Source organism: Urocitellus parryii, chromosome 4, assembly GCF_045843805.1.
Source record: "Urocitellus parryii isolate mUroPar1 chromosome 4, mUroPar1.hap1, whole genome shotgun sequence".
NCBI classification, from domain to species: domain Eukaryota; kingdom Metazoa; phylum Chordata; class Mammalia; order Rodentia; family Sciuridae; genus Urocitellus; species Urocitellus parryii.
The window spans coordinates 101,685,873-101,757,961 of record NC_135534.1 but is presented as its reverse complement, the minus strand read 5'-3'; the positions used below and the strand labels follow the sequence as shown (position 1 = coordinate 101,757,961).

At 35.3% G+C, this 72,089-nt stretch overlaps 1 protein-coding gene across 1 annotated transcript; it reads left to right on the top strand.

Moving 5' to 3' along the window:
* The first annotated feature begins 34,117 nt into the window (after positions 1-34,117).
* LOC113185428 (NXPE family member 1-like) lies at positions 34,118-53,112 on the top strand. Its single transcript, XM_077797748.1, has 5 exons — positions 34,118-34,216; positions 44,286-45,019; positions 47,756-47,817; positions 51,982-52,194; positions 52,577-53,112. Exons 1-5 carry the CDS (start codon positions 34,118-34,120, stop codon positions 53,110-53,112), a joined length of 1,644 nt encoding a protein of 547 aa, XP_077653874.1.
* Positions 53,113-72,089: the final 18,977 nt, after the last annotated feature.

Here is a 72,089-nt window from a genome sequence, read left to right as displayed (position 1 = left end):
CCCCTCCATATTCCTTCCTGCGTCCCAGGTGGTCCTTGGCCTCCAGCAGAATATCCAGCTGGTCCCCCCTGCAGTATGTGTCTCTAGGGTTGAGGATGGTGACTGTGCTGTGTTTGGCACTGGTGGTGCTGTTCACATGGGTGAAGGGTCTGGGTGGGATCATTTGGTCTAGTTTCTCCCGAATCTTACTGATTCTCAGCTCAGTCTCTGTTGGTGAAGCTGCTGGATTCAGAGATGCTCCAGGGCTTGAGGACTCTCTGATCATGTTCCAGTGATGGAGGGAGATAGGCAAATTGAGAGCAGTCTGTATCTAAAATACAAGAAAGGGAATAGAGAACACCAAAAATGTTCCCTTTTAACATCACTTTTATCTTTTATGGAATAATGAGAGGTACTAAAATTAAATGACACATGTGTGTCATAGTCAATACACTTTTGATACTGTTAGCATTACTGTAGTTTCTGTTGGCTCATCAATTTTGGAAGAACCATTTAATCCCAATGAGCCTTAGGATCTTTTTTAAATGGTGGTTGTAAAATCTACCTTGTTGGTCAACTTGGAAGACCAAATGAGAAAATGTTTTTAACTGTAGTGAATGAATGCTTTTGTTTAATTATTTTTATATAAAAACTAAAATTTAGTAAAAAATATTTAGTCCCAGACAAACAAATCTAAAATGTTCATCACTATCATATCTCTCTTACAAGAAATGATAGTGGTAGTGGTTTGAGCTGAATAAAAAAATTCCATTAGTAACATAAAATGTGGAAAAGCATAAGGCTAATTTGTAAAAGTATGTACAAAGTCAGAATTCTCTAATGGTGTAATGATGATGAGAAATTACTTATATCTTCATTATGAAGGTTAAACAGCAAAAGAATTAAAATAATAATGGCTAAACTAGTTTGTTGAAGGAAACAGAATACAAAAGAATATATTGTGACATCCAACATTTAAAATGTGGGTGGTATACAAGTAGATTTTATTCATGTGATGAAGCTAAAGCTGTTACCAGCTTAAATATGGTGCTATCACTATTAGAGTTTTTTGTATGTCTTATGGTAACCACAAAGAATACATTTGTAGCGAGTACATAAAAGATAAAAAGTAAGGATTCAAAGCATACCACGAGAAAAGAATCACTAGTCACAAAGGAAGAAATTGAGCATAGAGGAAAGAATAAACACTCCACAAAACAATAGGAAGACAGCAAAATGGAAGTGGTCTTTACGTATCAATAATTACCTATCATAATATAATAAATTCTCCTAAGGAGATAGCATCATTGAACAGATGAAAAAAATAAAAATGATATAACTCTATGCTGCTGGCAAGAGACTTCACCTGTAAGAACACACACAATTAAAAGTGAAAGAATGGTAAAATACATTCCTTGCAAGTGAACAGGAAGAGAACAGTATTAGCTATAGTTACATCAGATGAAACAAACTTTAAGTTAAAAATTTTAAAACAAACAAAAAGGTCATTATATAATGATAAAGGAGTCAAATAAGATGATATGTCTGTATGTGTTTGTGTGTGTATATGTATGTGTGTGTGTGTGTGTGTGTGTGTGTGTGTGTATAATCTCCAACATTGAAGCAGATCAATATATAAAACAGATATTGATAGATCTGAGAGAGATAAACTATAATATAATAATAGTAGAGGACACTTTAATACCCATTTTCATCTATGAATAGATCATCTGGACAGAAAATCTGTAAGGAGACATCATAATTAAAGTACATTTTAGCTGGGCTGGGGATGTAGCTCAGGGTTGGAGTGCTGGCAATTGCCTAGCATGTATGAGGCCCTGGGTCCCATATTCAGCACCACAAACCCAAACCAAAACACTGCACTTCAGACAAAATGGAATTAATAAACATATATGAAATATCCACCCAATGGCAGCAGAATACACACTCCTCTTAGGTGCACTCAGAATATTCTACCTGCTAGATCATGTTAGGCCACATAACAAATCTTAAGATTAAAATTATATCAAGTATGTTTTCCACCACAATCTTATAAAACTAGAAATCAATAACAGGAAGAATTCAGAAAATATACAAATACAAGAAAATCAAATATATGTTCATGAGCAACAGATAGGTCATAAAAGAAATTTAAAAAAAAGAGTAAGGGCTGGACTTGGCTCAGTGGTAGAGCCTCTGCTTAGCATGTACAAGGTCCAAGATTCAATCCCTAGCACCACAGGGGAAAAATAGAAATTAAAAAATATTTTGAGACAAATCACAATGTACCCATACCATAGTATACCAAAACTTAGGGATGCAGAAAAAAACAATTCTAATCAGGAATTTTATAGCAATAAACACATCAAATAACCAACCTAATGTTGAAACTTCAAGGAATTAGAAAAAGAAGAACAGATTTAGTCAAAATTCTAAGAAGAAGGACACAATAAAGATCAGAGCACAAAAATAAAATAGAGAATAGAGAGCCAATAGAAATGATCACTAAAACTAAGTGATTTTTTTAAAATACAAACTATTAGGTAGACTAGAAAAAATAAGGGTGAAGGTCTAAATTTAAAAATTCAGAAATGAGAAAGTATACATTACAGCTGATAGCACAGAAATACAAAGATCATAAAAGATCACCATGAACAACTACATGCCAGCAAACTGGATAGCCTAAAAGAGATGGATAAGTTCCTATACATGTAACATTTACCAAGACTGAATCATGAAGAAATAAAAAATACAAATGGACCAATAATGACTAAGAAGATTGAATCACTACTAAAATGTCTCACATCAAAGAAAAACCCAGGATGTGAAGACGTCACTGTTAAATTCTAGCAAACATCTAAAGAAGAACTAATATCAATCTGTCTCAGGTATTCCAAAAAATTAGAGAGAATAGTTTTAAATTATTTTCATGAGGCCATCTTTACACTGAAATCAAAGACATATAAAGACACCAGAATAAAGAAAATTACACACAGTCGGCCCCAGTCTATCCTACCAGCTGCAGACACCCACTGGAGCTCAAGCTCCAGCATAGGACCACCTCTTCCAACCAGCAGACCACCAGGGGAGCTCATGTCTGGCCCAGATGTTCTGCGCACACCTACATACATGGGACCCAGGCCCGGTGTAGGTCTGAGTTCATTCCCCCACACCTAGGAGCCCAAGCCTAACCCACTTCCATCTTGGAACACTGCAGACATCACCATAGCCTTCCCCACACTTTAGCCCCTGCCTTTTGACAACAGACAGGACCTAGAAGCAGCTGCATCTCAGAGCAGGCAACCCAAAGCCCACTCTTTCAGTCCCATCTCTGTAAGACATTGCATCCATCTTGGGACATTTCCACTATTGTCTCCAGTTACCTTGGCTATTGCCACCACCACCTTTAGTTGTAGTAGCATACATTGAGGGCCACTAGCAGGGTCTAAAAGCCCAACATCAAGGTGAGATACAGACAATCTGCATGGGTACTACAAGAATATGGGGAAGAAAAAATAATAACTCAGATCCACACTGTAAGAAAGGAAGACACGCAGACAACATGAAAAAACAAGGGAGGAAAGCACCCCAAACAAACCAGGATACTATAATAACAGAACCTATGGACAGCGAAGTTGATGAAATGTCAGTGAAAGAGTTCAGAAGGTTTATAATTAAAATCATCTGTGAATTAAAGAATGACTTAAATGAGCAAATACAGCCCCAAATTGGTCACTCCAACAAAGAGATAAGAGAGCAAATACAGGTAGCAAAAGATTACTTCAAGAAAGAGATAGAGACTCTGAAAAAATGTCAGAAATCCTTGAAATGAAGGAAACAATAAACCAAATAAAAAACTAAATAGAAAGCACAACCAACAGACTAGGTCACTTGGAAGAAAGAATAGCAGATAATGAAGACAAGTATACTATCTGGAAAATAAAGTTGATCACACAGTGAAGACAGTAAGAAACCATGAACACCCAAGAATTATGGGACAGCATCAAAAGACCAAATCTTAGAGTTATTGGGATAGAAGAAAGCACAGAGTTTCAAACAAAGAAATGCACAGTCTCTTCAATGAGATAATAGAAAATTTCCCAAGCATGAAGAATGAATTGGAAAACCAAATACAAGAGGCTTACAGGACACAAAATTACAACAGATCAACACCAAGGCACATTATAATGAAAATGCCTAGCATACAGAATAAGGACAGAATCTTTAAAAGTTTCAAGAGAGAGGAATCAGATCACATATAGAGGAAAACAAATATGTATCTAAGCAGATTTTTCAACCCAGACCCTCAAAGCCAGGAGATCATGGAACAGCATATACCAATCTCTGAAAGGAGATGGAAGCCAACCAAAAATCTTATATCCAGCAAAACTAAGCTTTAGATTTGATGATGAAATAAAAACCTTCCATGATAAACAAAAGTTAAAATAATTTACAACTAGAAAGCCTGCACTACATAACATCCTAAGCAAAATATTCCACAAAGAGGAAATGAAAAACAATGATGAAAATGAACACAGGGAAGTATTACACTAAAGGAGAAAATAATCAGAGGAGAAACCAAGTTAAATACCAAAAATAAACAAAAATGGATGGGAATACAAATCATGTCTCAATAATAACCCTGAATGTTAATGGCCTAAACTCACCAATCAAAAGACATAAACTAGCAGATTGACTCCCCCCCCCCCAAAAAAAAGACCCAACAATATGCTGCCTCCAAACAATGGAGCATCTATGTTCACTGAACAAACTCTTCTCAAGTTCAAGACTCAAATGTACCAAAACACAAAAATTTTTAGTGACTTTAACACACCTCCTTCACCACTGAATATATATTCCTAACAAAATCTGAAGAAACTGACATCTGACATATATAGAATATTTCATCCTTCAATGAGAGAGTACACTTTCTTCTCAGCAGCACATGGATACTTCTCTAAAATGGACCATATATAATGCCACAAAACAACTCTTAGCAAATATAAAGAAGTAGAGATACTACCCTGTATTCTAAAAGATCATAGTGGAAAGAGATTAGAAATCAACGATAAAATAAGAAGTAAAAGCTACTCCAACACCTGGGGACTAAATAGTATGCTACTGAATGAACAATGGTTTCCAGAAGACATCAAGGAGGAGATTAAAAAAAATTTTAGAGGTGAATGAAAACAAAGATACAGCATATTGAAATCCCTGAGACACTATGAAAGCAGTTCTAAGAGAAAAGTTCATTGCATGGAGTTAATTCCTTACAAGAAGAAAAAGTCAACAAATTAGTGACATAACATTACATCTCAAAGTCCTAGAGAAAGAAGAACAAATCAACACCAAAAGCAGTAGAAGACAGGAAATAATTAAAATCAGAGCTGAACTCAATGAAATTGGAACAAAAGAAACAATTGAAAACATTGAAAGAACAAAAAGTTGGTTTTTGAGAAAATAAATAAAATTGACAGACCCCTAGCCATGCTAATTTCTCTTTCAGTTGATTCATCACTGATGTATAGAAATACAATTAATTTATGGGTGTTAATTTTATAAATATTTTTAAAACAGTATTCACAACAGAGGGTTGATTTTTAATTTCAGCACTTAATTTTGAATTCATTTTTAAAAATTATTTTAACTTGTTGATATTTAAAAAGTGGATGTGTAACCAATGTGAATCTGCAATCTGTATATGGGGTAAAAATGGGAGTTCATAATCTGCTTGAATCAAATATATGAAATATGATATGACAAGAGCTTTGTAATGTTTTGAACAACTAATAATAAAAAAATTAAAAAAATAAATAAAAAATAAATGATATTGCATTGACAGTTTTAAATCTTGAAGTGAATACTTAAATATATTTAAATTATTTAATCATATGTTATTCCGACCTTCAAAAAATTTATTCCTGAACATTGAATGAACAAAAATGAATTCAAGGGGCTGGGGCTGGGGCTGGGGCTTAGTGGTAGCACACTTGCCTGGCATGTATGAGGCACTGGGTTCCTTTCTCACCACAGCATATAAATAAATGAATAAATAAATAAATAAATACTATTTAAAGAAAGCCACAGATTCAATGCAATTCCTACCAAATTCAAATGGCATTTTTTATAGAAATAGAAAAATTAATCCCAAAATTTACATGGACTCACAAGACCCTGAATAACCAAAGCTAGAGGTCACAGTACTTAATTTCAAAATACACTACAGAGGTCTACTAATCAAAACCACATGGTACTGTTGTAAAACAAATTCATGGACCAACAGAACACAGCAGAGAGCCCATAAATAAATAAATGTATTTCTAGTCCTTTGATTTTTCAAAAAGGGATCAAGAATATACAATGGGGAAAAAACCAGTTTCTTTAAAAATAGCTTTGGGACAACTGGATATCCACATGCAGAATAATGTAATTATACCCTCACATCACACTTTATGCAGAAATCAACCCAAAATGAATTAAAAAGTTAAATGTAATACTTGAAACTGAAAAACTACTAAAAGAAAACATAGGAGAAAATCTCCTATGGAGAATGATTTGTAGATATGAGTGCAAAATATGTTGGTCACAAATTTTCACTTAGGAGAAATAAATCCAAGAATAAGTTCAAATATATTGTCTAACTCAAATACCAATGCATTTGCATTCTTAAAAATTGCTGAGGCTGGAGATGTAGCTCAGGTATAGAGTGCTTGCCTACCATGTGTGAGGCCCTGGGTTTGTTCTCAGGCACCACCAATGCTCCCTTCCCCCCAAAAAATGTCCCAACAAAACAAAACACAAGAAAAAATTGCTTAGAGAGTAGATTTGAAATATCATCACCACCAAATAATACTAATAATAATATTAATAAGTAATGAAATGATCCTAATGTTAATTAGCTTGATTTATTTATTCCACAATGTATTCATATTTTAAATAATGCACAATACATATAATTTTCATTTGTAAAGTATATATACATTTTAAAATAAGAAAGAAAATGTTTAACATGCATGGGGCTTTTATGTAAAATATCATTATTTTTGTTTCATCTTTTATATTTTGCTTGAACATTCTGTTATCTTTAGTTAGTGTTTTTTATCCAGATTTTTTTTCTAACACAGGAGATACTGAAAAACAGATTTATAGAGTGTTTATTTTCTAATTATAAATAATACCAATATATTATTAAGTATTAAGAGAATGTGAAAAGTGTATAAGAAATAAAATCAGCCCATAATCATGCCAATCATTGATAACTGCTGTTAAAATTTTGGTGAATTTATCTTATTCCTTTTGTACCACTTTGCCTGATAGTAAATAAATATTCATCATTAAATTTTGAGTTTTAAGCAATGACATCAAAATATCTCAACCTTCTGTCAAAGTCCTTTATTATTCTAGCCTATAGATATAGCTTAATATTTTACTCATTCTTGTCTTTTTGGATATTTATTGCTTTCAGTTTTTTATCATTTATTTAATTCTATAAAGAATGACTCTTCTTGCAAGTCATTCTTTGCAATTCAAGAAATTTACCAAGAATCTCAGAAATAGAATAACTAGTAAAATGTGGTGAACATTGTTAAAGGATTTGAGACATACTGTGAAATTATTAAAAATAAAATTGTTCCATTTTACATCCAGACCAGAAGTGCATGAGAATTCTAGTCTTACCGTATGCTCACGAGAGTAGATAGCTCCTTTTAAGAGACATTTGCCTTTGATGAAAGCTTAGCTTTTCCACTATCTAGCTATGCAGTTTTTGTCAAGTTGTTCACCTCTCTTGAATCAGTTTTATCATTTGAGTATCAGGTCATACAAAATAAACAGTTTATGTAGTTACTGTGAGGATGGATGGAATAACATGTGAAGCGTTAGGAAAGATACTGGCACATGCTAAGTATTCATTATTACAGTCTCTATTACTTGATAACTGAAGTTTTTGTTACGAATATCTTGACATGTCAAATAATAAAATAGTAGGATGAATAATTACTATTAATCATTTATCAGGATTTCTAATAAAGGCAGAGTAGTTTATACTGGACCAATTGTCCTGTAGACACTAAAAATAAACCTCCCAAAAATATGTATTTTAAAAATCAACTCTCTAAAAAGAGTGGAGAATGAGCACAAGCAGATAGGGATGGGAGGGCAGTTGATACCTGGAAGAATGGGCAGCACAGGACTTGTATTCTAAGTGCTGACTGAAGTTTTTTAGGCCCTAGGAAACTCAGAACTTCATCACCAGAAGCAAGAAATATACAGATAAATACAAAAGACTGTTTCTATTTCTTTAAAGTACCCATATTATTTAGTAAATTAAAGACCCAAAATATAGCAGGAAAAGGAAAACAGAGGGACCCCACCCCAAATAGAAGGACCAAACAGAAAATAAATAGCAAAGTGATCAATCTAAATCCTCTCATTTTAATAATTCCATTGGTATAGGTGGACTGCCTGCCTCACTAAAAGGCAGAAACAAAAAAAGCAAGAGCCAACCATTTCCTCTCTACAAGGAATACCACTGAGGTGTAGGATTAAAGTAATATATCGTATTTCATACAGTGATAGACCATATAAGCATACAAAACCCCAATATTATTAGTTTTGGGGACAAAGAGTATCACTAGAAATAAAGATTACTATTTCATCCTGATAGAAGAATCATTTTGTCAGAAACCATAGCAATCATACATGTGTATATACTTGTACACACATGTACCTATAAATGACAAATTAAAGGGGAAAATGGAAAATCCACAATCAAATAGAAATTTAATAAATGCTCTCAGTAGTTGCTACATGAACTATATGTTAAATTGGGCAAGGACCTAGAGGATCTAAATAATGTTTTAATAGTAATGTATTTGAACCATCACACCACATTATCAGATATTTATATATTATTGCAACTTTAAACAAAAATAAGTGATTTTTAGAATGACAGAATTCTTTTTTATTTAATTGATTTTATTTTTAAAAATACACAGCAGCAGAATGCATTACAAGTTTTATTTTTATAGAGCACAACTTTTCATATCTTTATATAAAGGATGTTCATGCCAATTCATGTCTTTATACATGTATTTTGGGGTTTTTCTGGCATTACAATTCTTATTACACATATTTACCACAATTTTTCATATCTCTTTGTACATAAAATAGGTTGTAACCCAGTAGTTTGTGTTTATACATGTACTTTGGATAATGATGTCCATCAATTTCCACTATCCTTGCTAATTCTCTGCCTCCTACTTTTCCCTCCTGCCCTCTTCCTTATCTAGAGTTCATCTATTCTTCCCATATTCCCCCTCCCTACCCCACTATGAGTCAGCCTCCTTATATTGGAGAAAACATTTGACATTTGTTTTTTGGGGATTGGCTAACTTCACTTATCATTATCTTCTCCAGTGCCATCCATTTACCTGCAAATGCCATGATTTTTATCTTCTTTTATTGCTGAGTAAAATTCCATTGTGTATATATGCCATATTTTTTGTGCTCATAATTTTTGGAAGATATAAAACAAGCAAAGTCTGATTTAAGATGAAGGACTAAGCATATATTTATGTCTCAATATTTTGTCATAAAAATCCTATAAAACACAGAAAAGAACTTCACAAATCTATTTCTGGGAAACAGAAATGCCTTAGTTGAACCAGAATTAGTGGAAAATCTCCAGAAAAATGAGAGATTAAGTCAAGATGAGATTAAATCAAGAAAGGAAATCACAGCTACAAACTCAGATAAGTGTTCTGGAAAAGATGGAAGCCATAATACAAATATACTTTCCATCCTCAAAGAGATGCTTGTGGCATTAATGAATCAAGTAGAGGTTCTGGAAAGTTAAAATTTTATTGTTCAATATGCAAAAGTCAATTGTGCTCCTCTATACCATCAAATAAGCAATTAGAAACTCTCACTTTAAAAAGAACAGCATATACAAACAAAGTATTATAGCAACATGTAATTACAAGGTATCTAGGAATAAATCTAATGGAAAATGTGCAAGACCTGTAGGCAGAAACTGTAAGATTTACTGAAAGACTTGAACAAGATGTAAATAAATAGATATCCAATGTTGCTCAACAGAAAAATATAAACGTCAGTTTTCCAACTGGACTTATGTAAGTTGAGGTCATGCTTATAGAACTTAACCAGGACGGGCGGGTGGGTCAGGCCCAGCAACCAGCCAAGTGACTGCAGCTACACGCGCCGGCGGGGAACGCGGACCGGACCCACTAGGACAGGTCCGGTGGACGGCTGAGGGCTAGGCCCGTCCCCTCCCCCAGTGTCTGCAGGTAGGCGGGACTGTGAACACCAGCAGAGCGGGCCCAAAGCCTGCTGAGGGGCGGAACCGGCCCCTCCCCCAGTGCCTGCAAGCTAGGCGAACCTGCAACCCATCTGGAGGTTAGGCCCAGCAACCTATGGAGTGACACAGGTGCCCCTGGCGCCTGCTGGGTAGGTGGACCTTTGACCGACCAGCAAAGCAGACCTAGGGCCTGCCAGCATGGTAGACGGATCACACTAATTGGAGGAGGATCACAGCCACTACCTGCTCTGCAAGGGTGATTTTTCAACTATACAAGAGCAATATAAATAAATAGAGGGGGAAAATATCAAAGACACAACAATTTCACCAAGCAGAAAGAAACGCCAGCAGTATGAAACGACAAGGAAAGAAAGGACCACAAGCAATGCAGGTCAACTCAACTTTAGAAGAGGTAATAGCTGCAACAGATGGAATGTCAGATAGAGAGCTCAGGACATACATGCTTCAGATGATCTGGAGTCTCAAGGAAGACATGAGACAGCAAAATCAGACAATGAAAGATCACATTGACAAACAAATCCAGGAAGTAAAAGATCAATTTCACAGGGAGATAGAGGTAATAAAAAACAAACAAATAGAAATACTAGAAATGCAGGAAACAATAAACCAACTTAAAAACTCAATTGAGAATACTACCAGCAGAGTGGATCACTTAGAAGATAGAACATCAGACAATGAAGACAGAGTATTTCAACTTGAAAAGAACATAGATAGCTCAGCAAGTCTACTAAGAAACCATGAGCAGAACATTCAAGAGCTATGGGATAATATCAAAAGACCAAACTTAAGAGTCATTGGGATACAGGAAGGCACAGAGCTCCAAACCAAAGGATTAAGCAATCTATTCAGTGAAATAATACAAGAAAACTTCCCAGACTTGAAGAATGAGACAGAATCCCAAATCCTAGAAGCCTACAGGACGCCGAATGTGCAAAATCATAAGAGATCCACACCTAGACACATTATAATGAAGATGTCCAACATACAGAATAAGGAGAGAATTTTAAAAGCTACAAGGGAAAGGAAGCAGATTACATTTAGGGGTAAACCAATCAGAATAACAGCTGATCTCTCAACACAGACTCTAAAAGCTAGAAGATCCTGGAATAACATATTTCAAACGCTTAAAGAAAATGGATTCCAACCAAGAATCCTGTATCCAGCGAAATTAAGCTTCAGGTTAGAAGATGAAATTAAAACCTTCCACGATAAACAAAAGTTAAAAGAATTCGCAGCTAGAAAACCATCTCTTCAAAAAATCCTTGGCAAAACATTACAGGAAGAGGAAATGGAAAATAACATTGATAACCAACAATGGGAGGTAGGACAGTAAAGGGGGGAAAGTAGTCAAAGAGGATAACAAATCAGGTTTAGTAACATCAATAAAGAAATATGGATAGAAGAACAAACCATATCTCAATAATAACCCTAAATGTTAATGGCTTAAACTCACCAATTAAGAGACACAGGCTAGTAGAATGGATCACAAAACAAGACCCAACAATATGCTGTCTACAGGAGACGCATTTGATAGGAAAAGATGTACATAGACTGAAGGTGAAAGGTTGGGAAAAATCATATCACTCATATGGACCACGGAAACAAGCAGGAGTGTCCATACTCATATCTAATAAAATAGATTTCAAGCCAAAGCTAATCAAAAGGGATAAAGAAGGACACTTCATACTGCTCAAGGGAACCCTACACCAACAAGACATAACAATCATAAATTTATATGCCCCAAATAATGGTGCAGCCGTGTTCATCAATCAAACTCTTCTCAAGTTCAACAGTCTAATAGACCACCATACAGTAATCATGGGAGACTTCAACACACCTCTCTCACCACTGGACAGATCTTCCAAACAAAAGTTAAATAAGGAAACTATAGAACTCAATAACACAATTAACAACCTAGACTTAATTGACATATATAGACTATACCACCCAACATCAAGTAGCTACACTTTTTTCTCAGCAGCACATGGAACCTTCTCAAAAATAGACCATATACTATGTCACAGGGCAACTCTTAGACAATACAAAGAGGTAGAGATAATACCATGCATCTTGTCTGATCATAATGGAATGAAACTGAAAATCAATGATAAAAGAAGAAAGGAAAAATCAAACATCACCTGGAGAATGAACAATAGGTTGCTGAGTGATCAATGGGTTTTAGAAGACATCAAGGAGGAAATTAAAAAATTCCTAGAGTTAAATGAAAACACAGACACAACATATCAGAATCTATGGGACACATTGAAAGCAGTTCTAAGAGGAAAATTCATTGCTTGGAGTTCATTCCTCAAAAAAAGAAAAAACCAACAAATAAATGATCTCATACTTCATCTCAAAATCCTAGAAAAAGAAGAGCAAAACAACAGCAAAAGAAGTAGAAGGCAAGAAATAATTAAAATCAGAGCTGAAATTAATGAAATCGAAACAAAAGAAACAATTGAAAAAATTGACAAAACTAAAAGCTGGTTCTTTGAAAAAATAAATAAAATTGACAGACCCTTAGCCATGCTAATGAAGAGAAGAAGAGAGAGAACCCAAATTACTAGCATACGGGATGAAAAAGGCAATATCACAACAGACACTTCAGAAATACAGAAGATAATCAGAAATTACTTTGAATCCTCATACTCCAATAAAATAGAAGATAGTGAAGGCATAGATAAATTCCTTGAGTCTTATGATCTGCCCAGATTGAGCCAGGAGGATATAGACAACCTAAACAGACCAATAACAATAGAGGAAATAGAAGAAACCATCAAAAGATTACCAACTAAGAAAAGCCCAGGACCGGATGGGTATACAGCAGAGTTTTACAAAACCTTTAAAGAGGAACTAACACCAATACTTTTCAAGCTATTTCAGGAAATAGAAAAAGAGGGAAAACTTCCAAATTCGTTCTACGAAGCCAACATCACCCTGATTCCGAAACCAGACAAAGACACTTCAAAGAAAGAAAACTACAGACCAATATCTCTAATGAACCTTGACGCAAAAATCCTCAATAAAATTCTGGCGAATCGGATTCAAATACATATCAAAAAAATTATACACCATGATCAAGTAGGATTCATCCCTGGTATGCAAGGCTGGTTCAATATACGGAAATCAATTAATGTTATTCACCACATCAATAGACTTAAAAATAAGAACCATATGATCATCTCGATAGATGCAGAAAAAGCTTTCGACAAAGTACAGCATCCCTTTATGTTCAAAACTCTAGAAAAATTAGGGATAACTGGATCATACCTCAACATTGTAAAAGCAATCTATGATAAGCCACAGGCCAGCATCATTCTGAATGGAGAAAAATTGAAGGCATTCCCTCTAAGATCTGGTACAAGACAGGGATGCCCTCTCTCACCACTTCTGTTCAACATAGTCCTTGAAACACTGGCCAGAGCAATTAGACAGACGAAAGAAATTAAAGGCATAAAAATAGGAAAAGAAGAACTTAAATTATCACTATTTGCAGATGATATGATTCTATACCTAGCAGACCCAAAAGGGTCTACAAAGAAGCTATTAGAGCTAATAAATGAATTCAGCAAAGTGGCAGGATATAAGATCAACACGCATAAATCAAAGGCATTCCTGTATATCAGCAACAAATCCTCTGAAACGGAAATGAGGACAACTACTCCATTCACAATATCCCCCCCAAAAATAAAATACTTGGGAATCAACCTAACAAAAGAGGTGAAAGATTTATACAATGAAAATTACAGAACCTTAAAGAAAGATATAGAAGAAGACCTTAGAAGATGGAAAAATATACCCTGCTCATGGATAGGCAGAACTAACATCATCAAAATGGCGATATTACCAAAAGTTCTCTATAAGTTCAATGCAATGCCAATCAAAATCCCAACAGCATTTCTTGTAGAAATAGATAAAAGAATCATGAAATTCATATGGAATAATAAAAGACCCAGAATAGCAAAAACAATACTAAGCAGGAAGTGTGAATCAGGCGGTACAGCGATACCAGACTTCAAACTATACTACAGAGCAATAGTAACAAAAACAGCATGGTACTGGTACCAAAACAGGCGGGTGGACCAATGGTACAGAATAGAGGACACAGTAACCAATCCACAAAACTACAACTATCTTATATTTGATAAAGGGGCTAAAAGCATGCAATGGAGGAAGGATAGCATCTTCAACAAATGGTGCTGAGAAAACTGGAAATCCATCTGCATCAAAATGAATCTGAATCCTTATCTCTCTCCATGCACAAAAGTTAACTCAAAATGGATCAAGGAGCTTGATATTAAATCAGAGACATGGCATCTGATAGAAGAAAAAGTTGGCTATGATCTACATACTGTGGGATCAGGCTCCAAATTCCTCAATAGGACACCCATAGCACAAGAGTTAACAACTAGAATCAACAAATGGGACTTACTCAAACTAAAAAGTTTTTTCTCAGCAAAAGAAACAATAAGAGAGATAAACAGGGAGCCTACATCCTGGGAACAAATCTTTACTCCACACACTTCAGATAGAGCCCTAATAACCAGAATATATAAAGAACTCAAAAAATTAGACAATAAGATAACAAATAACCCAATCAATAAATGGGCCAAGGACCTGAACAGACACTTCTCAGAGGAGGACATACAATCAATCAATAAGTACATGAAAAAATGCTCACCATCGCTAGCAGTCAGAGAAATGCAAATCAAAACCACCCTAAGATACCATCTCACTCCAGTAAGATTGGCAGCCATTAGGAAGTCAAACAACAATAAGTGCTGGAGAGGATGTGGGGAAAATGGCACTCTTGTTCATTGCTGGTGGGACTGCAAATTGGTGCAGCCAATTTGGAAAGCAGTATGGAGATTTCTTGGAAAGCTGGGAATGGAACCACCATTTGACCCAGCTATTCCCCTTCTCGGTCTATTCCCCAAAGACCTAATAAGAGCATGCTACAGGGACACTGCTACATCGATGTTCATAGCAGCACAATTCACGATAGCAAGATTGTGGAATCAGCCTAGATGCCCTTCAATAGATGAATGGATAAAAAAATGTGGCATTTATACACAATGGAGTATTACTCTGCATTAAAAAATGACAAAATTGGGCTGGGGATGTGGCTCAAGCGGTAGCGCGCTCGCCTGGCATGCGTGTGGCTCGGGTTCGATCCTCAGTACCACATACCAACAAAGATGTTGTGTCCGCCGAGAACTAAAAAATAAATATTAAAAATTCTCTCTCTCTCTCTCTCTCTCTCTCTCTCTCTCTCTCTCTCTCTCCCCTCTCTCACTCTCTCTTTAAAAAAAAAATGACAAAATCATAGAATTTGGAGGGAAATGGATGGCATTAGAGCAGATTATGCTAAGTGAAGCTAGTCAATCTTTAAAAAACAAATACCAAATGACTCCTTTGATATAAGGGGAGTAAACAAGGACAGGGTAGGGACGAAGAGCTTGTGACGAAGATTTACATTAACAGGGTTGAGAGGTGGGAGGGAAAGGAAGTGAGAAGGGAAATCGCATGGTAATGGAAGGCGATCCTCATGGTTATACAAAATGACATATAAGAGGAAAGGAGGGGTAAGACAAGATAATACAAATGGAAGAAATGATTTACAGTAGAAGGGGTAGAGAGAGAAAAGGGGAGGGGAGGGGAGGGGAGGGGGGATAGTAGAGAATAGGACAGACAGCAGAATACATCAGACACTAGAAAGGCAATATGTCAATCAATGGAAGGGTAACTGATGTGATACAGCAATCTGTATACGGGGTAAAATTGGGAGTTCATAACCCACTTGAATCAAACTGTGAAATATGATGTATTAAGAACTATGTAATGTTTTGAATGACCAACAATAAAAAAATAAAAAAAAATTATATTAAAAGGTAAAAAAAAATAAAGTAAAAGAATTTAGTATACAAAAAAAAAAAAGAATCCAGTTAGAACTGGTCAGCACAGGCCAAGGTTATTCAGAGTCACCATGGCAGGGAGGACTTGAACCTCTGATGTCACCCTGCTGTCACTCAAAAGTCGAGAGATGGACCTGGGCTGGGGTCTCTGGAAGCTTTTCTGGGATTCCCCGATGAAACAGAGTGCAGGATAGGAATGTTGACCTCTCTCCCTTAGAGTGTCCCTTTTCCCTTTTCCTATCACTTCAATAAAACTCATTCCTGTTATAAAAAAAAATAAATAAGTAAAATATTCAAAGTGCTGATTGTCTCCTCCCAAAACACAAATGAACAAGTTGAAAAGAAAACACCTAGCAAAACACAATTATGCTCAGCAAAAATGAAAAGTAAAATAATAGGCAAATGTAATTTTGAGAATTTGCCACCAGCAGATTTAGATCCTCAACATATGAAGAATACTTCAGCAACAAGAAAAATGTCCCCAGTGACATTATAGAAAGACAGGGGAGAAAAAAGAAAATGTACAAATCTAAAGGAATAAGGGTTATACAAATAACATAATTACATATTATATACTATTAATAATTATTATATCATTCTAGAATTAAGATGACTGACAAAAAAGTGTAAGTAAGATAAATGTAGACAGATTATAGGATTGTAGGGTCCTTTATTTGTAGGAATTATTGCAAGTGCAGAATTATATTAGACATTATGAAGTCAAAGGTACCCGCTGAAAAAAAACTAACATACCATAGAAATTAATAAAACATTCATTATACATGGCAAGCTAACTGAGGACAGGAATAGAATAATTTAAAGTTTTGTAATTAATAAAATGGAGAAAACAGGAACAGAGAACAGGTAAACAGGAAAATAAAAAAACGGAAGGCAAAATTACATAGATATATCAATGACAGTGTGAAACACAAACTCACTAGGAAGTTCCGGCTGTGAAAAAGTGGCAAAGTTGCTCATATGGGACTGACATTCAGTATTAAAATCTGGGGAAAAACATTTGTTTAAGAGTTATTTAAAAGGATAAAAACTTCACACACTGGAGGCAATTTGGTTCTTGAAAGAAGGGACTCATGCAAGGTGGGAGCTATGCTTTAAAGGCTTTTGCCAGCCAAGGAGCCTCAGGGTCCACTGTGTAAGGCAATTTGAATTCAAGCAAGGATCTACAGATTTGTGACCTAGGAATGATGATAGAGTTCAGAGCAGAGAGTGGCTGTGGATATAGCAGGAAAGAGAAAGCCACAGAGAGAAAAATCCCCCAGATCCAGGTATAATCCACCCTCAAATCCTTGACTGAGCCCTGAGCTGCATATGCACAAGGGAGACTCCACAGAGCCTAGCAGAAAGTAGTAGCTAGGAAGCCTGAAATGACTGAGTAGGGCTCTCACTGTTGCCATTTCAGGGACTGTCTGAACTTGAAATTCTAATCAAGAAGGGACAGGGGGCTAAGGATGTGGTTCAATGGCTGGAGTAATTGCCAAGCATGCACAAGGTTCAGGGTTTGATTCCCACCCAACTTGGAAAAAAGTAGAGAGATTTGACTACAAAGTCTAGACTTCTCAAGTACCCTGTTAAGATGCATAAAACAAAATCCTCACAAATTCAGAGAACTTTAAATTATCATCACAAATTAGAAGTCTTAATATTGCTATTAGAGCAATTCTCTTCCAATGTATCTACAGATTAACTACAATAAAGTTCAGCAGACTTTTGGTAGATGTACCGAAACTGAAACATATACTTACCATGTGAATCAATCATTCCACACTTGGGTAATTACCAAGAGGAAATTAAAATCTTTATGTGCACATAGTATTACAAATTAATATTCATAGCAGCTCTAGTCACATTAGCCCACACTTAAAATCACTCAAATGTTCATAAAATGATAAAAGATAAAGATGTTATGATACAACTATAAAATAGAATACTATCCAATAAGGAAAGAAATAGAACAGTAATCAGTGCATCAACTCAAATGAGTTCTCAAAAACATGACCCTGACTCAAATAAACCAGACACAGAAGAGTAGAATCTGCAGACTTCCATTAATGTGAAACCCTAGGAATGCAAATCTCATTGTAGCACCAAAAACCAGATCTGTGATAGCCAGGGACAAAGAAGCAGAGTAGGCAGAAGAGTGGGGACTATTCACAGGGAAAGGGCACAGGGAACTTTTGGGGGTAATGATTATATTATGTATGTTGTGATGGCTACAGAGGTGTGTGTGGCATTTGACAACATTGGTAAATTGTGCACTTAAAATGCATTTATTTCTATTGTATGTCTAATGTTTGGTTTGGTTTGGTTTGGTACTGTGGATTGAACCTAAGGGAGGTTTACCATTAAGCTACTTGCTGAACCATTTTTACTTTTGATTCTGAGACAGAGTCTCAGTTTCTTAGGGCCTAAGTTGCTGAGACTGAGACTGACTTTCAACTTGCAATTCTCCTACTTCAGCCTTCCCGGTCACCAGGCTTAGTGAAGGTTTCCCTTTGTTTGCTTTAAGCAAAGGAAATGTAAGCAATATGTTGGAGACACATGTGTCAGCCAGCAATAGTGATAATAGAAAGAGGACCAATCACTGAAGACATGTCAACTAGACATATAAAATCACTTAGAAGAAAAGAAAAAAAAACCCAAAATGCAATAGTTAGAAGAAAAGTTAGGTTTTTATTTCTCTCTCCTGTGACTGTTCTCTTAGGTTCATCCCCTTGAGGTCATTCAGGAAGCCAGGTATCCTGAAACCTCTATTATCCTCTGTGTGTGGTCTAAAGCTGGGGTTGATGGACACCATCAATACGATTTGGGACGTCTGTGACTTGAAGAGGGAACATTACATCTTTATTTTTCACTAGTTTCTAAATGAAGCTTTGCAGTCTCCTCAGTTATGAATAGTAACAATGAATCACAGCAGTTTTAGCAGTACCTGCGACTTGGTCTACAGATTGAAATGAGAGATACCTTCATAACCAGACAGTGTTTCTAAAGAATCTTGAAATTTCATCCATACTTATCACTGCTTGGAAATTTTCACTGAAAAAAAGAAGAATTACTGCTAAATTTGGCTTTCAGTGTATGTAATAATAATGAATTCTTATGTGACTATGTTAAAAATGAGTTATTTAAAATGTTGATCAGTATTTTTGTTTGTTTGAGGCTACTGTGAATGGATTAATTTTCCCAATTTTTCTGTATAGAAGTGCAATTAATTTATGGGTGTTAGTTGTATATCCTGATACTTTGCTGGATTGGTTTATGAATTCAAGAAGCATTCTGGAAGAGTTGGGTTTTCTAAATATAGAATGATATTGTCAGCAAATAGGGACAGTTTGAGTTTTTTTCCTATTAAATCCCTTTAATTTATTTCTTTTGTTTAAATGCTCTGTCTAGTATTTCAAATAGTATTTTGAATAGAAGTGGTGAAAGAGGGCATCCTGTCTTGTTCTGTGATAGCAGGAGCAAATGTAACTCCATTTTGTTTTGTGACTTCATCCTGTAAAACAACCATGCCAAGTAGAAGAGTCATGACTGGGGCAAGATGTTCTTTTCCTTTTGCTATAGAAACCTTTAAGAACACAAAACTATCTAATGGGGTATTGTTTCTGTAACTAGGGGAACAGGTCTCTGTTTCTCTAACTAGGGTGACTGGGCTAACTGTGATTGGTTAGGCTTCCCTCTGCTTGGCTGCACTGTCCTGCTTCTGTAACCTGGCTTGCTTGCATTGGCTAGACCCCCTGAACATCCCTTTTGCAGTTTTCAGGCTTATAAGGAGCGCCTATGCAATTGTTTGGGGCTGATGAGAGGAACAGCTTTATGTTCTGGTCAGCTGCCACCGGTGTGCTTCAATAAAGGCTTGATTCGATTAAACATGAGTGGTCTGGAAGTCAGTTTATGAAACCCTGGGGGGGCTGGGGATGTGGCTCAAGCGGTAGCACGCTCGCCTGGCATGTGTGCGGACCTGGTTCGATCCTCAGCACCACATAAAAACAAAGATGTTGTGTCCGCTGAAAACTAAAAAAAAAATAAATATTAAAAATTTTTCTCTCTCTCTCTTTCTCTCTGGTTCTCTCTCTTTAAAAAAAAAATGAAACCCTGGGATGAAGCTTTAACTATAACAGTTCCAGTTTTTATAACAAATGCTTCCAATTTTTTCCCATTTAGAATGATGTTGGCCTTGCATTTAGCACATATAGCTTCACAATATTGACTAATGTTTCTATTATCTCTAGTTTTTCTAGTGTTTGAGTATGAATGGAACTGAATCTTGTCAAATGATTTTTCTGCACCTAGTGAGATAATCATGTGGTTCTTGTGTTTAGGTCTCTTGATATGCTAAATTTAATTAATTGATTTCCATATGTTCAACAAACCTTGCATCCCTTGAATGAAACCCACTTGATCACAGTACACTATCTTTTCAATATGTGTTTGTATGCAATTTGCCAGAATTTACTTTTTTTTTTTTGGTGTTTATTGAACCCAGGGCCTTGTGCATGCTCAGCAAGAACTCTACCAACTGAGCTATATCTCCAGCCCGATTTGCCAGAATTTAATTGGCAACTTTTGCATCTATGTTCATGAGAAATATTGGTCTGAACTTTCTTTCCTTGATGTGTCTTTGTCTGGTTTTGCTATCAGGGTGATGCGAGCTTCATAGTGTGAGTTCTTTTTTGAAGGTCTGGAAGAACTTGGCAAAGACTCCATTTGGTCCTGAGATTTTCTTCGTTGGTAAGCTTTTGATAACATCTTCAATTTCATTGCTTGAAATTGATCTGCTTAAATTTTCTATGTCTTCCTGGTTTAACGTGGGTATTTTTGATTGATATATGCATGGTGGGATGATCAAATCAAGTTAATTAGCATATCTGTCATTATGGTTTCCTTGTGGTGAGAACACTTTACATCCATTTAGCTATTTTAAAATATACATTATTATTGACTACCGTCACCATGCTGTGCCACACAAAACCAGAAATTTATAATCTGATCTAATCGTGAAACTGAAACTTTGTACCTATAATTGTATGATTTTTATTGCTTACTAATATCCACACCCTAAGATAATAGTAAGCCATTTGACATTGATACAGGCTGTTGTGCTCATAAACAGAAAGTTAACGTGTTTTACACAGATACAAGGGTCAGTTAAGAACTCACAGGACTTTTCCAACTAACCAGGTGGGGAGATCACCATTATAGGTGAGTAGGAAAACTATGGAGACTTTGTCATTCTCTATCTATCTCTAGTCCTGCCAGCCTTAAGAGTATATGAGAATGAAAAGAAATTAGAAAGATTATGTCTCTGCCAAGGTCTTCTCTCAAGTAAGAGAAATAGAAGAAAGGAGGAAAGTTTAGAAGAAAAGCATGGGAAAGCAATCATGAAACAACAGCCTGTCTTCTAACAAGGACAGGCTGATCTTGAGTATGACACAGCTTGAAGATAAAGTATTTTCCTACGATCCAACCGGTAGTAGTATCCAGAGCTCTCTGGGGAGCGAGCGTCCAAAGTCACTCCGGTAACATCTAGTTGGAGAGAGAGAAAATATGCCAAGAAATCCTGTTTATAGCTGATAATGTTTCTTTGCCTTATATCATGTTTGACACTGTCCAGGTGGAAAATGTACGAATGTGCCACAGGATTTCAGAATATGGCAGACATCAGAGTTGTCTAGAATTGTTCTGGAAAACTTTCTGGAAAGAGGAGTTCTAACTTCAGGACACAACATTGAGTTTGGATTGATTCAGGAGCAGTCCAGTCCAGGTAGGCAGCAAGATCTCATAAAGCCATTAAAAGCAAGATTTTTTTTTAATTTGTGTTTTTAGTATTTGTATAAGTATATAAAATGCCTTAAATATATATTTTTAATTCACATAAATAATTGTTGATAAACATTTATCATTCTTGTTACTTTCTTCACATGGCACTTGAGAGCAACACACCATATTATATGTAAACATAGAGAATTGCTTCTAAATTCTGGAGACTGTCTCTCAATACACATCCAGCACATCTTTCTTTACCACTTTATTGTAGCACATATTAAAGTCTATCTAATTCCCAACAACTACACACAAAAATATTCAATAAAAAAAATAAAATGTTGTGCATGTTTTTTATGGACCTGAAAAATATTCTGTGATTTCTTAAAGGAAACAAGACAAAGGTGCCTAACATGACCACTTCTAATCATATTTGTTTTGGATGTGTGTTGATATGAAGGAACTGTAAAAATATTTTAAAAACTATAAAAATAGTACTTGTATTTCTATATATCAGCCACATAGGTTTTTTAGAAAATGAAATGAAAATACTCAACAGATAATGAATGTACAAAACCACATATATGTTCATAATATATCTGTATACATATATATTACATATGTTCCCAAAATTAACAGACTAGTCTTTAGCTTCCTTTTAAAAACAATTAAGAAAACTGAAATATTTTATTTTTACTCCTCATAGAGCATCAATGAGCTGCCAAGAGAGTGCAAGCTTGAGAAAGTAAGAGACAGGCAAAAAGTAATTTACAGAAATAAAATAAAAATGGAGTAAAATATTCAAACTGCTGATGCTCCCCTTCTCTACCAACAAAAAAAGACAAACAAAAGCACTATAAAATATAGATTTATACTCAGCAAAATATCCCTCAAATATAGCAATAAAATAAAAGGAAAATTTTCAATTTTTAATTTTCAAAATTTGTCACTAGAAGATCTAGACTTACAGAATAACAAAGACAATTCCTCAAACAGAAGAAAAATGCCTCCAAATGACAGGTATGACTGGTAGAATGAAAGGAAAGGCCATTAAGTATAAAAATCTAAATGAATAAATATTAAAGAAAATATAGTATATTTGCTACAATTCCTGTTTCTAGATCTAAACACCTGACAATACAAATGACAAAATGATGATGAAAGTAAATGCCAATGGAGCATAATCTTGTAGGTTTCTTTATTTGTAGGAAAAAATAAAAGTCATATTTAGAGATCATTAAGTCAAAGACAGAGGCTGAAATTTCTGATATAAATCAAATGACTAAAGCATTCTGTAAACCTGACAACCCACTGAGAGGAAGAAATTAAATAGTTATGAATTTTTAATTGATGCAAAAAGAGACAAAAAAGAAGAAAAATGGAAAACACAATAAGTAGAACTTACAAATAGAAATAAAATAGTGAGATAAAATTACAATGAAAGTCTGAAATGCTTGGCAAGTTGCAACATTAAACTCTGGAAAAAAATATGTTTAAAATAATTACTTGAAAGCACTAAAAAAAGGTCAAAAGCTACAAACAATGGAAGGCATCTGGTCCTTGAAAGAAGGAAATCTTGCCTGGTGGAAGCTAGACTTTAAGGGCTTTTGCCAGCCAAGGAGCCTCAGTGTCATTATCTAGGACAATTTGAATTCAAGCAGAGAACTGCAGACTTGCAACCCAGGCATCATGATAGAGTTCAGAACAGAGAGTGGCTGTGGATTCAGCAGGAAGGACAAAGCCACAGAGAGAAAGAGCCCCCAGATCCAGGTATAATCCACTCAAATCCTTGACTGAGCCCTGAGTTGCATAGGCACAAGGGAGACTCCACAGAGCCTAGCAGAAAGCAGCAGCTAGGAAGCCTGAAATGACTGAGTAGGGCTCTCATCTGTTGCCAAGCAGGGAAGAGTCTGTACTCGGAGGTCACTAGAGTACTTGGTAAAAAGCCCAGGCTTCTCAAGATCCACTGAAGATCATCAAACCAAGAATTCTCAAGTTCAAAGAGAGCTTTAAAACATGCTCACAATCAGGAATACTCAATATTGTTGGTAGAGCAGTTCTTCCCAAATATATCTACAGATAAGGATAAATAACGTCAAACTGGCTTTTGGTAGGTAAACATCTACTTACCATGTGAATCAGTCATTCCACTCTTGGATATTTACCAAAAGGAAATGAAAATCTGTCTGCAACATAGAGAACTATATGTGAACATTCATAGCAGTTTATTGACAAAAGCCCAAACAGGAAATAAATGTTCATAAAATGATAAAAAGACACAGATGTTATATTTAGACATCATTAAGTCAAAAAATAGAATTCATAAAATGGAATACTATTCAAAAATGAAAAGAATCAGAGGAGCAACAAGTGCACAAACACAGATGAATCCTCAAAAATAGACACTGAATCCAAGGAGACAGATAAAAAAGTACATTCTACATAATTCCATTTACATGTAACCCCAGGAAAACAAATCTCATCTGTAGCACTGGAAACCAGGTCTGTGATTGCCAGGGACCAAGAAGTGGAGTAGACTAATGGAGGAGAACATCAGCCTGGTAAATTGACTGTTAAATGGAACTTTGTGGGGGCAATGGTAACATTAGGTATGTACTTTTTCAACACTCACTAAATTGTGCACTCAAAATGCATGTATTTTTATGCATGTAAACTCTTGCTCAGTGACATTCGTTTTGTTTTAACCAAAGCCATTTGTAAGCATATGTTGAAAGGCCCGTAGCCAGAAGCAATAGTGATGATAGAAGGAGGTCCACCAATTGAAGACATACATCTAGGCAGAGTGTAAATAGGCTGTACCACTGTACAGAGGGAAAATAAAAAGAAAAAGAAATGACAGTGACAAACAAGAAAACAAGATAGGTGATCATTTTTCTCTCCTAGGACTATGCAGGCAGGTTTAGCCCAGAGAGGTCATCCAGGAAGCCAGGTATTCTGGAAGCTCTGCCATCCTCTGCTTGGTCTCAATCTGAGGTTGGGTTATTCTCAGATGGGTCCGTGGATAGAATTTAAGAAGTTTATGATCTCAAATGGGAAAAAAATAAATCTTTATTGTCACTAGCCTCTAAATGAAATTTATCATTCTCAGTTATGAATACTGACACCAAATCACAGGAGTTTTAGCAATACATGTAGCATATGACACAATTATTAAAGAATCTAGAAATATCATCCATACACATCACAGCTTTGGAATTATTGTACATGTAAGCCTGTTGCTAAGTTTTGTATTTTTATGTGTTAATAAAGAATTGTTATAAGAGCTCGTAACAAATGGAGTTACTTAAAATGTTGATTATTATATCTCAATGTAATAGGGTTTGTTATGACTCCATATGTTGCATGTTACATATTATAAAACTTTAGGAGATAGTCAAAGGCTTCACAGGATGACCAAAGGTGTCCATGTTACAAAGAATTTTTGGGAACCCCCTGTTCCAGGATGTTGTCATTATGCTCACTGTCAACTTGAGGCTGGTGGCATGCCAAGGTTGCACCAGGCAGGAAGAGGAAGAGCCTGGAGAAAATAAGTCAAGTGTTGCCTCTGTTTATAATTCCACTGCAGAGACAGCAATCCCAGGGCCATACCTGAACGCCACAGCAGCTGGGAAATGTTGTTTAACTGTGTTGTCACATGTCCAGCTATAGAAGGGTCAACACTTGCCACCTCTACACATTTACTTATCAATGTCAGAGGATGATTGAATGTGAGCAAAGGAGACAAATGAGGCAGAGAGTGCCCAGGGTTCTGAATGCAGATGCCACTCACAAACATCGTAGAGGAGGAAGAGAATTCCAGAAAGGGAAAATATACTTTTTTAAAAACATTTTATTTGTGCATTATATACATAATAATAGAAATTGTTGTTACATATGTGAACATGCACAAAGTAGAAAAATATGATTTGGTCATTCGCATTCCCCCAAACCTCCTCTTGCCCTTCCTTCCTTCCTCTTCTTGGTTCGTTTCCTATACCATAGTGATCTCTGTTCTATTTCCATGAGATTTCCCTCTTTTTCCCCTTTTACTCTCTAGCTTGCACATATTATTTTACTTTTTTAAAATTTGTTATTTATATATATAAATAACAATTTATATATATATAAATTCTTGTGATTGTTCATGATGTAGCCTTTCACCGGTCATGTATTCATATATGAACATAGGAAAGTTATATCCAATTCATTCTACTGTCTGTTCTATTCCCCTGTCCATGACCACTGACTTTCTGAGTTGAATTTATTTTCCTTCACAAATTCTATTCAATTTTCTGCAAAAGACAAAATTTCTTCTTTTATAAAAAATATTTATTTTTTTTAGTTGGACACTATATCATCTTTATTTATTTATTTTTATGTGGTGCTGAGGTTTGAACCCAGGGCCTCACACATGCTAGGCAAGTGCTCTACCACTGAGCCACAACCCCAGCCTCAAATTTCTTCTTTTTATGAGTGAATAACGTCCCATTGTGTATATATACCACATATTCTTTTTTTTAATTTTTTTTAAGAGAGAGTGAGAGAGGAGAGAGAGAGAGAGAGAGAGAGAGAGAGAGAGAGAGAGAGAGAGAGAGAATTTTTTTAATATTTATTTTTTAGTTCTCGGCGGACACAACATCTTTGTTGGTATGTGGTGCTGGAGATTGAACCCGGGCCACACGCATGCCAGGCGAGTGCGCTACCGCTTGAGCCACATCCCCAGCCCCCACATATTCTTTATTCATTCATCCAGTAATGGACATCAAGACTGATTCCATAATTTGACTCTTGTGAATTGTGCTGCTATAAACCTGGGTGTGCATGTATGGCTACAGTATGCTGAATTTCATTCTTTAGGATAAATAAAGAAGTGGTAGAGCTGGATCACAGTGGTTCCCTTCATAGTCTTTGGAGGACCCTATGTACTGATTTCCATAGTGGTTGTACAAATTTATAATCTTGCCAACAGTACAAACTGTTGCTTTTTCCAAAATCCTCTCTAGCATATATTATTATTTGTATTCTTGATGACTGCCATTCAAACTGGAGTGATAAAAATCAGAGTAGTTTTGATTTGCATTCCTCTAATTTCCAAAGATATAGAACATTATTTCATGTTTGCTGGACATTTTCTTTCTTTTTTATTTGTTGTTTTTAGATATACATGACAGTAGAGTGTATTTTGATATACATATATGGAGTACAACCAGTTTTGATCCCATTCTTACGGTTTACATGATGTGGAGTTATACTGGTCATATATGCATTATGAGCATTGGAAACTTATGTCATATTTATTATACTATCTTTCATATCCACATCCTCCCTTACTTACCTTTATTCCCCTTTGCCTAATCCACTGAACTTCAATATTTCTCCTCCCTATCCTCCCTTGTTTTGAGTTACCATCCTCATGTCAGAGAGAACTTATGGCTTTGAGTTTTGGGGATTGGCTTATTTCACTTAGATGATATTCTCCAGTTCCATTCACTTACCAGAAAATGCTATAATTTCATTCTTCTTTAAGGCTGAGTAATATTCCATTGTGTATGTACCACACTTTCTTTATGCATTTTTCTATTGAAGGGTACCTAGGTTGGTTTCATAAGCTTGGCTATTGTGAATTCAGCTGCTATAAACATTGATGTGGCTTCATCACTGTAGTATTCTTATTTTTAGTCATTTGGTTTTAAGACTAGGAGTGGGATAACTGGGTTAAATGGAGGTTCCATTCCAAGTTCTCTAAGGAATCTCCATACTGATTTCCAGAGTATTGCACCAATTTGCAGTCCCACCAGCAATGTATGAGTGAACCTTTTCTCAAACATCCTCCAAAAAATTTATTATGATTTATATTCTTGATAATTGCCTTATTTCTTTTTTAGAGAAGCATCTTTTTAGTTTATTTTGTATTTATTTAATAGGTTATTTGGTTTAGGAGTTGTTAGAGTTCTATATATGTTCTGAATATTAACCCTCTGCCAGAAGAGTAATTGGCAAAGATTCTCTCCAATTCTATAGTTTCTCTCTTCATCCTCTTAATTGCTTCCTTTGTTGTACAGAAACTTTAATTCAATGCCATCCAATCTATTAAATCTTAGTATTATTTCCTGAGACTTAGGGGCCCTAATGAAGTTCTTGCCTGTGCCTACATGTTGATGTGTTACCATACATTTTTGGGGGGCAGTTTCTAAGTTTCTGATCTAATTTTTAAGTCTCTGATCCATTGAGTTGGCTTTATTGCAGGGTGAGAGGTATGTATCTAGTCTCATTCTTCTACATATAGATAACCAGTTTTCTCAGTGCCATATGTCAAAAACATATTTTGGGGGCACCTTGGTTAGGGATAAGCTGACTGTGTCTATGTGGCTTTCTCTCTGTCTTCTATTCTGTTTCATTGATCTATTTCTGCTTTTATGCCAGTTCCATGCAGTTTTTGTTACTATAGTTCTGCTGTGTAATTTGTAGTCAGGCATTGGGATGTCTCCAGTCACTTTTTTTTTTTCTTTAGATGGTCTTTAGCTATTCTGGGTATTTAATTCTTACAAAAGAATTTTAGGACTTTTTTCTAGGCCTGTGAAGAATGTCATTGATATTTTGATAGGATTGCATTTTATCTTTATATTGATTTTTATAATATGGCAATTTTACCAATATTAATAATTCTTATCCATGAATATGGGGGGGTCTTTCCATCTTCTAGTATCTTTTCAATTTTTTTCTTCAGTGTTCTGTAATTTTGCTCATAGAAGTCTTTTACCTGCTTGGTTAGATTTATTCCTAGTGTTTCATTTGTTCGTTTGGAGACTATTGTAAATGGAATTGTTTTCTTGATTTCTATTTTCACCAGATTCATTATTGGTATGTAGAAAAGCTCTTGGTTTTTGTATGTTGATTTTTTTTATTCTGAAAATTTGCTTAATGTATTAGAAGTCTTTTGAGCTTCTAAGTATAAGATCATGTCATTGGCAAAAGAAATAATTTGACTTCTTCCTTCTTTTATTATTCTGCCTTATTTCCCTGGCTTCTTTTTTCTTTTTCTTCTCTCTCTCTCTCTCTCTCTCTCTCTCTCTCTCTCTCTCTCTCTCTCTCTCTCTCCCTCCCTCCCTCCCTCTCCTCTCCTCTCCTCTCCTCTCCTGTCTCTATCTCTATCTTCTCTATCTATCTCTATCTCTCTATCTCAGCACTGGGGATTGATCCCAGGTGTGCTCAACCCAATCCACACCTTTTTTTTAGTTTTGCTTTTTAATATATTTTCTTTAGAGATAGGACATTTCTAAGGTCCTCAGTATCTTCCTACATTGCTAAATCTGCCTTTGAATTCATGATCTTCCTGCCTCAGCCTCCCAAAGCACTGGGATTATAGCATCACCACTGTGCACAGCAAAAAATTCCATATTATTTACAATAGGAGTAGTGAAAATGGATATCTTTCTGTTGTTCCTGATTTTACAGAACATAATTTCAGAATTTCCTAATTTAATATGATGTTAGCTTTGGATTTATTTTATATACTATTTTTAATGTAGAGGTAACTTCTTTCTATACCTTGTTTTTTCAGTGTTGCTGTTATGAATCAGTACAAAATTTTGTAAAAGGTATTCCTTGAATTTTTTAAGATGACTGATTTTTGTCTTTAATTCAATCTATGTGGTTCATTTTATTAATTGATTTATGTATGTTGAAGCATCCTGGCATCCCTGGAATGAAACAAAACTGGTCATTTTGCACAGTCCTCTTAATGTGTTCTTGAATATGATTTTATTAAAAAAATTTAAGGACTTCTGCATCTATGTTCATCAGGAATATTGGTCAATTTTTTCCTTCATGTTCCTTATCTAGTTTTGGTATTTATAGAATGAATTTGGAAATGTTCAAGACCTTTCTTTTTCATGGGATAATTTCAGGAACATTGGCATTAAAGTTCTTTAAAGATCTGTCAGAATGCAGCTGAAAATCCATCTGGTCCCGGGATTTGCTTTTTTGCAAGTTTTTTATTACTGATTTTGTCTCATTGCTTAATGTTGGTCTGCTTAGTTTGTCTACATCCTCTCAGTTCAATTTGTATTTTCTTCTAGATTTTGCCATTTATTGTAATGTAAGTTTTCAAAAGAGTCCCTAATGATCATCTGGATTTCTATGCTATCTGAAGTCTTTTCTCCTTTTTCATGCCTAATTTTATTAATTTGACTTACTCTCTTCTTTTTGTTTAGTTTGGCTAGGGTTTTACCAATCTTGTTTTTTTTTTCTTTCCAAAGAACCAACTCTTAAATTTCCTTCCTTTGTAGTTTTTTAAATTCTCTAGTTCATTAATTTCTGATCTGAAATTAATTATTTACTTTCTTCTAATATTTTTGTAAATGGCTTGTTCTTGTTTTCTTAGGGCTTTGAAATGAATCATTAGAATGTTTACTTGGAATCTTTCAAATATTTTTGTAGGTGCTCCTAGCTACAAATTTTTCTCTTGGAGAAACACACATGAATACAGTTATCTCACAGTAGACAGAGGTGACAATAACATAACATTAGAGAAAAGATAGCCTCTTCAACAAATGATGCTGCAAAAACTGAAAATCCATTTGAAGCAAAATTAACTTAAACTCCTATTTCTCACCCTGCACAAAATTCAACTCTAAGTGGATTAAGGACTTAGTCATTAGACCAGAGACCTTGTGTCTAATAGAAGAAAAAATAGGCCTGAATCTACATCATGTCAGTTTCGGAACCAACTTCCTCAATAAGTCTCCTAATGTGCAAGAAGTAAAATCAAGAATCAATAAATGAATGGTATCAAACTAAGAAGCTTCTTCACAGCAAAGGAAATAATCAAGAGTGTGCAGAGCCTAGAGAATGGGAGAAAATCTTTGCCACCTGCACCTCAGAGCATTAATCCTCAGAATATCTAAAGAACCCACAAATTTAACACCACAAAACAACCCAATCAATAAATGAGCAAAGGAACTGAACAGATACTTCACAGAAGGAGAAATATGATGAGTTAAAACATATATGAAAAAATATTCAACATCTCTAGCAATTCTAGAAATACAAATTAAAACTACACTCAGATTCCATCCTACTCCAGTCAAAATGGCAACAATCAAAAATCCAAGTTAAAATAAATGTTGGCCAGTATGGGGGAAAAAAGTACATTTATACATTTGCTGGTAGGCAGGAAATTGGTGCAACCACTATGGAAAGCAGTATGGAAATGCCTCAAAAATACTTTGAATGGAACCACTATTTGACCAGTTATTCTATTCTTTGGTATATATCCAAAGGATTTAAAATCAGCATACTACAGTGACACAGCCACATCAATGTTTATAGCAGCTCACTTCACAATAGCTAAGCTATGAAATCAATTTAGGTGCCATTCAACACATGAATGGATAAAGGAAATGTGACATATATACACACTGATGACATTTGCCAGTATGACATTTGCCAGTAAATGGATGTATATGGAGTCTATCATGCTAAATAAGTAAGCCAATCCAAAAAAAAAAAAAGGTCAAATATTCTCTCTAATATATAGATGCTACCATGCAGATGTGGGATTAAGTTCATTGTATTAGCCAAAGGGGAATAAAGGTAAAAGAGGGGGTATAGGAATAAGAAAGACAGTAGAATGAATCTGATATACTTTTCCTATGTTCACACATGAATACACTATAATGAATCTTCTTCACATCATGTACAACTAAAAGACTAGGACCCTAATTAGAATAAGATAAATATGTCAAAATATACTCAACTATCATGTATAACTAAAAGAAAACTTAAAATATTTTTTAAAGTGTATTGTCCAACCCTAATGTGTTCATATAGTTTCTGTAGATTTTATTAGTACTATTTTTTTATTTCATTCCATTATGATCCATGAAATGCAATGAATTATATCAATTTTTTATATTTGCTAATAACTTAGTTTGTGGCATAAACTATGATCTATTTTGGAGAAGTTTTCATGAGCAGCTCAGAAGAAAGTGAATTTGGCTGTCATTGGGTGAAATATCCTATAAATATCCATTTGCTCCATTTGATTTATAATATTTTATAGGCCTGAGAATCTTTACTGAGTTTATATTTGGATAGCCTATCTAATGGTGAAAGAGGTGTCAAAATCACCTAGTATTATTTTATTGGGGTCTATCTGCATCTTTGAGTATGTCTGTCTACTGCATAGGATTTCAACTGAACTCTTTATTTGATTTATTGTACTTTTCATTTCCAAGATTTCCATTTGGTTCTTTTTCAATATCTCTGTCACTTTATTGAACTTCTCATTCATGTTCTGTCCTGACTTCCTGAATCAGATGTCAGCTGGAGTGGCCTGGAGCAAAAGATGGTTGAAACAGCTCTCAGCTTCCCTTTTCATCAGTAAAAGGGAAATACTATCAATTGAAGTTTTATCTAGACAAACTGTGTTCATGCACTCCCAGGGTGGGGCTTATGCATGTTTCTAAATGGGAAGTTCCAGCAGCTTGGGTTTACCTCTGATTAGAACTCTGGGAAGTTTGTCTGTTGGATGGTATCTGCTCTGGAGAGATTAGATCAATACAATGCTAGAGACAGGAAGATGCTGATCTCAGGGTCTCCAGAGAGTTCTACTCCCAGGTCAGGATGACCAACCCTCCACAGGTCTCACACTCTCCATCATCCATGAGTATGGCATGCCCAGGCTCAGCCACAGTGTAATCATGCCTGCTTCATCAGTTCCCTGCCCCTTTTTAACTGAACACATGAGCCACCAGATTCAAAGTGAATCAAAGTGATACTCCCTCCTGTATCACTGACCTTAATCCCCCTGGGTATAATCTTCTCTGTAACTGTTTCAATCATGTTCTGCTAGGTACAGCCTAGTCCTCATGACAGGCACCTGCCCACATAGGGTCTCAAAACCCAGAGGTCTCCTGGGTTTCCTACAGTAGCCAGCGTAACACAACCACCATTGCTCCATTCTGTTCCCTTCTCCTGTATTCATTCATCTCATCCCAACACTCACCTGGACCGAGATCTCACCTTTACATTTTTTTTCCACATTATGCTTCAGTAACTAGAAGTCTTACTTCAATCATAAAATGATTGATGTGAATCACTTCTTCTTGCTTAAAAAGTTTCTTCTTGGATTCCCCAAAAGTTAACCAGTTATAGTATAAATTGACCATTTGTTCTCTGACATCCATTTTGTGTGGCATGTGCCTGTTTCCTTCTGCACAATCAGACTCAAAAGAAACTTTTGGGATTCAACTAATTGAATCCACTGTCACACAGGGCTTTTCAGACAAACCGGACCCCACTGGGGATGTGATGAGGAAAAGAGAAGAGAGACTTCACATCTCATATTCCAAAAATACCGTTTTTAAAGGATAAAATGTAACTTCTGTTCCATGACCACTTTACAATGGAGATGGTGGGGATGATCTTCTCTCCTCCCTGTCTCTGCTTCCCACCTTCTCCCCCCTCACTACCTCTTTTCATCTCCTTTTCTTTCCTTTTTCTCATGTAATACATAACCTTGTTAAATCACCTCTTTTCTTTTACACATAATAATTTTGTCCAAAAGGATTTTACACTTCCAAATTTCATATTTGGTGCTCAGCAAAACAAAAGTAACCTGCCCTGCTTACCTGCCCAGTTAACAGGACCAGCTTTCTTTAAGGGTGTTTGAAGGTTGTGCTTTGTAACATAAACATATTATTGTGGTCCTTTCAGCTATCCCAAGTCGTCCACTAATTATAGACTGATGAATTAAATTTTCTGCTTCTCATTGCAATGGTGGTCTGTGGAATGGTGGTAAGTGCTCCAAAATGAGAAACTAGAATGTGCAATGAGAGAATGTAAGGGAGGCATCTGCCTCCCATTTCAGGGTCATGGAAGGAGGAAGCAACAATCCTAAATAAATCTTGGATAAGAAACAGCCAACAGTTGGGCAAAGGGGTTGGTGCTCTGGGCTGGTTGTTAAGAAAGAGAGAGAAAGTGTTCAGCAAGGGGGGAAAAAGTTTCAGGACAAATTGCAGGTGAAAAATAAAACAATGTGTACAGAGTGACTCACTTTTTGTATGATCCGTCTCATGTTGTCTTTCCTAGGACTCTCGTCATGTCTTCAAACGCAATGCTTCAGAAAATGCTGCTGGTGTTGATATCTCTTTTAGTCATCGCCTGGATAATGTCTATAATTTCTCAAAACTCCACAAAGGTACTAAAATTTTCTCTAGTTTGGTTTTAAACCTCCACCTGTGACCTCCGTCAACTCAGAACCTGTAAATCAGTCCTTCCCCTTCCCTTCCACTCCAACTCAGCTTTCTTCTCTCCTTCTCTACCTCACTTCAGAGGGACATTGTCTCCATTTTCTCATTTCCCATTCATCCTCAATGCAATCTAATCAGATTCTACCATCCACATGCCCCAAAATGGCCCCCAAGAAGGTCACAACCTTCCATGTGGCTAAATGAGTACTTGTCACCAAATTAGATGCATACATTTATTGACTGTATACTTCCTGTTTGCCATTTTCTTTCTATTTTGTCTACAATTTATTTTTCATGCAAAAGTTATTTTTAATGATACATTTTCCATTGTTATTTCTGGGGTTTTATGGTTGATTGGTTGTTGTTTTTTTTGTTTGTTTGTTTTTGTTTTTGTTTTTTTGTTTGTTTGTTTGGTTGGTTTGGTTTGGTACTAGGGTTTGAACCCAGAGACACTTAACCACTTATCCACATCCCCTACCCTTTTTTGTATTTTATTTAGAGATAGGGTCTCACTGAGTTGCTTAGGGCCTTGCTAAGTTACTGAGGCTCACTTTGAACTTGATCCTCCTGCCTCAGCCTCCTGAGCTGCTGGGATTACAGGCATGCACAATCACACCCAGGTGTTTCTGGTAAATTTTAATCAGAAGATTTTCTGCTACAAGCTTACATAGGAATCTACTCATGTTTTCTTATATTTTTGTTTTGTATAATTTCACTGTTTTATTTTAAACATCTGATTCATTTGAAATTTTCTATGAAATTATATGTGACATTGACCTAATTTCATTTTTCTCTATGACTATTTATTCTATTCCACTTAGTAAAATTAAATTTAAACCTCAATGATTTTGAATGCAACTTCTATAGCATACTAAATTTCTGTATATAATAAAGTCTATTTTGATTCTCTATTCTGTTCCATTGCTTTTTTAATCATATCCCTATCATATCCTATTGTACTTACAGAGATTTCAGAAGTAAATTTTAATATCTAATAAGGCTCACCCTACCAACACATATCATTCCTGATATCTTATTCCCCATAGTTTTCTGGCTATTCTTATTTATCCTTCAAGTGAACTTTCTCATTGACCTGTCTGATCCAGAAAACTCTTAGAATATTTTTCTTTCATTGGATATATAAATTAACTATATAAGAAACAATAGCTTCATGATGTTTTCTATCTAATAACATAGTTCCCCATCCAGTTGCTAAATTTGTTTCCTGAGTTTTTCTCATGTCAATATTGGACACATGTAAAATGTATAACTGAATATCTCACTGTCATTGTGCAAACATATACCATATCAACTCTTCCATTTGACCTTCTCTCTGGTTTTGTCTGTATATGTTAAAAACTACTGATTTTTATATATTAAATGTATTACCTGACTTTTTGCTAAGTTCTTCTATTGCCGGTAGCCATTCTTTCATTCTTACTTTGGAGTTTTCCATAAACTACTCATTGTATCTAGAAAGAAATACCATTTCACCTCTTCTTTTCCAATTCCAATGACTTATTTGCTTTCCCTCATCCAGTCACATTAGCAAATACCTCCAGCCCAATGTTAAATAGTAGTAGAATGTGGGCAGTTTACTTATCTCATGTAGGCAATTGAGGGAGAGAGAAGGAATGGAATAAGGTAAAAACAGTTGAATGAACCTGAACTAACTTTCCAATGTACATATATGAATAAACCACAGTGAAACTCACCGTTATATATTTCCACAAGACACTGCTTAAAAAATAAATTAATATATCAGTAGAATAGAGAAAAAGAAACGGGGGAGGAAAAAAAGGTAGGGTAAGGGTCAGGACTGGCAGCTGAATTAGAGCAAATCATATTCTATGCATTTATAAGTATGTAAAAATAAAACCTAATGTTATATGTAACAATTATGAACTAATAAAAATCATAAAAAAGAATACTGTTCAATCTCCATATGCTCATAGTGTTTCTGTTATTTTTCTTGCTTGATTTCTGGTTTCATTTCATTATAATCTGATAGGATGCGTGGGATCATGTCAATTTTTAAAATGTATTTTTTAGTTGTAGTTGGACAAAATACCTTTATTTTTGTTTATTTATATGTGGTGCTAAAGATCAAAACCAGAGCCTCACATGTGCAAGGCAAGTGCTTTAGCACTGAACCACAACCCCAGCCCCTCATATCAATTTTTTAAAAATATTTTTTAAGCTTTACTTTGTGACCTAGAATATGGTCCATTTGGAAAAAAATTCCATGAATTGCTGAGAAGTTAAATTCAGCCGTTTGGAGGTAAAATATTCTGTAGATGTCTTTTAGAACCACTTGATTTATAACATCATTTAGGTTGGAAATATCTTTATTGAATTTATGTTGTGATGACCTACTGGTGATAAAGATGTGTTGAAGTCACCCAATATTATTGTGCTGTGGTCTATCTGTGATTTAATAAAATTGGGTGTGCTGATATTTAGGGCATAAATATTTACTATCATTATATCTTCTTGTTGGATTGTTCCCTTTAAGAGAATGTATCAAACTACTTTGTCTACTCTGATCAGTTTTTGCTTGAAATATGCTTTGAGAACATCTATTCCTGCTTGTTTTCAGGGACTTTTTGTGTGGAATATTTTTTCCCCTCCTTTTACCATCCTGTGGATGTCTTCCCCTATGAGTCTTTTATATGCATCATATAGGTGGATCTTGTTTTTTGATCCATTCTTCTAAACTGTGTCTTTTCATTGGTGAGTCAAAACTGTTCACATACAGTGTTAGTATGGATATGTGTTTGTGCCATTCTGCCATTTTGATTTTTTGCTATATTTGATACTGTCTTGATTCTTGTTTAGTAGATTACTCTTTTACTGATCTTTATTTATTTGGGACTTTTGGGATTTGTTTTTTAATTCCTCTAGGTGCAGTTTATCTTTGAGTATTCTTTAGAGTGCTGGTTTGGTGGTGATGAATTATTTTTCTCTATTGTTTTATTGGAAGTTTTTTTTTATTTCCCCCTCAATTTTGAAACTAAGCTTTGGTGGGTATAGTAAACATGGAAGGCAGTTGTTTTCTTTTAGATTTTGGAATATCCATTTTAGCCCCTCTTTGATTTTAGGATCTGGATTGAGAAATCAGAAGTGAGCCTTATTGGTCTGCCTCTAAGTACGACCTGATATTTTTCTCTTGCCATCTTTTTCTGTTAGGCATTTTGGATACAATATATCTTGGATAACTTCTCTTCTGATTAGGTCTGTATAGGGGCCTGTTTGCCTCCTGTATGTGAATGTCTCTCTCATTTATGATATGGAAAACTTTTCTGTAATGATCTAATTGAAAATGTTCTTAATGCCTTCAGCTTGTATCTCCGTGTTCTCTTCTATCCCAATGATTATCAGGTTTGGTCTCTCAATGTTGTCCCACATTTCTTATATATTCTAATCATATTCTACTATTATTTTTCTTTATTTTTACTCTGTGTACTCAAATTCACATATCCTGTCTTCAAGACCTGAGGTTCTGTCTTCAAGAGCCGAAGTTCTCTTTTCTATGCATTATAATCTGATGGCAATGCTTTAAAATTAATTTTTTAATTGATTCATTGATTATCTTTCATTGCTACAGTTCTGACTAGTTTCTTTTTCTTTCTTTTTTTATTTGTTCTAAATATTTATACATGATGGCAGAGTGCATTTTGATTCATTGTACAAAAATGAAACACAATTTTCACTTTTGTGGTTGTACATGATGTAGAGTCACACCGTTTGTGCAATCCTACATATAACTAGGGTAATGATGTCCATCTTATTCCACCATCTTTCCTACCACCATTCCCCCTCACTCCCCTCTATCTAATTCAAATTTCCTTCATTCTTCCCATGCCCACCCCCCCCCATTATGGATCAACATCCATTTATGAGAGAAAACATTTGGCCTTTGGTTCCGTAGGATTGCCTTACTTTGAGTAGCATAATATACTACCGCTCCATCCATTTACTTGAAAATGCCATAATTTTATTCTCTTTTAATATTCCATGTGTGTGTATACCACAGTCTCTTTATCCATTTATCATTTGAAGAGTATCTTAGATTGGTTCCATATTTTATCTATTGTGGACTGAACTGCTATAAACTTTAAAGTGGCTGTGTCACTGAAGAAAGCTGATTTTAAGTCCTCTGGGTATGGACTGAGGAGTGTGATAGCTGGGTCTAATGGTAGTTCCATTCCCAGTTTTATGAGTAATCTCCGTACTGCTTTCTAGAATGGTTGCACCAATTTGCAATGCCACCATCAATGTATGATTATACCTTTTCTCCCACATCAACACCAACACTTATTGTTGCTTATATTCTTGATAACTGCCATTCTGACTGGACTGAGATTAAAACTTAGTTTTGATTTACATTTCTCTAGTTACTAGAGATGTTGAACATTTTCTCATATATTTGTTGAGTGATTGTAAATCTTCTGAGAAGTGTCTGTTCAGTTCCTTAGCCCATTTATTGATTGGGTTATTTGCTTTTTGTGGTTAAGTATTTTTTATTTCTTTATATATCCTGGAGATTGGTGCTCTCTCTAGTGTGCATGTGGTAAAGATTTTCTGCCACTCTGTAGGCTCTCTTTACATTATTGTTTTCTTTGCTGAGAAGAAACTTTTAATTTGAATCCATCCCATTTATTAATTCCTGATTTTATTTCATGTGCTTTAGGTGGCATGTTAAGGAAGGCAGGACCTAATCCGACATGACAAAGATTTGGGCCTACTTTTTCTTCTAGTAGGCACAGGATATGGTCTAATTCCAAGGTCCTTAATCCACTTTGAGTTTTGTGCTTTATGTGCTTTATTATAAGGGTTTAATTTCATTGTGTTGCATATGGATTTCCAATTTTCCCAGCACCATTTGTTGAAAACGCTATCTTCTCACCAGTGCATGTTTTTGGCACCTTTGTCTAGTAAACTGTATTTATGTGGGTTTTTCTCTGTGTCCTCTATTCTGTACCATTGGTCCATATGTCTATTTTGGTGCCAAAATGATGCCATTTTTGTTCCTATTGCTCTGTAGTATAGTTTAAGGTCTGGTATAGTGATGCCTCCTGCTTCACTATTCTTACTAAGGATTGTTTTGGCTATTCTGGGTCTCTTATTTTTCCAAATGAATTTTTATGATTGTTTTTCTACTTATATGAGGAATGTTGTTGGGATTTTCAATATTTTTATTTCTTTGACTAGTCTTTCATTTACTGCATTTGCTCTCCTAATTCATTCCTTATATCTTCTTTAAGTTCATCTAACATTTTAATAATCAGTTTTTCATAATATTTCTCTGGAATTTCATCCACTTTTGTACCAATGGGATCCTTTGTTGGAGTGATCTGAGTTTTGAGGGAAGCTTTATTTGGCTATTTCCTCGTCTTTTCAGAGGTCCTGGACTTGCACATCAATTAAGATGAATGCCCTTTTTTATAAAGAGGTTCTTAAATGTGTAGGATTTTTTTAATTCTAAGATTTCTATTTGTTTTTGATATATGTGTAGGTGTCAGGAATGGGGGCACCAAATATTCCACTCTGGTTAATCCTCCTTGGAGCCTGGTTTTTGTTTTAATAATTTTGTCTCCCCATCAATGAGTGCAAGCTATGTTCAGGACCTCTCACATGTTGAACATTAATTCAGGTGATGGTGGCCAACAGATGGGGTAAGATCTTGTGTTGAGAAAGTTTCTCTTTTGCTTTACTATATTATAATAATTTCTCAGTGGAATCTTGATGTATCACAATCACTTTCCACCTCCTCTTAGATCTAGGGGTAGCGAAGAAGAGCTGTAATGTCATTAACTGATGTATACAATGATATGTCTGGAGTCCACTTTGAAATCTCAAACATTATTACCAGCTCACTAAGAAGCTATCTTCTCCCTTTGTGATTCTGATGCTGAGGGACTGCTGTAAGATGCTCAACTAGAAATTTGAATAAAGTTCTTATAGTCTAGGATTTCCCCTTTCTTCCACATATGGTTCATGAAAGGGAGAAAATGCTGGTTCTGATTTTAAGTGTTCCATCTTTGTCTTCCAACTGCTGTAGAGTTAACTTCATTAAAACAGGAGATTTTTCCTTGATGGCTCATTCTTCCAGGCTTCAGCTTTCTCTCATAACCTACCAGCTTTTGTATACTCTCCTTATACTGCAGATTGTTGTTTCAGTATTTATGGAGAAATATTTTATGGTTTATGACTTTTTTCATTTATTCCCCACTCATACTCTTAATCTCCTTTCCCACAGGTACATATTTCACACTGTTTATTTCTCAGAGTTTTCCAGTTCTTACTGAATACATATATATAGGTGTATGTGTGGCTTTGAAAGATACAAAGTGATAGGATAGTGTGTGGTGTGGTGTTTAATTCACATAGTTCTCATTCAAATTTCATTCTGAAATCCAATCATGTTGCTCTATGTAAATCTAATTCATGATGTATAGTTCATTAGAGATCATATATTTCACTGTATAAATATACAAAATTTAGCTTTTTAATTCTCATAAATGAACTGTATCCATTGCTTTTCCAATATACTTAATAATGTAATAGACATTTTCATATATGTTTTCAATATATACACTTTGTTAATTTTTCTATTAGGTTCACTGATATATATTTTATTCTATTTAGTAATAACTTTTATATTCTGGGTAATAATTTCTGTGTTTAGATGATACATATATTTTACCTCATTTTTTCTGATAGATTTATTCATAATGTTCTTTATCAAAATTTTCATTTTGAAGTAATTGAATAGGTAAATGCATTTTCTTATATTTTGCACTTTGCAGGGGTTTTTTTTGAGGGGGGGGGGAATGGGTAGAGTACCAGAACACTGAGTCAAATCCCCAGCCATATTTTGTACTTTATTTAGAGACAGGGTATCACTGAGTTGCTTAGTGCCTTGATCCTGCTGAGGCTGGCTTTGAACTGGAGATCTCCTGCCTCAGGCTCCCGAGCCACTGGGATTACAGCCATGTACCCTCATGCTCTGCAGCAATTTGCAGTCTTATTTATGAAATACTTCCTAATTTTAAGTCAGAAAGAAACTAAATTTCTTTGTAATGCATTTTTGATCAATGATATCCCTATTTAGTTATTTTATTCATTTAGACCTTTAGTATGCAGCATGGGATAGAAATTTCCAGATTGTTTTTTCAATATAGTAAACAATTTTCCTGGTACAAATTACTAAATATAATTTTATGATTCCTGATTTCACCACTAACATACTATACCATATATAAGCAGAACTGTTTCTAGGGAATCGATCCTATTTGATTGTTTTATTTGATATTATATGGACATGACAATTTGTTAGTATAATTTATGCTAGGGTTAGTATTTTTTAAATAGTTCCTAGGTACTTTCAGACTACTATCTTACAAAAAGCTTTAGAGTTAAGTAATCAGCTTCCATCTCTCCCACCAAAAAGAATCCTCCTGAAAATTTGAAAGAGTTTCAAAATTATATTTAAGAAGAAATATTAAGGTCTTTTTTGTTTTTTTAATACTTAGTTTTCAGTTTTAGTTGGACATAATATGTTTATTTTATTTTTATGTGGTGCTGAGAATCGTACCTCATGCATGCTAGGCGAGCGCGCTACCACTTGAGCCACATCCCCAGCCCCAAAATATCAATTTTACATTAATAAGTCTTACATTTCAGAGCTGAACAGCTTTATATTCATTCAGGTCTTTTTAAATATTCTTAAGAGTTTTAAAATGTCTCCATCAAATCAGAACTTATCTCCTATTTCATTTTCTAATAATTATTTTGTATAGATAAGCACTAATGGTACAAAAAAATTATTTTGTTTTCAGTTCCTACCTGATATCTTATTGCCATTAATTTTCAGGCTCAAGATTTCTTTGTGGACAATCACATCTACAGAAAACAAAATTAAAAAATGATTTTAAAAGTCATCATTAAGCCTCTTCATTTACAATTCTCAAAACTCAAGGTTTTGTTTTTATTGTTTGGTTGGTTGGTTGGTTGGTTGGATTCTATTGCTCTGGAGACCTCTCACATGTTGAACATTAATTCAGGTGATGGTGGCCAACATTCTTGTCTTCTTCCTGACTTTGAATTTTTTATCTGTACTTATTAAACATTTGTGTTAAATAAATTTTAAAGTATATTGAATACTTATTTAACAGTGCAATTCCCATCAAATATGTTTGAAAACAATGAAAAAAAATCACAAGATTTGTCTTTAATCCATTAAGATATAAACTATACTGAAAGATTTTTTCCTCCTGGGCTCATCTTTACAATTCTGAATGAATCCATAAGCAATCATGAAAACTATATAAACAAACATACACAAACTCTTTAAACTATGTATGTTTTTACATATATTTATATAAATGTATGCATCTGTGGAGAGAGAATTTAAAGGCCATGTTTATGAGTGTAAACTTTCAGTTTTTCTGTATTGCATTTATCAAGTTTCAGCATAAAGTGTTTCCTTATTATACAAGTTAATAATATTTGTACTGACAAATAAAAAATGCCTCAGCCTGTAATTTTAGGAGGTAGACAAAATGGAAAAAATGTTTTCACCATGGTTATATTATTTGTATTTTATAGATTGTATAGCTACTTTCTATTCCACTTCTCTATCTTGTAATGTGTATACTAAAGTCTTACTTTATGCTTTCATAAAATACAAACATACATGACAGTATTCTTGCTTAGATTTTATATATTTGTGTCTCTCTCTATTTCTTGCTTGGTTTAGCCAAAGGTTTCTCAATTCGCTAAGTCTTCTGAAAGATTGAACTTAGATTTCCTTCATCTTTATTTTAGTTACATATCATTTCTTGGTTTCCATTCTCTTTTGGTTTACTATGCCACTGTGTTACCAATCACCAAGGTTTTACTGCCACAGAGCAGTCAGGAAAGGATTTTTTGTACTGCTGAGATTTAAGCTCTACATATGTTCTTACATGTGAGGCAGTTGACAAACACTGATCTACAACTAGTGTTTTCAACCTTATATGAACACAAAATTTCTGTGAAGTGTTTTTAAACCATATACTCCAGGATTGCACATTTAGTGACTATGGTTCAGTTGGCCTGGACTGCAGCCTGAGAATCCATGTTTTGAGAAAAGCTTGGCATGTGCTTCTGATTATCAACAAGGTTCAGAAACTGCTGAATTTGAGCACCTCTAGAACACTGTCCAGTGACAACTAAGGTTGTTGGGATTCCTAAATGAGAAGTTAACAGATGTTTATGTGGATTGGAGAAAAGAAGGAGGTATCCAACAATGTAGAAGGAGGAGAAAGTTTTAGTAAAGTGCAAGACATACAAGAAAGGAAAGTCACCACTAAAAAACAAGAGCAGTTAGTCTTGTCAAAATAGAGTGCACAGGAGGAGGTGCAGAACTAGGCAGAAATGACAAGCCAGAGCATAAAGCCCTGTTAAAATTGGATTTTATCCCAAGAATCATGAGAAGACATCAAAGGGGTTTAAGAAGGAAGTAGATATGTGTAGAGTTTTGCTTTTGAAGGGCTGATCAACTACAATTTAACTAAAGGGAGAGAAAGCAGGGCTGTCCTCACGAAGCCTGAGAACCACTTCCCAGTGGAGGAAGAAACTACAATCCAGGAGACAAATGGTGGTAGCTGGAACCATGATAAGCTGGGGAGGAAAAGATGGTTAAACATGGGTAAAAGTATACTGAGGAGGAACCAAGAAATGAGCTATTGGGAGTAGGGTGTATCTGAAAAGGAGGAACAAGTGAACCAGCATCATCTTCTTACTCATATGTATTACTTGAGATACAAATCTAAGACTGAGTATGTTTATTTATACTTGCTAAGGCATTCTCCAAAATATTGATGTAAAATGTAAATGGTTTTATTTTATGCAGAATTATCAGAAAGTTTAAATAATATGGATGATAATAGGTGAACTCAAATTTGCTATAAGTAAAAATTACTGGGAACACATTTAATGAATAGTGTGTCTTGTTTGTTATCATTTCAGCTTTGGTCTGCTACAAATGTACCTGTCAGCTTAAATCCCTGGAACATCTCCACAAACTTTTTGTATTCTGAAATAAAGATGAGCCCTGTAAAGACACCAACAGAAACTGAGCTGAGAATAAGGAAGATTCTGAAAACACTAAACCAGCTGATCCCACCCAGACCCTTCACCCATGAGGACACCACCACCAGTGCCACACACAGCACAGTCACCCTCCTCAACCCTAGAGACACATACTGCAAGGGGGACCAGCTGGACATCCTGCTGGAGGCCAGGGACCACCTGGGACGCAGGAAGGAATATGGAGGGGACTTCCTCAGGGCCAGAATATCCTCCCCGACCCTGAAGGCAGGCGCCTCAGGAAAGGTGACAGACTTCCACAATGGCACCTACCATGTGAGCTTCACTCTGTTCTGGGAGGGCCAGGTCTCCCTGTCTCTCCTGCTCATCCACCCCAGTGAAGGGGTGTCAGCTCTCTGGAGGGCAAGGAACCAAGGCTATGATAAAATTATTTTCAAAGGTAAATTTGTTAATGGCACCTCCCAAGTCTTCACTGAATGTGGCCTGACCCTAAACTCTAGCTCTGAACTGTGCACTTACCTCTATGGGAGAGACCAGGAAGCCTTCTACTGCAAGAAGCCTCAACACATGCCCTGTGAGGCCCTGACCTATATGTCCTCCAGGAACCGAAAAATTTCTTATCTTTCAGTCAAGGAAAAAAGCCTTTTCCATAAGTGAGTATAATTTTTAATACAATGAGAGCTATTGGGTGTAGGGTCATACATAGCCGTCTCAATATTGATCCTCTTAAATACTTCCTCCACTCAAAGTTACAGTCATATATTTGATGTGATATTTTCATGGCACCCCTGTTCATTACTCGACACCATAGTTTCCATTTTGATTGATAAAGTTACAAAAAGATGGTTACACAGGAAGAATTCAATAATATACATGCGTTTACATCTCTGTATTAATAAGGATTGTTACTATAGATATATGTTTTACAAAATACACTCTGTGGAAAACTATTTTGCTATGTGTTCATAGATGTTCCACTGGGGGGAAAAGATTCCTTGTAAATATATGAAAACATCATTTTACTTTATTGTATCCCACAGGTTCTGCCTCTTAAATTACTTTTTTGTTCATTCCTCTCCATGCCCAGTGCTGCTATCCAAATAGAGACCTCCATTTCCTCATCTGCATGACTGAAATGGGTTTCCACCTTTTCTCCCTTCAATCACCCATCATACCCTCCTTGAACCTACTCTACACTGCAGCCTGAGCAACTTTTCTAAAAGGCCATCTCCTAAGGTGCATGGGCTCTCTCTTGTCCAGGGAGGAGATCCACAGAATGGGGTAGAGGGGAGTACAGCCACAGAGTCACTAATCAAGATCTGCAGAGACCAAGTAGGAAGCAGATCTGATTTTACTGCACAGTTACCAAGTATATATACCCAGGCATTAGCTTAGCAGATTATGGCAGCCACCAATACAATTTCTGGCCAGCTGTTCTTGCAGCAACCAATCAAGGAGTGGGCTGTGGAGCAAGCACAGGGACTGCAACACCCGGCCTCATACCCAGGGCTGTGCCTATGGGGTAAGCAGATTGCCAATGGCACAGAGGAGTGATTTGCCACTCAGATGCCCTTACGGTATGCCATGTATGCAGTACTCCATGCACTTGTCCCCACACTATGGGTCATCTCTAGCTGATCTCATGATCAGACACGCCTCAGTGTATACTGCTTAGGGTGGAGGAGTCCTTCTACTTCTCCACATTGTTACCTGGAAGCCCTGGTTGACCAGCCTCCTCTAACCTCAGTGCACGTTTCCCTTATCAATCTTGGCTGCAGCCACACCTGCCCTTCTCCCACTCTTCACAAACAGACGTGCACTCCCTGGTCTCCTTGTTCTCCACTAAGATGGAAACAATTCACTTTGTGGCTTAGAATTAACTATCAGGGTTTTCTCATGGGCTTCTCTGAGTATTTGCAAAAGGAAACTCTCATAACAACAACAACTAAAAAGAACTATGAGCGAAACTGTGAGGCATATACCAGTCCCAGAGACTTTTGTTCATTTGCTAATTTTCCATAAGCCTCAGTCCACTTCCATTTCATTTTTCATCTTGCCAAAATCTATTTTCTTACCCCTAGAGACTTATTTTCTCTACATATGGCAACAGTGAAATGCTAGATTCTGAGCAATTCCTTTCTTAGCAGTTTTCAAAGTCAGGCTTAGAAGTTTGTTTTTTTTTTTTCCCCACAATCTTTCAAAAATATTTGCTTAGAAGAAATAAGAGTAGACATTGAACATGGAAAACTAACACACATTCCATATGTAATGCAGTTATTCAGAGGCTTATGCAGCTATCCTGGTCTATAGTGCATGGCTTACTTCTGAACAAATAAAAGCACAGTTGGTTTTCTTTGCTTCCTTTTTGTCTCCAATGGTGCAACTCACCACATCTTTTCTCCCCATTAACCATCCTGATGGCTGAACTTCACTGAGGATCACTTACCATTTCATGGGATTGGATCTAAAGAGACACCCATAGCATAGAACAGGGTACAACTTATATCTGTTGTATATATGTTGTACTAGGCACCTGAGTCTTCATTATTCCCTTGACCCCTTCCTGCCTGCCTCCATTTACACACAGTTATACACAGGAGATAAGCAGTAGAGCTGAAAGTAAGAAGATTCCGGTAGGCTTTCATCAAGTGGAGGAAAGAAATCAGTGTACAAATAGAGTGTGCATTTATTTATTCATGCATCAGGTTGAACATTACTTTCTGCCAGTCACATTGATGGATATTTAGGGTACAACAGTGCATACATATGAATACATTACCTTTCTTCACATGATCCTCATAAAGCACATATTGCAGGACAAACTGAAGGTAAAAGCAGAAAACATGCTTAAGGAGGAAAACAGGGGCTCTGTGATGAGGGGTCTTGGTGCCATGACAAGGAGCCTGGACTCCTTAGGTAAGTGATGCGAACCCAATCAAGGGCTTTAAACAATAATGCAGTTGCATTTGCCATTGGAAAGTGTGCTCTGGAGGGTGTGTTAAAGAAATTAGGTGGGATAAAACTTAGGTTGGCCAACTAGAGGCTTACAATAATTCAAGAAAAATATTTTATAAACTTGAATGGGTGATATGGAATAGGATAAAGAACTTGCAGATTTGATACACATTATGAATCTAAGATTCTAGGACATACTATTGCATATGACAGATGAGAAAAGCTTCCCTGGACTTCAGGTACTCTACACAAGATAGAAAGACTTCCAAAACCTAATTTACTTATAATACCCAGTATATGCAAAATTTATAATAAAAATAATAGTTTCAATTATTAAAAAATTAAAAATTATCCTTTACTTCCAAGGAGGTGATTTATGTGGCCTGCGCTGTATGAAAACACAACAGGCTAATCTATGATTTTATTTTTTAAAGGTCCAAAGTGGGAGTTGAAATGATGAAAGACCTTAAAAATATTGATGTCTCCCATTGCAACAGTAAGTCTGCTTTTTTTTTCTGTGGTAGATGTATGTGTCATGTGTCTTATGCAGAGAAAAGTTATCAGTGTTAACTCTATTAGTTGTAGATTTCCAGCAACATGATTCTTAGCAGGTGTCTGTGATCTCAGTCTTTTTGAACATTATAGAAGAAATCAATTCAAGGAAATTAGCTTAAACTTTGTTTATAGCAGATTTCTTCTTGACTTATCCTAAAGGAGAAAATATTAGTATCCTACATTCATCTCCTAGAGTCTGAGGAGCTGTACAGATGTCTGTGATGGGTACCCATGGCTTCAGAGCAGGAGCACTCTGGCTTTGGGTTCCTCATCTCTGCTGACATAATTCCAGCTTTTAGTTGGTGCACTTAGCAATTTCATATGAAGTTTCTATCTTATTAATTGTTTCAATGGCAAATAAAAAGCAATGTTACACGTGAAAGAATAATATTTATGTTTATTTATACCTTAGTTTTATTTTTTTATTTTTTAGAAATTGATGGACTTTTCTTTTATTCATATATTTGTATGTGGTGCTTAGAATTCAACACAGTGCCTCACACATGCTAGGCAAGTGCTGTACCAAAATAAAATTATTTATTTTTATGTGGTGCTGAGGATCAAACCCAGGACCTCGTACTTGTGAGGCAAGTACTGTACTGCTGAGCCACAACTCCAGCCCCATACCTTAGCTTTAAATAATTGTATATAAAGCCTGTGATTGGTAAACTTGAAAACTCATGATTTATTTCTTATATTTATTCATTTTTCCATACGAGGCATTTTGAGTCAACTGAGAAAAATTAATACATAGTAAGTTTGTGATCTAAAAATGTTTAATCTGGAGCTGGGGTTGTGACTCAGCAGTACAATGCTCATCTCGCCCGTGCGAGGTCCTGGGTTTGATCCTCAGCACCACATACAAATAAATAAATAAAATAAAGGTATTGTGTCCAACTACCACTAAAAAAATATTTTCAAAAATTTAATCTACCAACTCTGTGAAGAAAGCAAAATGCAGAAGGAGTTATATTAAAGTTCATATTTGAGTAAGCCCTGAAGAATATCTGTAGTCAGAGAATGAGGTGAAAGTGAAATTTCATAGAGATCATGGTAGACTTGTCAGATGTAAGAAAATAATATAAAACATCAGCTAATTTTGAGTACTTTCTACTTGCCTATGTATTTATATGTTGAGATAAAGAAAACTTTGAATCATACACTAAAAAAAAAAAGCCTTCCTTGCTAGAAGTTATTTAATTGTCTTTCCTGGATTCTTTAATGTGGTAAGATTTTTTTTAATATTTTGTATTTGTCAATGAACCTTTATTTAATTTATTTATTTATGTATTGTATGTGGTGCTGAGGATTGAACCCCATGCCTCACAATGCTAGGCCAGCGCTCTGCCACTGAGCCCCAGCCCCAGCCCCAGGTTTGTTTTTTTTTTCATCCATTCATGACCACAATTATCTGGACCCTGTTGGGCCTAGAAAATAGGAAGAAGCCAAATTATGGAAATTCTCAAAGGCATGCTGTATATTTCAGTGTTTATTTGGTAAACTTTTAAAAACTCCATTGATCAACTGAGGAAGAGAGTGGTATGCTCCCCTTTATACTTCAAAAGGCAAATTCACAAGTGAACAAAATAAGTATGAACTACATAAAGAGATTTAAATTGTTACTAAGGGACATAAAATAAAATTTATACATGGAAGAAAGTATGCTGTTTCTGGATGGGATGAGTTCATATTTAAAGGATATCATTTTTCTCTGCATTAATTTCTTCTTGCTGCTACAACCAAGTGGCTTTTAATAAAATGAACATATTCTCTTAGTGTTATTCTTCCAACACCCAATATCAGCCTCACCAAACAAGTCAAGATAGAGCAAACCTTTATTCTTTTCTGGAGGTCTATGCAAGAATCTGTTTCTTTGCCTTTTTGGCTTCTAAAACATGCCCTCCTTATTTGTAACTCAAAATTCGAAACAACAAGAACAAATAAAACTAAGATCGTCCTTATCAAAACCACAACAATGGGTCAGTTACTCAGGTAACATGTTCCTGGCCTACCATCTGCCTCCCTCTTTCAATTTAGAGGATCAATGAAATTAGACTGCATCCCTTCCCCTAGATAATCCAGGATTGTCCCCTCTCAGAGTCTATACACTTAGTCAATCTTGAAAATCTTTCTGTCATACAAGGCCACACATTCACAGGTTTGAGGAATTAGGACCTGAATATAATGAGGAACCACAGTCTGCCTACTATAATCTCTAATCAAAAAGATGAGCAAAATTAACCACAAAATATTGAGCCTATTCTAAAATGAAATTATGTAATAATAATCATAAGGAAATAAATTCTCTGGCATGTAAATATTATACAGGATATGCTTTTCAATAATAAGCTCAAAGGCTATCATCTTGAATATACCAGTATATTACTGGGATGGGGATAACTTGGTAATTGTGGGTGTTGAGTTTATAGGCTTATGATATTCAAGCATCCATGATACAGTGTTATTGAGCTTCCTCCAAGAGCAACTATGTCACAGTAAAAGACCAACATGATTATAGGATTAGGAAAACTACCTTTGGCAAGAAAAATCACAAGGATTTAATAGCTCTTCCAGTTTCATTTTCTAATTCTGCCACCAGCACCATTTTGTCATTTTGTCCTCAAATTACAAATACATCTATCCATTGATATTCATGGAGGGGGTTGCCTGCAGGACCCAACAGGGACATCAAAATTGATACCAAGATGCTTATCCCTTATATATAATGACATGGTACATGGTATAAACTACAACATCTTCCCATATACTTTAAATCATCTCCAGAATACTTATATAACCCAATTCAACATACATGCTATATAAATAGTTGCTATGCTATATTGTTTAGGGAAAAAAGGAGAGAAAATCTGCATGTGTTTAGCAAGATAAAAAAAAATCCCAAATATTTTCCACCCATGGTGGGTTGAATCCATAGATACAGAACTCATGGATACAGTGGCTCAACTGTACAGTACTAACATATAAGGAAATACTATTTTGTGGACACAGGCAAACAGAGACTGCAATGCCTATGAGGAGCTACAGAAGGAAGGTAAAGCAAAGAGTACTGGTAATCCCCCACTATCCATTCTATTCTCTCACTCTAGAAAAGAAACCATTAGTTTAGCAGAACCCCTGGCCACCTTTCCTTGTGGCTACTTATGGCCACATTACATTTTTTCTAGGAGTAAAATTATGGGAAATTTGTACGTAACACCTTTAAAAGCAAAACAGCTTGCCCTCTTCATCCATTTGTCTCCTTCCTACTGGCTGAACTATAAAAGGAAGTTCAGTGGTAATGTGCTGACCTAGCATGCAAAGGCTCAGGGTCCCATTCCACACACTGCAAAAAAAAAAAAAAAAATCAAGACAACAACCAATAAAACTAATGAGGCAATGGCTCAGCAGTGGTGCAGCAGCATAGAGCTTGGCAAGGAAGCCTGATGTCAGACATCTGAGGACGTTTGTTACAGCATGGCAGAGTTGGTGCTCTGTCAAATGGGGCACCTTAGAAGACAGACCATTAAAGAGCCTGACATTCTAGGAAAACAGGCTGCAATGGCTCAGAATATTGGTTTCTGTGGAATACTGCAAATCAACTTAAGCAAGGTCCTATTTAAAAAAAAAAAAACATTAAGTCAAGGTAGGTATTTCATAGTTTTGAAGGTTTTCAAAATGTGTGCATATTATATTTTAAGCCATTTTTTAAACACGGCACACTTCATAGTTCCTTCATTGATGGAACAAATAAAAATGATTCAATAACAAAGACAACCGCTGACAATACAGTAACACAATTCAGAGTAGAGAACATAAAAGTCACTATAATATCACAGGAAAAAAAAGAAAAGAAAGGACATCACAACTTAGGTAACGAGCCCAGGTGGGAGAAAATGAATGAGAAGTGTCAGTATGACTCAAAATCTCTCAAAAGAATGAGTAGCAGTGCCTAAAACAAAACCTGTGATCAAAAAAAATACCTCTAGTAAGACAGAAGACAAGACTGTAGGGAGAGAGAAAGAAATCAGGAAGGGAAGGACCAAGAAAGGAGGCTGGTGTTTAAACATGCAACTACCACCACTCACCACAGGATCTCTGCTCCCAGAGAGTGAAAAGAGCACAGAGAAATGCCAAATTGGAATGAAGATTCCTGTCCCTGGTGGATACACTTTACAAGGAAAGTGGATAACAACGTTTTGTAACCAGATTCAACTAGATACAAATAACATCAATGGCTGCTTGAAAGGAAAACTCATTTACCTCCTGGGAGACTCCACAATATGTCAGTGGATCTACTACTTACCCAAAGTAGTAAAAAGTATGTACTTTATATTCTTTTGGAAGTTCTGGCTGATGATAAAGTACTTTCAGTGAGGTCTCCATCTATTCTCACTTGGGCTGGGTTTATTATTATTATTATTATTATTATTTCACTTAGCTTTCTAGAATGCAATCTTAATTTGAAATCTGCTTTATTTCCTCTTTCATAAGAAATGTTGTTCCTCTTTATAAACTCCAATGAAAATTTTACATTTTGATTGACTTTTCATTCGTGTGAATTAGTAATTTATTCCAGATGTCAGAATGCTTCTGACAAAACTATATCAGGTAGGTATTGTAAATAATATTGTGAATATTCTTTTAAAATGAACCAATATTACTTTTTAGTTAATATCTGTTTTGTTTTGTTTTTTAATCAGCACTGAAATATTTTGATCTTCATGAAACCGGATCTTTTCCGAAGCGTTTGCTTCTGGATGCTGAAAGACATACTCAAATTCAATGGAAAAAACATGGCTTTCCTATTATCACTCGTCATCTCTACTCTGTGACAGATGAAGCTTACATCCCTCGAGAAATTGACCTAATATCAGGGGATAAAAACACAGCCATTGCTATAACTTTTGGCCACCACTTCAGACCCTTCCCCATTGACCTTTTCATTCGCAGGGCCATCAGTATTCGAAAAGCTATTGAACGACTATTCCTAAGAAGCCCAGACACTAAAGTGATCATTAAGACAGAAAATATCAGGGAGATGCACGTAGAAACAGAGTGGTTTGGAGACTTCCATGGTTACATTCAGTACCTTATCCTGAGTGACATTTTCAAGGATCTCAATGTGGGTGTCATTGATGCCTGGGACATGACCATTGCATATGGCACCAATATTCTCCACCCACCTGATCATGTGATTGGAACTCAGATTAACATGTTCTTAAGCTACATTTGCTAAAGCATAAGTATAAAAAAATACTAAATACCAATTTTTACACCCCTTGTGTCGATGAAATTTTATTCATTTTAAGTATTAAGAAAATCAAATTTAAAAGAATACCCATGGGATTTTTTGTGGGACACTTACAGACAATAAGAATGGAGATGAGATGCAAATCCCAGAGTGTGAGATGTAAGGAATGATCATATCATGCCTGGAGCTTGTCTGTGTGTAAATAATAAATATCTTAGGCATGGTTGAGTATGATTTCTGTTACTCATGGCTAACAAAAGAGTAAAAGGGAATAAACATGTAATCGTCATGATGTTCTAAAACTGTAACCTACCTTTCTTTGTAAAAGTATAGAGAGTAAAGACTTTGGAATCTGCAGGCTATCCTGCCTCTGTCACAACTGCTCCACTCTGCACTGCAGTACAAAAGCAGATGCAGACAACCTGTAAAGTGAGTGGGTTATATTTTAATAAAACTTTAGAATGGACAAGAAAACTTGTATTGCATATAATTGACACGCCAGGAAATAGTATTCTTCTGTTGATTCCCCCTCCACCCCAATTATTTAAACACTCAAAAAACATTTATAGATCACAGCTTCAGCAAAAAATGTAGTGGATATATTTAACCCCTAGGCCTACTTTGATGGGGCCTGATTTAAAACAAACAAATTGGTAGAATTGATCAAAAATTCCTCCAAAGTTAAGGGGAAAACTAGTACAAACTAGAAACAGAAGAAAATTCCCATGAGTTGAGAAAATTGATCTAATAGAAAACTATAAGCAACATCACTTTCTAAGTGAAGCACAGCAAAATTCCTTACCAAGTCAGATAACAGAGCTGAGGACCTCTCACTAGCTCTATCTACCTGTGAACTACAGTACACCTCAGAAAGGAACAGACTCACTGCTCCCATTTCATCAATCCCTTAGGAAAAACAAAAAGCCTAGGTAGAAGAATTTAGAATGAGGGGCACCACAAGCTCAATATACAAAACTTAACTTCTCTAACAGTATATATAGATACTAGATAAGAATTAAAATTGCATGGAATCTCTGTGCACATATTGTGCATATCTTTCATTGAATTTAATCCTAGATTTTGTACCTTTTTATAGTTCTACTATTGTATTTTTGTAACACATTTTATCTTTACAAATATGCACAAATCTTCAAAGTGCAGCTCACTAAATTATCAAAACTAAATACTTGCATAACCCAGTGGTTTGGAGTAAATGAAGCAGAAGATATGCGAGAACACAACCCCATATCAAACTGAATGACTAAATAGTTCTACAGATAAAATAAAATTCTACAGATAAAATAAAATTTGTATTTAAAAGTATTAAAAGATTATATTGTGCATCAGGTTGTATATAATTTGACAATATGATTCTAAAATTTCTAAAAATAAATGTAAAGAGCTAAAAATAATAAAGATACTTCTGAAAAAGAATAAAAGAACTTACTTTTCCAAACATCAAGAATTACCTTAAAGCTAGAATCTAACAGTGTGGCACTGGTGCAATGAAAAACCAAAGACCAATGAAACAGAATCAAGGAAGCAGAAGAGGCCCTGCAAACACAGTTGCTCCATGCCACATGGAGCAATGAGGAAAAGACAGTAAATTGCATAAGTGTTATGGGAAAATAGGATAACCATGTGTGAAAAATAAAACAAAATCAGAGCCCTACATTACACTATTCATAAAATATAAATTAGTGTCTGGGGAGATCACAAACTAATGTAAAAGGAAAAGAATAGAACTTATTAAAGTGTGCATTTCACACTATCAGTGCTAAAGTCATTCTTTTTAAAATACCTAAACTTTCCATGCCTGGTCCTACTGCACATAACTGGTACACAGCTGGGTCACCTTCGTCTCTCCACTTGAGTTTGACACCCACCAGGGAGCCTAGATCACCCCTCACTGTCTTCCATGCCTCAGTAAGGCCATGTTCCTATATCTCTACACGTTTCCTACATTTCTATACTTGTATCTCATGGACCAGCAAAAAACACTTCACAAATTCACCCAGCTCCTCACATCTCAATGTAACACAGTGAGAAAAGATTCTTAGACTGGTGCCAGTAACATAGAAAAATATCATGATAGAGTGTGCTATCTCAGACTGAGTTCAAAAAGTATTAATCAAAAGGGAAAACACTAGTCAGTCTTAATATATTAAAATTAAGAATTACCTATCAAAAGATAACATTAAAAGAGTATGTGTAATATATAGAATAAAGGACTGTTTTTTGTTTCCAGACTGATAATGTGAAATCCAAATTAACAAATTGAACTATGTATATAAATAATTTTACATCACCCCCTAAAAAGTATAAAGCAAAAGATAAATGGCCAATAGAAAGAAACACTTGCAGTCTATTCTAGATAATAAACTAATGTGCTTAATATATAGGAAGCTCTTAATTTAAAAAATCCATGGAGAAGTGCTGGGGAGTGATATTGGCCAAATTATATTGTTATTAGTGTGCATGTATGAGCATGTAACAACAAATCCCCTTGATATGTACAATTTTATTCAATGTTCTATAGTTTTCATTATAGAAGTCTTTCCCTTTCTTGTTTAGTTTTATTCCTAGGTATTTTATGTTTTCTTGGAGGATATTTTGAATAAAATAATTTTCCTGATTACTTTCTCAGCAGATTTATTATATAAGAAGTCTATTGATTTTTTATCTTGATTTTTAACCTGTCACTTTGCTAAATTTGTATTTTAGCTCTAGCAGTCTTTCAGTGGAGGATTATGGATCTTTTCTATGAATAGAGTCATATCATTTGCAAATTTTAATAATTTGAGTTCTCCCTTTTCAATTTCTATCCATTTGAGTTCCCTTCTCTTGCCTAATTTCTCTGGTTAGAATTTCTAGCACTTTAACAAATAGGAATGGTGAGAGTGCACATCCTTTATACCTGCTTCAGATTTCAAAGAAAATGCTTTCAGTTTTTCCCCATTTACTGTGAGATTTGCTTTGGGATTGTCATATATACCTTTTATGATGGTGAGGTAGGTTCCTTCTATCCCTAGTGTATTGAGTATTTTTTTTAATCAAGAATGGGTAGTGAATTTTGTCTAAGGCCTTCTCTGCATCTAATTGTGATGAATAAGTGATTTCTATTCTTAATTCTATTTATGTGGTTAATTACATTTATTGATATATGTCTATTGAACTATCCTTGCTTCTCTGGGATAAAACCAACTTACTCATGATGTAAAATCTTCTTAATATGTTGTTGAGCATGATTTCTTAAAATTTTATTTTATTAAGAATTTTTGAATGTAAGTTAATTAGGAATACTGATCTATAGCTTTCTTTCCTTGATGTGTGCTCATTTGGTTTTGGTATGAGTGTTATAATGACTTAATAGAATGAGTTTTGAAATGTTCCTTTCATTTCTATTTTATGGACCTATTTGAAGAGCATTTTCATTAGTTCTTCTTGAAAAGTCTGATAGAATTCAAGTGAGAATTCTTCTGATCCTTGAATATTCTTTGTTGGAAGGTTTTTATTACTGCTTCTATCTCATTATATGTTTAGATTTTATATTGTCATCTTTTTATATATTGGTTCTTTCTAGTTATACATGAATATAGTATTTATTTTGACATATGGAAGCATGGGATATAATTTTTTCTAATTCAAGTCTATTTTGGAAGATCATATGTGTCTAGAAATGTATTTATTTCTTTTAGGTTTTACATTTTCTGGAATATATGTTTTCAAAATAGTCCCTAAAGATCTGCTGGATTTCTGTGATGCCTATGGTGATTTCTCCTTTTTCATCTCTAATTTTATTAATTTGGGATTTTTCTTTTTTCTTTTTATTAGGTCCGGCTAAGGGTTTAGTTTATTGATCTTTTCAAAGAACCAACTCTTTTGTTTCATAATCTTTGTGTTTTTTCCCTCAGTTTCATTGATTTAAGCACCAATCTTAATTATATCCTTCCTTCTACTGGTTTGGAATTGGTTTGTTCTTTTTCAAGAGTCTAGAGATGTATCAATAGGTTGTTTATTTAAGATGTTTCTGGTTTTCTTATATAGGCTCATAGCTATAAACATTCCTCTTTGAACCACCTTCATAGTGGTTCCAGAGGTTCTAGTATGTTGTATAATCATTCTCTTTGAGTCTAAGAATTTTTAAATTTTTCACAGGATTTCTTCTATCACCCATTCATCATTCAAATGTTATTATTCAATCTCCATGTTTATATAGTTTCTGTAGGTTTTGTCCTGTTCATTTCTAATTTTATTCCATTATGATCTGATAGTGTGCAAAGAATTATATCAATTATTTTTATTTGCTAACAGCTGCTTTGTGACCTAATATAAGGTCTATTTTGAAGAAGGTTCCATGAGCCACTAGGAAGGAAGTGTATTCAACTATTGTTAGATGAAATGTTCTATAGATGCCTGTTAAATTCACTTGATATTTTCTATATCCAAAGAGACTTATTGAGTTCATGCTTGTTTGACCTGTCTAATGGTGAGAGGTGTGTTGAAATCACTCAGTATTATTGTACCGGGATCTATCTGAGGCTTCCACTGGGGTAGCATCTCTTCTATGTAATTAGTTGCACCAACATTTGGGGCATAAACATTTACTATTGTCATTTCTTCTTGTTGGATGTGACTTTCTTTGTTTCTTTTCATTATTTGGTTTGAAGTCTGCTTTTCCAGGTATGAGAGTAGTACTCCTGCTTGTTTGGGTGGCTCCATTCACGTGTTAACATCCATTTCCTTCCTTTCACTTCCAGCTTTTGCTGTCTTTGCCTGAGTCTCTCCCAAACAACATGAATTGGTTTTTGTTGTATAATTCACTTTGCCAGCCTCTGTCTTCTAATTAGAGAGTTGAGATCATGTATATTTAATCTTATTATAAATGTTTATTAATTCCTGTTATTATGATTTGTTTCTTATGTTTGGTCCTGTTTGTCATTTGCTTAGCTATTCTTCAAATGAGGTCTGTTCATTTGTGAGCTCTGGAGCTTGGGTTTTAGTTTGTTTTGTTCTCTTTTATTTTTTCTGTGTAGACTATTTCTTTAAACAAGTTCTGAATTGGCAGTATAATCGCCATGACTTCTTCTAGTTCTGCTTATGATGGAATTTTTTTTCAATTTCTTCTTTGATTTTTAAGGATTACTTTGTGGGATACAGCCATTTTGGTTGACAATTGCTTTCTTTCAGGACTTGAAACACATGATTCCAAACCTTCCTGGCTTTTACACTTTTTCTGAGAAATCAGAAGTGATTCTGATTGCTTTGCCTCTATATGTGGCACTTTTTAGTGTCAACTTTTTAAAGTGGACCTGATGTTTTTCTCTGGAGGATTTTAAAATTCTGTCCTTTTCTGTAAATTAGGAATTTAATTATGATGTGTCATGGAGAGGTTCTTTTTTGCTCCTCTCCCTTGCTGATTCTGAAGACGTCCTGATACTGAATTCCCATCTCATTCTCAAGATTTGAAATTTTTCTGTTACTATTAACCTGAAGAGGTTATTTATTACATTAGCTTACTTCTCACAACCTTCCTGAATTCTGATTCTTTTTGTTAATGTATACATGATTTTTTATTTGCAAAATAAAAAGTGTTAACAAACAATATAATAATCTGTTGCTCTGTATTATATGATAAATGAGAGAATGAGCAATTGCAACAAAAGCATTCCAACAATCTTCTCTCTGAGCCTGACAGCAGGACTATTCAACTTGTTTTCCAAAATATTGCATCACCAAACCTACCATTTACCCAATTTCCCACTGACCTTCATGTCCTGTTATTTTTTGAACAACATCAATAATTAATTTAAGTATAAATAATCTGGATGTTATAGTTAAAATTTATAAATGTTCAACATGTATAAAAGTAAACAATAACTATAAGCTCTCTACATATGTCACACTTTAAATATCAATACACCAATATGTTAAAAGCAAAAGAGAGGGAAAATAAGCATGAGAAATCCAAAGTGGAGCTATTAATATAAAATAAATGTCAATAAAAGTATTTTCAGAGATAAAGGGGAACATTTCATAACCATAATAATGTACTTTAACCAAGAAATTAAATCAAAGGGGCTGGGGATATACCTCAGTTGGTAGAGTGCTTACCTAGCATGCACAAGGCCCTGGGTTCAATCCCTAGCAAAAGAAAGAAAGAAAGAAAGAAAGAAAGAAAGAAAGAAAGAAAGAAAGAAAGAAAGAAAGAAAGAAAGAAACAATCTTAAATGTGTATGTACCTAATAACAAAATTTAAAAAAATATGAAGTAAAATTAATAAAACCAGAAAGACAAATCTACAATCATATTTGGAGATTGTAAGCCCTCAGTTTGCTGAAAGAAGTAATGGTATAGAAGGCTTAACAACATTAACAACCACCTGACCAACTTCTAATTTATAGAGAAATCTACATAAAAACATCAAGTAGAAAATTAATAGTGATAGACTATGTTCTGTCATAAAATAAGCTTTGAGAAATTTTAAAAATTTGAAATCATGAAGACTGTTTTTCCTGCATGATTTATTACAATAGAAATCAATCCTCTTAAGTTGTACAGAACCTCAGCCCCACATCTCAACTACTTCAAAATTAAACATCACACTTATAAATATCTCACAGATCAAACAAGAAAGTACAAGAAAATAAATAAAAAGTGTTTTTAACTAATAATAAAAGCTTAAAATGTCAGAATCATTGAGATAAAATAATACTCATGCACACTTATAACTTAAAGTATTTGTATCAGAAAGAAGCTAGATTACCAATCAAATTATTTTTAAATTAAGTAGGAGCAAAAAATAATAGGAGCAAAATTATGTGAAATAGAAAAGAAATAATACACTAAAAGTTGATAAAAATCTAACAAGCCTAATCACAAAAAGAGTGAGTAAAGATATCAATGAAAGGGAGTTATCAAAACAAACCTACAGATATGAAAAAAGTATTTGTGTAATATCACAATTGTATAATTACAATTAAATAGCCTACAAAACTTGGTCTGTTTTAGAAGACAGGAACTCCTGCTCGTTTACACCATCCATGTGAGTGGTGTGTTCTTTTCCATCCTTTTACCTTCAGTCTGTGGATGTCTTTGCTGTGAGGTGAGTCTCTTAGAGACAGCATATTGTTGGGTCTTGTTTTTTAATCCAATCTGCCAGTATATGTCTTCTGATTGATGAGTTTAGGCCATTAATGTTCAAGGTTATTATTGATATATGATTTGTGTTCTGGTCTTTTGGGTTTATTTCTAGTTTTTAATTTGAATTAATTTCTCCCTTATTTCTAGTTTTTAATTTGAATTAATTTCTCCTTTGATTGACTATTCCTTTAGTGCAGTTCCTCCCATCACTGGTTTTCAATTTTTTTTAACCTCTCAAAATCAATTACTTTTTTCTACATGTACTTCATTGCTTCCAAATTTTTACAATGACAGGTACATTGAAATCTTTATCTTGGAAGAAATTCCACTGAATTCTTGAAAAATAAGCATTTCCTTTTCCTTATCAAAGAGAGATGTGTTATAATTGTATTTCAGTGAAGATTCCACAATATATGCCATAAATACCCCACTAGTTTTCAATTTTTTTTTAAATTCAATCTTCATAGAATGCTTTGTTGAGAATATTCTAAAGTGCAGGCTTCTGGTTGTGAATTCTTTTAATTTTTGTTTATCATTAAAAGTTCTTATTTTACCTTTAAATCTGAAGCTTAATTTTGCTGAATATAATATTTTTGATTGACATCTATTTTCTTTTAGAGCTTGGTGTATGTTATTCCAGGACCTCCTAGTTTTGAGGGTCTAGGTTGAGAAATCAGCTGAAACCTGAACTGTTTTCCCCATATATGTAATCTGATATTTTTCTCTGACAGCCTTTAGAATTTTATTTTATATGCTAGGCATTTTCATTATAAGGTGCCTTGATGTTGGTCTATTGTCATTTTTACGCATTTGGGATCTGTAAACTTCATGTATTTGATTTTTCATTTCATTTTTCAGATTTGGCAAATTTTCCGATATTATTTCATTGAAAATATTGGTTATTCCTTTGGTTTGTATCTCTGTGCCTTCATCTCTCCCAATAAATCATGAATTTGGTCTTTTATGTTATCCCATAATTCTTGAAAGTTCTGTTCATGGTTTTTTAACATCTTCTCTCCTTGGTCAACTTCATGTTCAAGATTATGTATTTTGTCTTCATTGCCTGAGTTTCTATCTTCCAACTGCTCTAGACTGTTGGTGATGCTTTCTATTAAATTTTTAATTTGGTTTATTGTTTCATTCATTTTGAGAATTTCTGTTTGTTTGTTTAGAATATTTATCTCTTTATTGAAGCAATCTTTTGCTATCTGTATTTTTTCTCTTACATCATCCTTTACTTCACAGATCAGTTTAACTATGTACATTCTATACTCCTGTGACATTTCTTCCAGTGTGGTATCAACGGATTCTGTTATTGGAGTATCTTGGTTTGGATTGGACTATTTATTTTCTTGCTTTTTCATGTTTTGTCTCTACTCATCTAGCAGTATATCTGAGGCAGTAGAGTGTCTACCCTGTGGACTTGTAGTGTTCCTGAAGTTTTCCAGTATCTCCCTCCTTAGAAGCAGAGAAATAAAAACAACAACCAATGCAAACAATTTACAGCATTAAACCAAATAGTTGCTACTCTAACATCTACAATGTTATTTTCCACAATAAACAGAAATGATATGAGCAGTTATGCCTGTAATAAAAACAGCAAATGGGTTTGCAAATGGGTTTACATTTTCAAATGGTAAATAGGGAGAGAACAGAAGTGATATAAGGTGCAATGATTATGAGAAAGGAGGAGAGAAGACAGAAGTAAAAGGTTAAAGAAGAGTGAAAGAGAGAACAATAGAGATTGACTGTTAGCAGTAGAAAATATAGAATCAAGTGAAACAGGTAAAAGAAATTTACATAAAGCAAATATTTAAATAAAGAATTAAAAATACAAAACTGAACTAAAATACACTAATTGAACATTCTAGTTCACTAAAACTAATCAATTTAAAATAATTGTATGAAACAAATTCTAGAGATGAGGGAAAAAATAGGAAACTATATAAATGTCCATGTACCATTAAGGTCACAATTAAACAGTGAAAAATATTTTTTTAAATCTTGATATAAAATTAAGGAATTCTTTCCATTGGAGTTCAGACTATTCTCAGCTTCTCTTCTCAGAAGTTTTAGGCAGAGTCTTCTGGAGTTGGATGCTCTACCCTCTGGATTATTGGACTGAGAGAAGTAATACCATAGACAGAATTCCTGGAAGCAGGGTTTAAGCTTTATGGCTCCATGCTCTTTGCTGAATGTCAGGGCCCAGTACTTGTTGGTCCATGCTAGAGGACTTTGCTCCAGGGCTCCCTTGGGCTCTACTCCTATGGTGGAGTAGCCAATTCTTAGTCCCCTATATCACCTGTAAACCCCACATTTCCGGTCTGGGGTTCAGTCTCCAATTTTTTCTGCTCTGGTCCTTTGGAGTTCTCAACCAGATGCCTATCTTTCACCCAGTCCTGCAAGCATTTGGATTGGAGGGGCAGAGATAGAGCCAATTGTCCCTTGGATAAACCGCTCTCTATATGGGGTCTTTACTTAATATCTGAGCAGCTATCTTAAATGTTAACCACCATCTTATAAGATTTGCTTTCCTATACTTCCTCCTACCAGAACTTCCCCCCAAACCCCATTAGTTACCCCATGGTACCATAACCCTAAGCCAACCCAGAAGGACACAACCTCTTGACTCTGGAAAGCCCCATGGTGCCATCGACCTAAGCCAGTCCCATGCTATTCCCACCTGCCTAGCTCTGATGCAAGCACCAGCACCCTATCCCATAGTGCCACAACTATCCCATGGTGCCACAACTACAATTCCAAACCCTAATCCATAAAAGCTGAACACCCAAACATCTCAGGGCCTCTCCTCTCTCTATAGAGAGATGGCCTTTATTTGGCAGCTTTGACAAATAAACCCTCATGTGGATCTCTGTCTGGTCTCCATTCTTCATTTCTTGCCTGCCCATCTCTTGCTTTCTCCTACCATGCCAGTGTCATGTTTTACTCTCAATTAGCCTAAGAAGATAACCTTCACTGTGACTGATATGGTTTTAGTTCTACTCTGGACTTTCACCTACATATGAACATAACTATGAACCCAACTATGAACATATATAACTATCTTATATATGTTATATGCATATAACATATATAATTGTCTCACAGCCTGAGGGGAGAAGCAGGATTCAAAGCAAGCCCCCTGACTCCCAGAAATGTCTGACTTGTCTCTCCTTATAGGAACTCCCACTGCAAGGCTCTAATCTAACTATAGAGTTTAGCATCCAGGAATACTAGGATATCACAGGTGAAAGCACAGTGTACTAGAACTCAAGGACCTGGCTTGTAGTGCCATTGCTGCCAGTCATTTTAAGACTCTTGATAATTCACTTCAGCTCTGAGTAGCAGTTTCCCGATTGAAAGGGTGAGTCTAACATTTATGATCTTAATATCAATACTCAGTGTGATTATGGGACACCAGTCAAGAGAGGTAACTGGTGGGCAGGTTACAAGTTCTAACACCACTGCTTCAGTCTCAATGTCATCCACTCTTACCTATGTATGTACTGTACTTTGGGATGAGATTCTGCTTTGGGAAAAAGCTCCACTACTTAAAACATATTTCACAAGCCATCCTGTACATAATCAACAACAGTAGATCCTATAACCTACACAAGAAAGTTAAAATTTCAGTTACTTATTTTCATTTTAATAGGTCTTCCCAAAACATGAACAAAAGGGGTGACTAATATGAGAATGTAAGGTTAATAGAATAATTTAATTATTATAAAATAATCTGGCAATATATCCTTCCTTAATTGTGTTCCAAAGGGCTCGAATCTACTCATGCTGTATCTGAGAAAAAGAGATATAATGAGACATCTTAAACCTTTCCATCCAGTTTCCTTTAGGATGGGGACAATACATTTGCTATTCACTTGTCAGTGAACTGGAGTTTTCAGTTAAGTGCTCAGTGTACACTCAGATCATCAGAAATATTTATGGAGTCTCTATGAGGTGCCAGATACCATTCTAGCTTTTAGCATACAGTGGTCAAGATGTATTTGAAATATCAGCCATAAAAAACTTCATATTTCTTTTAAAGGTAAAAGTTAAAAATAAAATAATACTATGATAATTGTTATAGAATAATTACAAAAATTGTATTAAAACAATATGAGAAAATAAAGTATACGACAGGATAACATGGTAGAGTGCTGCGTGGTGGTGATGGAAGTGAATAGCTAGAGAAGCATCTGAGAGAAGCATTATAAATGGGACAAATCTCATAGATAGGTCAGTTGTGGTGGTACACACCTGTAATCTCAGCGGCTCCAGAAGATCAGGCAGAAGGATCACAAGTAGCCAGTCCCGTCAACTCACAGAGACCCTGTCTCTAAATAAAAAACAAAAAAGTTGGAGATACAGCCCAGTTATGGAGTGCCCCTGAATTCAATTGCCAGTAAAAGAAAAAAAAAGAAAGAAAGATATAAAGAGGAAAGAAGAGAAGGAGGAAAGGAAAAGAAAAGGAAAGATGAAAAGGGGGACCCATGAAACAAATGGAAAAGAGAGCTCATAGAGAAAGAATAGCAAGTCCCTGAGATGTGGCCAGCTCATAGATTTCTTGTCCTCATCAAGTAAAAGGAGAAAGCAGAACAATTTCACATTATCAATGGCATTTATATAGATTTTTCATGTATTTTGAAATGCAGTGTTAGGTTGCAGTATGAAAATCAAAAACATATATAATTTGTTTTTCACTACAGAAATTCTGAGTAACTATATCATTGTTTGAGGAATACATGTCACTTATGAACTTCAAACCCCAATCTTGGGTTAGGAATTGCCACAATATTGGGCATCCAGGCTTAGGAGGAGAGTTGGAGCTAAAGTGAGAGTGACTGACCAAATGGAAGGTACTAGAAGGAAGAACATGAAACATAGAAGATCTTTCTCAGCAGGAAAATAACCCACACTCGATTCCCCTATGCCACAGAGCAAATAAGCCTTTCCCACTTTAGGAATCCTTTCCAGGCAGATACCACTCTCTCAGCCACACACCTCCTTGCTCTGTGCACATGTTCATCGGCATCGCTTCCTCCCAAGTGGCGCTGTCCTGAGACTCCAGGTTTGGAGATAACATTTGGAGAGAACATTTGGGCCAGCTGAGATAAGTTTACACTATGACCTCAAGCACCATAGCTATCTTAGATATAAGGTATACATTTCTAAGGGACTCTGATATCATATGGGAAGATAAGCAGAAATCTGAGGGAATATCTTACTAACTTCCAGTTATCAGGGCCTGTGGAATTACATGATCATCTAATTTTGCTGTTCTTATTAAAAAGAACTTTATTGAACTTTTATTTGATGCATAATGTATAAATTTATAGGGTGTAATATGATGTTTGGATACATGTATATATTGTGAAATCACTAAATCAGGCTTAATTGGCATACCTATCATCTGAAATATTTATTATCTCCCTGTGGTGAAAGCATTAAATATGCTTTTATACATATTTTAAAATATACACTATTATTGACTACATTCACTGTGCTGTTCTATACAACACCAGCCCTTTCTACTCTGGTGCAATAATCAGACTGAAACTTTGTACCTGTAATTATATGATTTTTATTGATTATTGAAATCCATGCCCCAAGATAATTATAAGCCAGATGACATTGAATATACACTAATAGAAAAAAAGTGTTTAAGGGAAGGCATAAAACAAGTTTTAAATAGTTTCAAGAGCAAGTAAAGAACTCACAAGATTTTTCCAACTACCCACATGGGGAGATTACCACAACAGTGGAATAGGAAAACTATGGAGAGTCTGCTATTCTCTATCTCTAGTCTTTCCAGCCATTGGAGCATAGGGGAATGAAAATAATTTAGAAAGACCATGTTGTTGCCAAGGTTCCCTCAAGTAAGAGAAAGAAAAGGAGGAAAGTTTAGAAGAAAAGTATGAAAAAAAACATGAAGTGACAACCTGTCCTCCAACAAGAACAGGCTAGTTTTGAAGTGACATGTCTTGAATATGAGCTATTTTCCTAAGAACCAATCAGCAGATGTACCCAGAATTCTGTAGAGAACAAGCATGGAGAGGCACTCAACTAACATCTGGTTCAAGACACAGGAAATATGTTAAAAAAATACCTGTTTACCACTGAAACTATTTCTTTGCCTTCTGTCATGTATGACAGTATCTGGGTGGAAAATGTACAAATTTTGCCACAGGATTTCAGAATATGGGAAGCATAGAAGTATTTAGGATTCTTCTGTAAAGGTTTCTAGAGATATGGGTTCTAAACTAGGGATAGACCATTGAGTTTGGGTTGGTGCAGGGGCAACCCAGCCCAGGTGGGCACCAGAATCTTATAAATTCTGAAAAGCAAGATCTCTTTGTGTTTTTAAATATGTGTGTATCACTATAGTATGCCTTATATGTATACTTCAATTCACATGGAGAATGTTGTAATAAAGATATCTCATGCTTATTGCTATCTTCCTTCACATACAATAGCACTCCATGTTGTAAATAAACCCACTGAGGTGCTTCTACTGCTGGGCAGTGTCTTCCAGTGCATGTCCACTGCATTTTTCTCAAAATGATCTAATGCATACTAAAGTCTAGTCATTTTCCTGCAACTACACAAAGATACACAATCAACAGAAATAAAATTTTGTATGTGAATCTATATGGATCTGTAATAAACTCAAATTGGATTGCTTCAACTAAGACCTAGGGAGAAAAAACTTAAAGCAAACAGAACATAACCCAACTGCTTTCAAAATGGTCATATTAATTTGTATTCTTACCAACAATGCAACAGAATTGTGTTAAAACTGCTATTTCATTAAGACCCAGGTTGATTTTCACCCATCTGTTCACTTTAGAAAATACATTAATGCAGGAGTTCTCAAGATGGCAGGCCAGAGAGAGGCAGTATTCTGTGTTGTTCTGTGATCCAGATCTCACCTAGTCAGATTACTGCATCTCTGAGTGTTACAGGACCTCTATACAGCTGCTGTCCACAGAAATCACCAGTGCTGTGACCCCGTGCAGGGCTCCAGGCCTCAGCATTCAAGTAGGATGCCCTGCATTTGAGCAGGACCCAAAGCCTTAAGTTCTAGTCCATGCAAGGCTCAGTGAGTGCCTTAGTAAAATCACCTATCAACACATCTGCAGATCGCCAAGACTTTGCTCTACTCCCATGGAGGTCACTCAGCTGCTACCTACTCACAGCACGATACCATCGCCCGGCTCTCCACAGCTCACCAGATGCCCTGGTGGTGAAAGCAGACTGCTGCCATCTTGGCTCAACATTCTTGCCATATTAGATGGGGCAGTTCCCAGGTCAGATCTCCAATAGCCAGGTACCAAGTTTCCAACTTTCCCCTTCCCCAGCGGTGGTAACCCAACACAGTAGCTGCCCAACACAGGAGTGCAGTATGACCAGGGAGCCACCCAAGGAAGCCCCAGGGTGAGAGCTTCCTCAATTGAGAACTGCTAGAGAAGAGGGCAATGGGCTAAAGTTTGAAGCCTAACAGAGAGACCAGGAACTAGGAAATCTCTAGGCAAGAGAAGGAGATAATACCGGGTGATCAAGTCATATGAGTGCTCCCAAAAAAGAGATCTGTGAAGTGCAGTCTCCCTTCAGGGACTGGCGGGTGTCCTGCACCAACCAGGACCAGTCTTCCCACCTTGGTTACCTTCACCATCCAGAGGGCAGAGACACCACCTTACAACAGATGACCCCACCACCTATTGGATGAGAAGAGAAGTAGGAAAGATACAGATATCTAAAGCAAGCTACAACCCTGGTTTCTTCTTTTGAGTTTTTTGTTTGTTTGTTTGTTCCCTTCTACCCCTCTATCCTTTATCCCGCACATCCCCAACATATGTGAAACCAAGAACTTTGCATGAAATAGGACTTTGAGGACTGAGTCATTTGAATAATATAATATGGAGGTGTTGTATATGCCCTTTTTTTCTTTTCCTTTTTCTTCTTTCTTTATCTTCCTCCCCCCAAAGTTTTACTGTTTAACATCTGTATTTTTCTAAATACATATGTGTTTATTTTATGTACTCTACTGTCATCCCATGTACTTGCCTACCCTAAATTACTTAATGTCTATTCTTTGCTATTAACCCTCTTTGTTAGATTTCTCCTTCACACTACCTAAGATATATTAACTCTATACCCTCACATTGTACCTCCTCAGCGTATCATCCTATGCCCCACCTACAGTTTGTTATCCACAGTAGAAACTGTAAACCTTTTCAAAAAACTACTGATCATATTTTAGATAAAAATAATTGAATCCAACACTTCTATATGTTGAGACTAAACTGTAAACATCTTAATAACAACAAATTGTTTATAGGTGGTATATTGTTGATATTGGAATTTGTCAACATTGTCCTTCCCCCAAATGGAGATGTCTTGGAACCCTGCAAGAGCACTACAAACCTACAGGGTAAAAACAATAACAATCTAGACCTATAGAGCTGGAAAGGAAGACACATGAGCAACATGAAAAGACAAGGGAAGAAAGTGCCCCAAACAAATGAAGACACCACATCATTAGAATCATTGGCAGCCACAGAAGAAGAAATGACAGAGAAGGAGCTTAGGATGTGCATGGTTAAAAAGTTCTGTGAACTCAAGGAAGATATAAGAGAACAAATACAGGTGGTGAAAGATCAGTTCGACAAAGAGCTACATAAACAAATACAGGAAGCAAAAGTTCACCTCAACAGGGAAATAGAGGTTCTTTAAAAAAAAAAAACAGAACTTCTTGAAAGAATCAATAAACCAAATTAAAAGTTCAAATGAAAGCATCACCAACAGAGTTGATGACTTGGAAGATAGGAAATCAGACAATGAAGACAAAATATATAATCTTGAAAAGAACATAGACCACACAGAATATTCAAGAAATATGGGATAGCATTAAAAAAAACAAATTTAAGAGTTATTGAGATAGAAGAAGGCATAGAGGTCCAAACCAAAGGAATGAACAATCTATTCAATTAAATAATATCAGAAAACTTTCCAAACATGAAGAATGAATTGGAAATCCAAATTCAAAAATGCCAAACATACAAAATCACAACAGACCCACACCAAGTCATATTATAATGAACATGCCCAACATGAAGAATAAGGAAAGAATTTTAAAAGCCGCAGAGAAAGGAATCAGATTACATATAGGGGGCTGGGGACGTGGCTCAAGCGGTAGCGTGCTCGCCTGGCATGTGTGCGGCCCGGGTTCGATCCTCAGCACCACATACCAATAAAGATGTTGTGTCCACTGAGAACTAAAAAATAAATATTAAAAATTCTCTTTCTCTCTCTCTCTCTCTCTCTCTCTCTCTCTCTCTCTCTCTCTCCTCTCTCTTTAAAAAAATACAGATTACATATAGGGAAAACCAATTAAAATAATGGCAGATTTTTCAAGACAGTCCCTAAAACAACATACATCAAGCTCTGAAAGAAAAGGAGTGCCAACCAAGAATCTTGTATCCAGAAAAATTAAGCTTTAGATATGAAGGTGAAATAAAAACCTTCCATGAAACAAAAGTTAAAAGAATTTATAGCTAGAAAACTGGCATTACGAAACATCCTTGGAAAAATATTTCATGAAGAGTAAACAAAAAACAACAATGAAAACCAGCAGAGGAAGATAGTACCTCAGAATAAAAACTTATCAAAGAAGAAAACTAAGTTAAGTTAAATAACAAAAATAAACAATTATGGCTGGGAATACGAACCATGTCTCAATAATAACCCTGAATGTTAATGACTTAAACTCACTAATCAAAAGACATAGAATAGCAGATTGGATTTAAAAAAAAGACCCAACAGTATGCTGCCTACAGGAGACTCATATGGTAGAAAAAATTGCACAGACTCAAGGTGAAAGGTTGCAAAAAATTATACCACTCACATGGACTGTGGAAGCAAGCAGGGGTTTCCATCCTCATATTATATAAAGTAGACTTCAAGCTAAAATTAATAAAAAGGGATAAAGATGGACATTACATACTTCTCTAGGGATCCATACACCAACAAGACATAAAAATCATAATTATATATGCCCCAAACAATGGTGCAGCTATGTTCATCAAACAAACTCTTCTAAAGTTCAAGAGTCAAATTGACCACAACACAATAATCTTGGATGACTTTAACACACCTTTCTCACCACTGGATAGATCTTTCAAACAAAAGGTTAATAAAAAAACTATAAAATTCAATAGTATAATCAATAACATAGACATAATTGACATATATAGATTAATTCAACCTACATCAAGCAGATACACTTTCTTCTCAGCAGCACATGGATCCTTCTCTAAAATAGATTATATATTATGCCACAAAGCAACTCTTAGCAAATACAAAAAAGTAGAGATACTACCCTGCATTTTATCAGATCATAATGAAATGAAATTGGAAATCAATGACAACCTAAAAAATAAAAATTACTCCAACACCTGGAGACTAAGCAATATGCTATTGAATGGATTGTAGAAGACATCAAAGAGGAGATTCAAAAATTCTTAGAGGTAAATGAGAACATGCAAACAACTTATCAAAATTTCTGGGACACACTATGAAAACAGTTCTAAGAGGGAAGTTCATTGCATGAAGTTCATTCCTTAAAAGAAGGAAGAATCAACAAATAAATTACCTGACTTTACATCTCAAAGCCCTAGGAAAAAAAGAACAAATCAATAACCAAAGAAGAAGAAGGCAAGAAACAATTAAAATTAGAGATGAAATCAAAACAAAAGAAACAATTGAAAGAAATGACAAAACAAACAGTTGGTTCTTTGAATAAATAAATAAAATAGACAGGCCCTTAGCTATGCTAACAAAGAGAAGGAAAGAGAACTCAAATTACCAGCATACATGTTGAAAAGGGTAATATCACAACAGACACTACATAAATACAGAGGATAATTAGAAATTATTTTGAAAACTTATAATTCAATAAAACAGATGATATTGATGGCATCGACAAATTTGTTAAGTCATATGACTTGCCTAGATTGAATCAGGAAGATATACACAATTTAAACAGACCAATATCAAGTGATGAAATAGAAGATGCCATCAGAAGCCTACAAACCAAGAAAAGCCCAGGACCAGATAGATACACAGCTGAGATCTATGAGACCTTTAAAGAAGAACTAATACCAATACTCTTCAATTTATTTCAAGAAATAAAAAGAGGTAGCACTTCCAAACTCATTCTATGAGGCCAATATCACCCTGATTCCAAAATGAGGCAAAGACGCATCAAAGAAAGAAAACTTCAGACCAATATCTCCAATGAACATAGGTGAAAAAATTCTCAATAAAATTCTGGGAAATAGAATACAAAAACATATCCAAAAGATTGTGCACCATGATAAGTGGATTCATTGCAGGGATGCAAGGTTATTTCAACATATGGAAATCAATAAATGTTATTCATTACATCAATAGACTCAAAGATAAGAATCATATGATCATCTCAATAGATGCAGAAAGAGCATTTGGCAAAACACAGCACCCTGTTATGTTCGAAACCCTAGAAAAACTAGGGATAGCAGGAACATATCTCAACATCACAAAGGGTATCTATGCTAAGCTTCAGGCCTGATGTTGATCAGTCTAAATGGAGAAAAATCAAATGCATTCCCTCTAAAAACTGGACCAAGACAGGGATACCGTTTTTCACCACTTCTATTTAACATAGTTCTTTAAACACTGGCCAGAGCATTAAAGAGATGGAATAAATTAAAGGTATATGTGTAGAAAAAGAAGAACTTAAATTAGCACTATTTGCTGATGAAATGATTCTATTCCTAGAA

Bases quoted from the DNA above. Each gene is read 5' to 3' on its own strand.
- LOC113185428 (XM_077797748.1), top strand. From the start codon at position 34,118: ATGTCTTCAAACGCAATGCTTCAGAAAATGCTGCTGGTGTTGATATCT. The intron at 34,217-44,285 runs GTACTAAAATTT...TTATCATTTCAG, and splicing joins TTTCTCAAAACTCCACAAAG to CTTTGGTCTGCTACAAATGT. The intron at 45,020-47,755 runs GTGAGTATAATT...TATTTTTTAAAG, and splicing joins GAAAAAAGCCTTTTCCATAA to GTCCAAAGTGGGAGTTGAAA.